The sequence below is a fragment of the Rosa chinensis genome, chromosome 2, assembly GCF_002994745.2.
Source record: "Rosa chinensis cultivar Old Blush chromosome 2, RchiOBHm-V2, whole genome shotgun sequence".
Lineage (NCBI taxonomy): Eukaryota > Viridiplantae > Streptophyta > Magnoliopsida > Rosales > Rosaceae > Rosa > Rosa chinensis.
The window spans coordinates 52583358-52655446 of NC_037089.1; the positions used below are offsets into that span (position 1 = coordinate 52583358).

General features: G+C 39.2%; 3 protein-coding genes and 3 long non-coding RNA genes across 7 annotated transcripts; 1 reads left to right on the plus strand and 5 right to left on the minus strand.

The window, feature by feature from the left end:
- Positions 1-4040: 4040 nt before the first annotated feature.
- LOC112184504 lies at positions 4041-4577 on the minus strand. The gene has a single exon (XM_024322767.1). The coding sequence runs from the start codon at positions 4575-4577 to the stop codon at positions 4041-4043; it is 537 nt and encodes a 178-aa protein (XP_024178535.1).
- A 7886-nt stretch (positions 4578-12463) lies between these two features.
- LOC121051416 lies at positions 12464-13002 on the minus strand. Its single transcript, XR_005805654.1, has 3 exons — positions 12871-13002; positions 12686-12784; positions 12464-12585 (listed from the first exon to the last, which is right to left on the minus strand). It is a non-coding gene; the product is annotated as an uncharacterized LOC121051416 (long non-coding RNA).
- Positions 13003-16938: 3936 nt separating this feature from the next.
- On the minus strand, positions 16939-20037 carry LOC112184511. Its single transcript, XM_024322780.1, has 4 exons — positions 19477-20037; positions 17894-19272; positions 17694-17799; positions 16939-17583 (listed from the first exon to the last, which is right to left on the minus strand). Exons 1-4 carry the CDS (start codon positions 20035-20037, stop codon positions 16939-16941), a joined length of 2691 nt encoding a protein of 896 aa, XP_024178548.1.
- Positions 20038-33898: 13861 nt separating this feature from the next.
- On the minus strand, positions 33899-37336 carry LOC121051222. 2 transcript variants are annotated; one of them, XR_005805349.1, is made up of 5 exons: positions 37264-37336; positions 37025-37085; positions 36860-36931; positions 34864-35266; positions 33899-33984 (listed from the first exon to the last, which is right to left on the minus strand). It is a non-coding gene; the product is annotated as an uncharacterized LOC121051222 (long non-coding RNA). The 2 variants fall into 2 exon arrangements; XR_005805348.1 differs by lacking the exon at positions 37264-37336 and having other exon boundaries at positions 37025-37111.
- Positions 37337-54002: 16666 nt separating this feature from the next.
- LOC112190254 lies at positions 54003-55235 on the plus strand. Its single transcript, XR_005807194.1, has 2 exons — positions 54003-54455; positions 54708-55235. It is a non-coding gene; the product is annotated as an uncharacterized LOC112190254 (long non-coding RNA).
- Positions 55236-56586: 1351 nt separating this feature from the next.
- Positions 56587-57279, minus strand: LOC112184512 (umecyanin-like). The gene is made up of 2 exons (XM_024322782.1): positions 57177-57279; positions 56587-56924 (listed from the first exon to the last, which is right to left on the minus strand). The coding sequence occupies exons 1-2, from the start codon at positions 57277-57279 to the stop codon at positions 56587-56589; spliced, it is 441 nt and encodes a 146-aa protein (XP_024178550.1).
- Between the last annotated feature and the right edge of the window lie 14810 nt (positions 57280-72089).

Consider the following 72089-nt stretch of genomic DNA (forward strand, 5'->3'; position numbering starts at 1 on the left):
TGTAAAGTCAAAAACTATTTGTTTCCACCAATAATAGTACACACATGCAGCTGTTTTTTCTTCCATCACCAACAGGGCCACCAACGTTATTTTTCTAATTAAACCAGATTAATCTGAACATTCTAAAGTACTATGTAGTACCCGACGTCTATATATATAATAATTTTGACATAATGCACAAGAGAGATAGTATGTCAATTTCAGTGAGTAGGGATAGGTCGATTTTCGGTTTGGTGCATTTGTTGGGATTTTGTGTAGATGACAATAAGATTTAGAATTGTAATACACGGTTTGTGTTTGAAATTTAAGTGGTATTATTAGGACCGACTCAATTTGGTCTAAAAGTCAAAGAGATAGATCGACATGCTTGAAAGATTGAAACTACATCCATGTGGTTGCAAACCAACATGGACTGAAACAGATCGATGCTAGTTTATGTGAGAAAGCTAGCTATTTCCAATCTTCTTATGTTTAATTGAATCAACGTTTTAAACATGATATTGGTCGATATATTACTAATTCAAATTTACAGGAATATTTTAGAAAATATTGATAGTATTATTACTTTTGTATATAAGCTAGCTAGTTTCGAAAATATTGGATATTGCTCAAGTATAGTAAGAGAATGATTCAGAGCACCAATGTGCACTTGCACCAACATGAAAAAAGGTTGGATAACATCAAATACACTTTAGTTATTAAAAAAATGTTGACTATAAGTATAAGGGTTGAGACTTGAGATTACCTAATAAGTGTTGAGTCACTTGTACCGCCGGTGCATGCATAGAAGAATTTCCAAAATATACATAAGATAAAAATTACAGAAATTTTGTTTTGAAGATATCTAAATCCTTGTCTCAATTTTGTTTGGTTTGTTCTTTAATTACTTCGGCTACAAGCGGTGCATTCATTTAGAATTTTTCCCTATTGAGTTTGCTCCTCTATTTTGACCATTTTTAAATTTTAAGGTACTGGATTTATAATTTTAGTTTAGGTGTTTTTTTTTTTTCAGAAAAAGTTAAGACAGTTTTCTTCTACTTCGATCATGTTTATATAAATTTATTTTATTTAGTATACTTGCAGATAACATATATAGTTAATAAGAAATTGGTTTTTGTCTTCTTGGCCTTTCGCCTTAGGTTTTGGATGAATATTTTTTGGCTCTTTTACATTTATTTCTGAAGTACTTTATAAATGAGCCACCCATCTATGAGCTTCATTAAAAGAAAAAAGAAAAAATACGATATACAAATCAAAATATATATGTTCATGCATGTTTAGATGTGATCTCTGAAAAATTATTCGATATCTGGAATACAATGTGCGGGTGGGGTTTTGTTTAATATACTCGAATGTGTGATCTTAGTTGACACATAACTTAAAGTCAGTTTTTTTAATATAGAATGCTTAATGAGTGTCATTCCTTTCCTTTTGCCATCCTGTTCCATTTCAAAGTACGTGACTCTCTTTACGCTGTTCTAGTACCCTGTACAAATTGAAACACAGCAGATTGGAAAGGCAATTTGAAGTGGGACGTTCTCTCTCTTTTAAAATTGCTTTTCAGAAGACCCACTCAATTAGACATGAACTTTATTAAAGGCTAATAAATTATTTGCATGGAAATCGAATCTAATACATGTGCTGTGTGAGAAAGATTTCAAGCCAACGTAAACGAAATCCAAAAGGAGAAACTCGCCAAAAAAAATAAAATCAAAAGGAGAAAAGAGGATAAAAAGATGAGAAGGAAGGCCCCAAATTGTTTCGTTTATGGCATGCATTGACATGACATGACATGAGGGACTAACTTAGCTAAAGGTTCATATATAAAGCTAGTGCTATTGTAGGCTCAATTACTTGTCGTTTTTAGATTCAAAAATCCAAATGGTGTGGCTATTGCTACCCTATCATTTTCTTTGTTCAACCTACAAATATTTGAATTATTGAAAGACTATATTACTCAAATGCAAAATGACTACTAAATACACTAATTTTCTAAAATTTAAATCCTTAAGGAAACTAAATACATAACTAATTAAATAAAAACTACTTAATTTCTCTTCTGATAACATTAATCTTCATCTTCTCCATCTAAATTTCAATTTATTACAATTTTCTTTTTATCTTTTTGTTGTGTCCCCATCATTAATTCGTTATTCAATTCACAAAATTATTAGTGTTAACTTCATCAAAATCTTTATAATACCTTTATGAACACCGAAAGTAAAAAATTTAAAACAGGAAAAAAAAACAATTTTTTTTTCATTGCTCATAGTAGCACTTACTAATTTTTTTTAATATGGATTGAAATAAACTAACATTTTTTTTTTGACAGAGTAATAGAGATTTCATTTAATCCAAAAGCCAGAACGACACATACAAATAAGCCCTATATGCTTGTACCCTACATCAGTGGTCAAGCAGGTAAGGGAATACAGGTACCATCCACTAGTACAATGAAGTTCACTGATTTGAAAGCCTACAAACTATGACAATTCCATCAACACAAACAAAACTATTGTGAATCTCCCTTCGTCAATGCACTCAATTGTGGTACTCCGGAAGATTCATTAACTAGGTGTAAAAAGAACCAATAGCTTGTAGACTAGAAACACACGAAGTGTTCTGATTGGGCCGAAACCCACTAGGTTCCCCAAAATGTAGGGAGTTATTTAGAAAAAACTAAATCTGTAAAAAGAGCCCTAAAAACCCAAAATCCAGCCCAAGGCCCAAACAGAGAAACAGGCCTAGCTCAGGCCCAGACCCAACACAGGTCCGTGACAGAACCTCGTCGCTGGAGCAGCAACACCAGACGCTCGTCGTCGCACCAACCCGCAGCCCAACAAGGCGGCGAAGATCCCATCGCCGTCAAGATCGCCTAGTATCCTCCCCGCCCAACTTAGGTCAGCCAAATACTAGTCAACACCATTAGCACAACCATCATCAACTCGAGACCAGAGGAAGAACGGGTCGCCCGACTGGCCAACCACACCTCCCCTTGGATCGCCTTGACCGGATCGCACCACAGTGCTGCCTGCCACCACCTGCATCGCCGATCGCCCTCGATTTAGCCTCCCCCTCTGTCCCTGCCTAACAGCCTCTTTCAGGAGCCACCAAGCTCCCCTAAAAAAATTTCCTGCCCGGCTGTACTCACCACACTCCAACGAGGCCAGAGGCCACGCTCGGCGCGGGAGCTGCCGGACGAGAATGGATAGGAAGGTAGCGAAATCCTATAAAGGAGCCGCCGGTAGGGTTTTATTCAGAAAACAAGCTGAAATAAACTAACATTGAAATTGAATGGAAAATATAAAATAAAAATGGAAGTAAATCAAATTATGATTTTATTAGGAAACTTTAATATAATTCAGGACGTCTTTTTAATTGAAATAAACTATATGAGAAATTTTTGTTAAACAATTTTAAAAAAAAATTTGATATGTCATATGATGGAGGATATTCCTGAAAAGAGAAATGAGTTTGATAAGTAAATCTAATAATTGAAATTAAAATGTAGGGTGTAATGAGCAAGTAAGGTGAACAAAGAAAATTATAGGGTGGCAATATCCTCACCCAAATCCAAATTGTGGAAATTATTTTTGGTTAGGTCACTAGCTGTTGATGTTAATACGTAGATGATGATCGAGGATATTGAATTTGCCTTTGCTAACTATATCAATGTAGCAAGGTTCTCAACACGTAGGGTACGTAGTGAGTCATTTGTTCAAATATTTGAGCATACTTTAGCATTATTAGCTAGCTAGGGTGCCTACTGCCTACATGACTCCAAACAATATGTCATATCACTTTGAATTCAAAATTTTGAGATTTGCTTTTTTGTGTTTGTTGCATTATTGGAATGAATATCAAATTACGGACATATGTAATGTATCAAATTTTTGTCTGTATGCAGTTTATTTTGTTGGAAAATTAAGTCGGCAGCGGAACCATAATTTTGACTCGGTTTTTCGTTGTATCCTCCTAAGATTTTGTTGATATGCAGTCACCTTTAACTTCTTTTTTTTGGAAGTAAAGATGAAATTGTATTAATGATTCATATGACTACAATCGTACTGTAGGGCATCCAGAACAGACTCTGGAGCTTGAAAGAACCATTCCATATGAATGTTAGAATCAAAACCAAGACATGCTAATCTATGAGCAACATGGTTAGCAGTTCTATAAGTATGATGAACACCTATAGACTGCAATTCACCTAGCAAACCTTTAATATCTTCAACAATAGTTCCCAAAGAAGATAAATCTTGGTCCTCTTCTGTCACAGCCTTAACAGCCTCTAAACAATCACTCATTAAAGCAATATTGGACAAACCAAGTGCCTGGATGATCTCCAACCCAGATTTAATAGCAAGCAACTCAGTATGATAAGCAGAAGACACATTAGGCACCTTATACGCAAAGCCAGCAATAAACTCACCCTTCTCATTATGCAGAACACCTCCTCTGCCTCCATGTTGTAATGAAGAAACATAAGCACCATCAACGTTCAAGCACAACATACCAACCATGGGAGGGGACCAGTATGTTGTAGCTTTTGTCCTCTTGTAGGTTACCTGTGTCATGCTTCTATTAGCTTGAAGAAACTCTTCATACCACTACAAAAAAAAATTGCAATGGCCACGGCGCAATGCCGTCGCAAAAGCCTCTTTTGCCGTCGCAAAAGAGTATTGGCGACGGCTCTGCGATGGCAATGCTTCCGACGCCGTTGGTGGCGTCCACTACTAGAATTTTGTTCATATACATCGGTTCTGGACCGATGTTAAACTAATTTTCGACCGATGTGTTAGTGGGTGTAGAGAAAAGTATAGACATCAGTATAAGCGCGTTTTCAACCGATGTCCCAGACAACAACCAACATCGATTCTGAAAAACAAATTGATGTATAATAGTTATAATCTTCATATTTTCACATTTTATGCTTAAAAAAATATATGTCGAACAATACCTACTTGAACATTTGCATCGATTTCTATTCCAGAAGTGATGTGCAGTACACTTGTAGACATCAGTTCCCATGAGTATTGTTTGTTCGTGGCCATTTTTACATGTAGGTTGCTTGATTATTTTCCTAGGAACGATGTCTGTATCTTTATTCTACATCGTGTTTTTATTCAGAAATGATGTTTGTCTTGAGGATGAACATCGTTTTCAATTAAGTAAACCGATGTTCAACGGTATGATGTACGTCGATTATGTTTATTCAAACTGATGTGTTTTTTCATTTAAGACATCGTTTTTTATTTCCAAAACCGATGTTCAAATTTAGACTACACATCGGTTTAATCCATGGTAGGTGATTTGTATGTTTATAATAGATTACAGTTTGGTGAAAAGAAATCGATGTGCAGTAGTTTTGATTACATCGATTTTGAGTTACAATTCGATATATTGATAATCATAGGACATCGATTTCATTTTTGATACTGATTTCTAATCTCTCAACAGACTTCGTTTTCCTTGGCATTACTGTTTTATTATGCTTTAATACACTTCACTTCATTTTGACAAGCATGATGTGAAAAGTTTGCATTTAGCTATTGCTTGGAAAAAAATTGCATTTCTCATCATCCAAAATTAGGGGCTTTCCATTAATTTTCTTTCCAAATTCATGATTCAACATAATGGGCCAAAATAAACCCCTAAACTTACAAAACAAAGCTTGGAAAAATATGACCAACAATGTACAAAAGTTCCACACCAAGCTTTGCTTCAAAGCCAAAACTAGCTAGCCTTACTGTTAACGTTAGAGATTGAGCGGGATCTCTAGTTAGCTTTAGAGAGAGATAGAGAAAGAGAGAGAGAGATTGACACGAGATGTATAGTGGTTCGTCTCCCGCCTTAGCGGGAAACTACGTCCACTTGAATGTGTACTAGTGTGTCGAGCCTTGCGGCCTAACAAGATTACAAGAGATGTAATGGGATTGGATCGTGTTTAAGTGGGAGGAGGCATTCCTTTTATAGGTGAAGGAAGCCATCTCCTTTACATTGTTTTCGATGTGGGACAAGCAACCACCATTTCTAGTCTAGAAAGCCTATTTGTGAGGGCATGTTGGCAAGGCCGGAAAGGTGGCTTCCCAGCGACGGATTTGCGACTTCCGGATACCGTAGCGTAGCTTGAACATAGGGCTACAAGATGCAAGTAGCGGTTGGGCCTCACTATGTCTCGTGGATGTCCCAAAGTGGGTGTTACTTATGCTTGGTGATGTAGAGAACTAGCTTGCTAGTGTAGGTATAAACAAGTCCCCGAAGTCCCCGAGTAAGAGTAGCTTCTTGGTTGGGGAGTTCAAATCATGAAGTCATCAAGCATAAGTAATTCGAGAGGCGCACGGCCCCTACAAGTCCCCAAGCTCCGCAAGCAAGAAGGGACTCGCTATCCTGTACCACAAAAGACAAAAAATTCGTAAGTGCATGAGAAAATGGGGCGTCGCCCTGCCGCATGGACTCGTGGAGCCTGGAGGCTAGCGTAAACCATAGACTCGTGGAGCCCGGAGGCTAGATCATATGTAAGAAAACGTGAAAAAGTGTGGTGCCCGAAGGCTAGACCACATGTAAGAAGCATTGTGAACCAAAAGCGTAACTAAAGCATGTTGGATAAGTGTAGCGAGTTAGGTGCTCGAGCTAGTTGGGTGTAGGCGCTGTATGAGCCTGCGGGGCATTGCCCAAGCGAGTCGCAGCCATGCTTGGATACCCAAGCGAGTCGTAACCATTTCGCAAGCATTTATCCGAGCATGTTTAATTGAGCTATAAGTGTCACAAGGTTCTAGATGAATGTCACATGAAAGTGAATTTGAAGCATGTATGTGTGTAGCATGTACTTGTAGGAAAGTTGCTTATAACATGTTGTAGGCATGCTTAAGGGTCATGGAGACATGTAAAGTCATGGCAAAGGCTCTAATTTGCAAGAGCGCAAAAGACAAGAGGAAGGCACTTATCTTGTGCCGGTTTGGAGGCTAGCGGAGTTGGCCGAGCGTGACGCTCCATTGCATTGTGGCGGATAAAGTACTCCGATAATGTCCGTCAACTCGTAGTTGCGGTTGAATGCTCAATAGAAAAAGTTGAATTTCGTGTGAGATGCAATGGGCCTGATTTAAACATTCGCCACGCTAACAACAAAAAGGCCACAAATATAATTGCGTGCCTAGTATTGACGGGTGCACTAATAAAGCAAATGATAAAACCATGTAGTAGAATGACATTGATCATTTATGAATGTTAAATACTGACAAGTATTTTAAACAAACCATTTAAGCATATGACCCAAGTATTCATGACAGTTTTGACTAATTCTTACTGGAAGAATGTGGTCACAAATGATGCCCTGTCAAATGCGTAGAAAGTAGGTGATCCAAGTCTTTCATATATTGACATATGTATGGTGACACATGCAGCGTGATTACTAATATATAATTAACATGAAAAGCATGTGGTCGATACATGCACGTGTGTTGCAGGTGTGCAGAGAAGCATACTTTATGGGTGACATTGAATTATTAATCATGCTTCTGTTTACCAACTGCACTACACGTGCATGACCAGAGAAAGAGACAAGAAGACTTATCTCGATGGGTGGCCTTGCTGCATATGAACCCAGTGAAGAGACCGGGTGCTCAAATCGGGAAGATTGAAAGTGGACGCTCGGAAACGTGAAACTCTGCCAGAGATCGCAGGTTTGGGAGGACTAAAGCTCCGCTGGTCGCTGGGTTTTGGAGCTCCGCCTGTCCAGATTTCGACGCCGACGATGGAGCTTGGCGGTGCCGAGGCGCTGCCAATCTTGGGCGGAGATGCTCAGCGGTGAAGATGCTCGGCGGAGGCTTTGCCGCTGATGGTGCTCTGGCGGAGCAGTTGAGCTGGCAGCGGTGCCTGGCTGCTGTGGAGCTGTGCTGGCTGAGGGAGAAGTTCGGCGGAGGAAGAAGTCCGGCAGTGGCCTCCTGTGGTGTTTGGAACTCAGCGGAGGTTTGGAGTTCAGCGGAGGAAGAAGTCCGGCGGTGGCCTCCTGTGGTGTTTGGAACTCAGCGGAGGTTTGGAGTTCAGCGGAGGTTTGGAGCTCAGCGGAGACCCGGTTCGATGGTTGGCCGCCATGATTGGAGCTCGGAAGCCGCTTGATGGAAGGTCGGCGGTGCAAGGTCGGCGGTGATCTACCGCCGGAGACGCTGAGGCGGGTCTGGAGCTCGGCGGATGATCTAAGTGCGGTGGAGACGCCGAGTAAAGCGGAGCACTTGGCCAGCGAGGGTGTTCGCCGGCGAAGGAGGTTGGGCGGTGGTCTCCCAGCGGAGCGGAGAGGAGATCTCGTTCAGCGGGTAGTTTGCAGCTATGATGCAGTGGCGGTAAGTGACCGCTGATTGGTGCACTGCACCTTCAGGATACTTAACTAAAACCGCTGGCGGTGCTTCTTGACGTTGATAGCCAGCGGTGGCTCTTGGTCAGCGGCGTGTGTGGTCAGCGAGTATGCGCGCAGCGGTGACCAACTTTGCACCCAGTGGAGCATGCTCAGCGGGTATGGCGGAGCGGGGGAGTTCGGCGGAGCGGGGGAGTTCGGCGGAGTGTTAGCCGCTTGAGTTGGGCGTTGACCGAGAACGCCCAGCGTTGACCAAGCCTTGCCCAGCCCCTATGATCAGTTGCTGCAAGTTTTGACCACTCCATGGGCGTTGACCACGTGTTGACCAGCGTTGACTGGTGTTGACCAGCCCTGTTCGGCGTTGACTTTTGTGAGTTGGGCGTTGACCGACCCCGCCGGGCCTTGACCGACTCCGCCGGGCGTTGACCAAGCTCTAATTTGATGTTTACCGAAGTTCATGGTACGTGACGAAGCCATTGTGTTGGCTTCCCACAGACGGCGCCAATGTTAACGTTAGAGATTGAGCGGGATCTCTAGTTAGCTTTAGAGAGAGATAGAGAAAGAGAGAGAGAGATTGACACGAGATGTATAGTGGTTCGTCTCCCGCCTTAGCGGGAAACTACGTCCACTTGAATGTGTACTAGTGTGTCGAGCCTTGCGGCCTAACAAGATTACAAGAGATGTAATGGGATTGGATCGTGTTTAAGTGGGAGGAGGCATTCCTTTTATAGGTGAAGGAAGCCATCTCCTTTACATTGTTTTCGATGTGGGACAAGCAACCACCATTTCTAGTCTAGAAAGCCTATTTGTGAGGGCATGTTGGCAAGGCCGGAAAGGTGGCTTCCCAGCGACGGATTTGCGACTTCCGGATACCGTAGCGTAGCTTGAACATAGGGCTACAAGATGCAAGTAGCGGTTGGGCCTCACTATGTCTCGTGGATGTCCCAAAGTGGGTGTTACTTATGCTTGGTGATGTAGAGAACTAGCTTGCTAGTGTAGGTATAAACAAGTCCCCGAAGTCCCCGAGTAAGAGTAGCTTCTTGGTTGGGGAGTTCAAATCATGAAGTCATCAAGCATAAGTAATTCGAGAGGCGCACGGCCCCTACAAGTCCCCAAGCTCCGCAAGCAAGAAGGGACTCGCTATCCTGTACCACAAAAGACAAAAAATTCGTAAGTGCATGAGAAAATGGGGCGTCGCCCTGCCGCATGGACTCGTGGAGCCTGGAGGCTAGCGTAAACCATAGACTCGTGGAGCCCGGAGGCTAGATCATATGTAAGAAAACGTGAAAAAGTGTGGTGCCCGAAGGCTAGACCACATGTAAGAAGCATTGTGAACCAAAAGCGTAACTAAAGCATGTTGGATAAGTGTAGCGAGTTAGGTGCTCGAGCTAGTTGGGTGTAGGCGCTGTATGAGCCTGCGGGGCATTGCCCAAGCGAGTCGCAGCCATGCTTGGATACCCAAGCGAGTCGTAACCATTTCGCAAGCATTTATCCGAGCATGTTTAATTGAGCTATAAGTGTCACAAGGTTCTAGATGAATGTCACATGAAAGTGAATTTGAAGCATGTATGTGTGTAGCATGTACTTGTAGGAAAGTTGCTTATAACATGTTGTAGGCATGCTTAAGGGTCATGGAGACATGTAAAGTCATGGCAAAGGCTCTAATTTGCAAGAGCGCAAAAGACAAGAGGAAGGCACTTATCTTGTGCCGGTTTGGAGGCTAGCGGAGTTGGCCGAGCGTGACGCTCCATTGCATTGTGGCGGATAAAGTACTCCGATAATGTCCGTCAACTCGTAGTTGCGGTTGAATGCTCAATAGAAAAAGTTGAATTTCGTGTGAGATGCAATGGGCCTGATTTAAACATTCGCCACGCTAACAACAAAAAGGCCACAAATATAATTGCGTGCCTAGTATTGACGGGTGCACTAATAAAGCAAATGATAAAACCATGTAGTAGAATGACATTGATCATTTATGAATGTTAAATACTGACAAGTATTTTAAACAAACCATTTAAGCATATGACCCAAGTATTCATGACAGTTTTGACTAATTCTTACTGGAAGAATGTGGTCACAAATGATGCCCTGTCAAATGCGTAGAAAGTAGGTGATCCAAGTCTTTCATATATTGACATATGTATGGTGACACATGCAGCGTGATTACTAATATATAATTAACATGAAAAGCATGTGGTCGATACATGCACGTGTGTTGCAGGTGTGCAGAGAAGCATACTTTATGGGTGACATTGAATTATTAATCATGCTTCTGTTTACCAACTGCACTACACGTGCATGACCAGAGAAAGAGACAAGAAGACTTATCTCGATGGGTGGCCTTGCTGCATATGAACCCAGTGAAGAGACCGGGTGCTCAAATCGGGAAGATTGAAAGTGGACGCTCGGAAACGTGAAACTCTGCCAGAGATCGCAGGTTTGGGAGGACTAAAGCTCCGCTGGTCGCTGGGTTTTGGAGCTCCGCCTGTCCAGATTTCGACGCCGACGATGGAGCTTGGCGGTGCCGAGGCGCTGCCAATCTTGGGCGGAGATGCTCAGCGGTGAAGATGCTCGGCGGAGGCTTTGCCGCTGATGGTGCTCTGGCGGAGCAGTTGAGCTGGCAGCGGTGCCTGGCTGCTGTGGAGCTGTGCTGGCTGAGGGAGAAGTTCGGCGGAGGAAGAAGTCCGGCAGTGGCCTCCTGTGGTGTTTGGAACTCAGCGGAGGTTTGGAGTTCAGCGGAGGAAGAAGTCCGGCGGTGGCCTCCTGTGGTGTTTGGAACTCAGCGGAGGTTTGGAGTTCAGCGGAGGTTTGGAGCTCAGCGGAGACCCGGTTCGATGGTTGGCCGCCATGATTGGAGCTCGGAAGCCGCTTGATGGAAGGTCGGCGGTGCAAGGTCGGCGGTGATCTACCGCCGGAGACGCTGAGGCGGGTCTGGAGCTCGGCGGATGATCTAAGTGCGGTGGAGACGCCGAGTAAAGCGGAGCACTTGGCCAGCGAGGGTGTTCGCCGGCGAAGGAGGTTGGGCGGTGGTCTCCCAGCGGAGCGGAGAGGAGATCTCGTTCAGCGGGTAGTTTGCAGCTATGATGCAGTGGCGGTAAGTGACCGCTGATTGGTGCACTGCACCTTCAGGATACTTAACTAAAACCGCTGGCGGTGCTTCTTGACGTTGATAGCCAGCGGTGGCTCTTGGTCAGCGGCGTGTGTGGTCAGCGAGTATGCGCGCAGCGGTGACCAACTTTGCACCCAGTGGAGCATGCTCAGCGGGTATGGCGGAGCGGGGGAGTTCGGCGGAGCGGGGGAGTTCGGCGGAGTGTTAGCCGCTTGAGTTGGGCGTTGACCGAGAACGCCCAGCGTTGACCAAGCCTTGCCCAGCCCCTATGATCAGTTGCTGCAAGTTTTGACCACTCCATGGGCGTTGACCACGTGTTGACCAGCGTTGACTGGTGTTGACCAGCCCTGTTCGGCGTTGACTTTTGTGAGTTGGGCGTTGACCGACCCCGCCGGGCCTTGACCGACTCCGCCGGGCGTTGACCAAGCTCTAATTTGATGTTTACCGAAGTTCATGGTACGTGACGAAGCCATTGTGTTGGCTTCCCACAGACGGCGCCAATGTTAACGTTAGAGATTGAGCGGGATCTCTAGTTAGCTTTAGAGAGAGATAGAGAAAGAGAGAGAGAGATTGACACGAGATGTATAGTGGTTCGTCTCCCGCCTTAGCGGGAAACTACGTCCACTTGAATGTGTACTAGTGTGTCGAGCCTTGCGGCCTAACAAGATTACAAGAGATGTAATGGGATTGGATCGTGTTTAAGTGGGAGGAGGCATTCCTTTTATAGGTGAAGGAAGCCATCTCCTTTACATTGTTTTCGATGTGGGACAAGCAACCACCATTTCTAGTCTAGAAAGCCTATTTGTGAGGGCATGTTGGCAAGGCCGGAAAGGTGGCTTCCCAGCGACGGATTTGCGACTTCCGGATACCGTAGCGTAGCTTGAACATAGGGCTACAAGATGCAAGTAGCGGTTGGGCCTCACCATGTCTCGTGGATGTCCCAAAGTGGGTGTTACTTATGCTTGGTGATGTAGAGAACTAGCTTGCTAGTGTAGGTATAAACACTTACTCAAAAAACATCTTGGCAGTCACAATCCTACATCAAACTCTGCATATAATCAGCCACTTCAATGCGCACCTCGTCAATTTGATTTTGGCTATATGACTTCCGCGTCTTTACCGCCCACTAGTAATATATAAACAACACATAAGGCACAGTGATTGGGTAAACAAGCTAATATTTAATTAATCCAAAATGTTGTTTGAGATATAATATATGCATGTACCTTGGTATGAAATGAAAGTGTCTCATCCTCTATGATCTCTTTCATGTATCGCATAACATGATAGCCACACTCAACTCCACCTGGTTGTTTAGGTACGCCCTATTTATTGAAGGTATTCAATTAGACAAGCATTGACATACTAGAAGCAATGTATTATTCCAGCCAAACACATGTATAAGTCTTACCGGAAGCGATTTCACTTTAGGCAGTTTGTTAACCCTACCAGTTTCAGCATTGAAGGTTTTCATCGCACTGCACAACCATTGTCATTACTCAATTTAAATGCTCAATGCCAAGGAAATAGGTTACAATGCAAAACTACAGAACTCCTACTGTTGAAGGCTTTAGGAAATGGGTACCGTTGCTCAACACAAAGCTAATAGAAAGAAATGTAAATATTGGTGTAGATATAGATGATTGGGTCAGTTTACATGGGATGATATTTTGCTTGGTTTGTCATTCAATCTCAGCGCTGAAGTAATTGTGAGGTTGTTTTGTCATTCAATCTGAGTGGTGAAGTATTTTGTGTGATCCAACTACCATACAAGATAATCTAATATTAGAAAATGCTAATATATAATGTAGTACTTACTTGATCACTGAAGTCTCCCATACTTGATAATGGACTGGTTTTGGCAATGGATCTAAGATGTAGATTTCACCCTCCCATAGGATAGTTAATATCCAATGCTGTCTGCAGTAAACATAAAGCCCACATTATGCAGAATATAATACCAGGCAAGACTATATTCAATTTACTAAGAATATTGCAGCATTACCCCGGATTGTAAGGCATGAAGAATATACGATCAGATTTTCCCTCTTTTAATCGATCAACTAAGTACCGTACGAAGTCCGGTCTTTCACAATTAAATGTGGCTGCCGGATCAACAAAAGCAAAGGTGTCCAATGCATCTCTTTCCGTAAGAAGTTCATGCAAGCACCTGTGTCAAAATCAAATACATCAAATTGCAGCCAAACTGATTTTCAAATGCATCAAAACACCATAATCCCATATCACATTTCCACACATAAGCATTTGCTAGACAAGAATAAATGTGTTCTAATCTTTCCACATATAACCATTACCAAGCAAAACACCATAAAAAAATTCATTTACTCAATGTTGTATAGTTGAAACATGGCTCCCTGTTTAACCTAAGTTGAATGGTTGAATGGAAACAAAACAAGAATTATAGCACTTCATGAAGTGATCGATACTTACGCCATATATGCTGCTATAACTCCTTGGCCAATCCACTGCATCTCTAACACCTGAATCACATTCTCACACAATATGTAGAGCTGCTTAGGTACGCCAAACACATTTTCAGACAATATTGTGCTTATTGAGCTCCCTGTTTCTTTCATGATAGTTGTTGCATGTTTATACAACAACTTGCACCGTTTTGGCACCCATGGATTGAGCTCAACTTGTTCAAAGAGTGACTTGACATATTGCGGAGTCTTCGTCTTTTTCTGCTAGGAAAAACATATATCCTTAGTACCATACCACCTTTTTAATATCTACAGCAATAACTTCTGCCACCTTACTAAATTATTTGGTGCTGCAGATTCAGCAAGTTGATCACATACAACAATACTTTCACTTTCATGTGATACCATTTAATTCAATCAACGCACACACACATAGGACACTCCAACTTAATACCAGATAATCCGATTTAAGTTAAATGCTTAATAGTTTCACAAGACAAATACAACTCTTACCTTAATCATTTTTTGGATAACAAGATCTTTAGGCCAAGCTACGTGACTCCCAATAGCATCCCTAACGAATTCCATCTCACCCTTGATAGGGAAAGGAAGCACTGCATCTGACTTAAGTATACCATCAACTGATACATGAACAGTTCCCTCCTTCAGTGGAACTCCATACAATGTCTTGCTTATATCCCCCTCTTCGAATACGGTACCGAAAGCCACAATATTATTAATGTTATCCACTGCTAGCTCACATGATCTGGTACCCTAAAAGGAAACACAATCATAAAGTACCAATGACCAAAAGCTTTGCAATTCATATACAAGTACCCAACACAATTAGTAGAATTTGAATGGGAAATGACAAATATTTTTACCTTTCCAGGAGCAGGTATAATGTTGCAGTCCTCCTCCACCACATTTTCTATGACTTTGCCATCAATAGGATCAAATTTGCCAATTCTTGGTCTATCATGCCAACTCCCTTTATCTGATATAGGGGAAATGACATTCTCCCCTGTGGCAAGAGGAGGCATAGCTGTCTTCCCTGTTATTAGTGCTTCTAGTTGTGCAATCCTCTGATTTAATATGTCTTCCGTCTTTCTTTGCTGAGCAAGAAGTATTCTCTTTGTCTCCTCTAACTCTCTATCACGCTCTTTATCACGGGCCAATATATCTGCCTTAGTAATTCGAATCCTCTTTTTCTTTGGAAGATTAAAGTAGGTGGATGGGTTGACGAAGCCTCCAACACCCCTCACCCTACCCGAGTGTTCTGGAGTTTCTAGCGCTTGAGACAGAACATCACTACTCCCTGACATTTCCAGCTCCCCCTTACTCTTCTTTTCCAATAGTTCATCCTAATCAAATATGTAAAGATAAGTTAGATAAGGTTCCACACCATAAATTACTCAACAATCTGGACTTACTATTTTTGTTGCCACCAATGACAGTTCTTCATCTATCTTTCCATTTTTTGGTACACGAGCTTTCTTCCACATAATTGCACGATCTATTATCTCTCCTTCAGGCAAAGTACGTTTCTGTGCAGTAAATAAAATAGTGAGGGAACACAATATATAATAAAAATATGTGTATAATTCAGCCATCACAGAGAAGAGCAGTTCCTAACCAATTCCTCCTCCAGTCCTATGTATCCCTTTCTTGATAATCTGTGAGGGTATTTTCTCTTCCTCACTCGTGCACTTTGTTCATTATGTAGTTTCTGCATAATAGAATTAAGCACCGTTATTGCATAAAAACTCATACAATGTACAAGAGTCAGCTGACCCAGAAATTATATGCAGTTCCTAGAAATTCGAGCAAGCCCATTACATAATAGGAGCATACCAGCCATTTCTCAGTGCACCGCTGTTTTACAAATTCCTTCCATGGTTCTAGGCCAACAAAGGAGTACTGCTTCGGTGGCTTTCTCAATTTTTTCTTTTTGCCCAAGAGTGGCAGCACATACTTATTTGTTAATGTGGTCTTGAATTGTCTCCATTTTGTGCCAGCTGATGTCAACACTAGTTTTCTACTTTCAGGGGCTACTTTGAATGTATCCTGTGCAACAAATATAATTGTGGGATTATATAGTTTGCCAAGTAAATAAGGATATGTAAACATCATAAACTAAAATCTGATGATGTAAACACCTAAACTTTGTTCCCACTTAGAACTTAAGACTAAAAAGTAAACAAGAGCAGCATCATAGTAATTTGGAACTAACAACTAGAAGAGATTAGACTTGGACTCAGTAGAGAGCAGATCCAAACAACTAGAATTATTTTTTTTATTCCCAGCTGAAACAACAATATGGAACTAATAATACATATCAGTCCACATCAAATTGCAGCAACGCAAGAAAAGTAGAGTAGTACCTGAACATCGATCCAAAGATTTTCTTTCAAGTCTCCATCCACCTCAGGCCAGCTAACAACGTTGATGGGAACCATTTTCCGCACCAACATGCCTATATAAGACTGTAGAGTGTGCCGTGTTTTGCCATTTGGATTTCCTGTTTCACTGTAGGTCACCTTGAATTTCCTCCCAAGTGCTTTCTTCACCACAACCTTGTACAAAGCAACCACAGTTCGCTTTCCTCTGCTTTTTCCTTTGGCTGATTCCGTGCTCGTCATAGTTTCAGCTGTAGCAGAATCCTCTCCACCATCAACCATGCCATCAATCTCAACAGGACTAGTATCATTATCCGCTTTGTTCTTTGATTTTTTGCCTCCTTTTGATTTTCCCTTCTTGGAACCCATTGTGTCAAGTTATCTGCTCACAAAGCACAAACTGAGTGTTAATTAGTAAGTCAAACAACAGATAGTAATAACAAATTTGATGTGTAAACATCAAAAAAAGCAAACTGGAAGAAAACAGATTCTGTGGAGTGGCATTTAAAGACTCATAAAATAAAATTTCACTTATTCATAACAGATTTGCTGCATAGAAGTAATAGTTTAATATTCAACTAAAAATACATATCAAATGCATATATGCCACTAAGAATACAAAACAAACAAAAGCCACTAATGTTCTCTTGGAGTTGTGAACTGGTCGACCCAAAATCCCTCAACATTTTCTCTAAGATAAGTGGCTTCAGCCTCATTCTCGTCTTCATCACAAGGTGGTAGTTCTACATAAAACGGTTGATGTTCCAAGGTGGTGTCCCCTAGATCATCATCATAGACACAATCACGATAGTCTCTATTTGGGGTCGTTAGTACAACCGACCAGTAGGAATCAATAGGATCTTCAACAAAGAATACTTGCTTCACTTGACTAGCAGAAGCAAATTTATCCTTTTGGTGGCCAATCCGATTGAGATTTACAAGTGTAAAACCGAACTCATCTTGCCTGATTCCTTTTTCATTTGCTGCCCATTGACACAGAAACAATGGGGCTTTGAAAGCTTGATAGTCAAGCTCCCATATCTCTTCGATAACCCCATAAAAAGTCATCTCACTCTCCACCGGATTTTTATCCTTAGCGCTAGACAATTGCATCGTCTTAGCCAATAAGGAAACCCCACTATTTTGGACCACTCTTGCATCATCTCGCTGCTTTGTGAAGTGCTTAACTCCATTATAAAGATAGCCTTCATAAGTAAACACCGTGAAACTCGGTTTTCTAGCCAGCCATCTAATTGTTTCTGAAACCTCAGTAGGATTTTCCTTCATTTGAGTTGAAACTTGGTGATATAACAGCCATATAATGTTACTCAAGAGTAGTCGAAGCATTTGATTTTTATATATAAAGCAGCTGAACATGCTTAGGAACTGACCTTGGATTGAAACCAATCGGCAAACGTACGATTGTGCTCACTTCTTAGCCATTTTTTACTCTTCTTTTTCCCAGCGTACAGCTCCTCGACAATCTTTTTATGGGCGCTGCCCACATAAAAAATAAAATCAAGGGATAAGAAAATGTTTGACAGAAACTTAATTTAGATAAAAGCTAAGAATAAAAGCTGAAAGTTCTTACTTCTTATATGGATCCACCTCAGCATTATTGGACAGCACATGAAGATGTGCCTGGTCTCTCTCTTTCTCATCTATTGACTTCAGTTTCGCACTAGAAAGTGGGCCAGACAGCTTACTTGAATCCTTAGGAACTCCAATTGGATTACAATGGTGAACAAACTCCGAGCAAAACTCCACAGATTCTTCTCCAATATAACTCTCGGCTATACAACCTTCAGGATGAAAACGGTTGCGAACATACCCTTTTAAAACTTTCATGAACCGTTCAAAAGGGTACATCCATCTATAAAAAACAGGCCCACATAATCGCACTTCTCTAACTAGATGCACAGTGAGATGAACCATTATGTCGAAAAAGGAGGGAGGGAATATCTTCTCTAGCATACACAAGGTCAAAACCAAATCAGATTGTAGTTTATCCAACTTCGACACATCAACCACTTTGGTACACAATGCATTAAAGAAGAAGCACAGCCTCATTATAGATATTCGAACATGTTTAGGAAGCACCGCACGAATAGCCACGGGAAGCAATTGTTGCATTAATGTATGACAATCATGGGATTTCAATCCATACAACTTCAAATCATCCATGGACACTAAATTTTTTATGTTTGATGAATGACCATAAGGAACTTTCATTCCCAAGAAAGAAGTACACATGCATATCTTTTCTGCTCTCGACAAAGTGTATGGGGCAGCAGGTAGATATGTTCTTTTCTCCCCAATATTCGGACCCAAATCAAGTCTAACACCCATGTCAATCATATCTAAGCGGGCAGCCACATTATCTTTTGTTTTAGAAGGCATGTTCAGTAGTGTACCAATCAGACTCTCACAAACATTTTTCTCAATATGCATTACATCGAGAGCATGGCGAACATGAAGAGATTTCCAATACTCCAAGTTAAAAAAAATGGATTTTTTCTTCCAACAAGTACCGGTAGAATCTGAGGTCTTCTTCTTCTTTCCCTTGCCATACTCACAGTTAATATCTTCTACCATGTTCAACACTTCCTCTCCGGATAGCGGTGGAGGAGCAACTTCAAATTCTTGCTCATTATTAAATGCTTTTTTCTGCCTCCGATAAGGATGATGACGTGGCAAGTACTTACGGTGACAGGTATAAGACATTTTCCTACTATGGGGCAAATGTGTGGCTGAAGTTTTATCACCACAAATTGGACATGCTTTGTAACCTTTAGTGGTGCACCCCGATAAGTTTCCATATGCGGGGAAGTCATTGATTGTCCACAACAAAACAGCTTTTAGTGTAAAATATTCCTTCCTATGTGCATCATAGACATCACTAACTCCATCCCATAACCTTTGCAAATCATCAATCAATGGCTCTAAGTAGATATCAATGTCATTTCCCGGCTGCTTCGGACCAGATATTAATAGAGATAACATCATAAACTTCCGTTTCATGCACAACCATGGAGGAAGATTGTAAGTCACCAATATTACGGGCCAACAGCTATACCTACTACTTAGAGAACTATGTGGATTAATACCATCAGCTGACAAAGCTAACCGCAGATTTCTTCATTCACTAGCAAATTCGGGCCATTTATAATCTACCAACTTCCATGCAGGAGAATCGGCTGGATGGCGCATGTGTCCATCCTTAGTTCGCTTGTCCTCATGCCAAGTAAGCATTTCGGCAGTTTCGGCAGATTTGAACAAACGCTTAAATCTAGGAATTATAGGAAAATACCACAACACCTTGGCAGGTTGACCCACTTTAACTGTTTTATCCCTCTTTAGCTTCCAACGAGACAAACCACACTTAGGACAATTTTCTTCATCAGAAAAATCTTTCCTATACAATATGCAGTCATTAGGACATGCATGAATTTTCTCATATTGCAGCCCTAAATTGTTGAGAGTCTTCTTTGCCTCATAAAGACTTTGAGGGAGTACATTATCTTTAGGAAGCAAAGACCCAACAGTGGAAAGTAACTCAGAAAAGCAAGTATCACTCATACCAAACCTAGCTTTCAAGTTATGAAGTTGCACCAATGAATCTAGCTTAGTGCGTTCACTGTTTTGAAATAAAGGCATCTCGGCATCTTCAACAAACTTGTTAAACTCATATGACTCCTCATCACAATCACCCTCATTGAAAGCTGCTTGACACATGTCTACAGTTTCAGACCCAACTTGATGGTTTTGGGGCATGCCAAAACCACCAGATGCACTACCACAGGAGGACAAACTTGGTTCTCCATGCCATATCCAAGTTGTGTAGCTCAAACTAAAGCCATAAGCATACAAATGGCCCCTAATGACTCTAATTGACTTTTTTTTGAAGTTCACACATCTTGAACAAGGGCAAGGAATTCTTTTACGGTTACTAGCATTTTCTTCAGCAAAAATCAAAAAATTCTCAACACCCAATTGATATTTTAAAGTATCCCTATCTTCATTAATTCAAGATTTATCCATTGCTGAAACATCATAAAAAAATAAAAATAAAAAATTAATTTAACCAATCAAAACTGGACAGAACCAAGACTGAAATTAATCACTTTTAACACTTCACAAACAAGTTCAACATCACTTAATCATTCTTGCCATACAGTTCATACACAAACTAAAGACTCAAAACCATCACTTCATACACAAATCATGAACTGAAAATTAGGTAAACACTTCAAAAGTTCATACACAAACCAAACAGCAGAATCAAAGACTTGGATTGCTAACCTGAATAGTTGGATTTCACTACTCAACACTAGTTTTGCCTTGAAGACCCGCTCGAACCTTAGGAACTCCTTCCAACCAACTTGGTATCTTACAATTTAATGAGATGAGCAATATCAGATTATTGCAATATTAAATTTGAATAGGACATTACTACAAGGACATCAGATTTTGAAAGAAAAGAAGGGTTTTAAGCATATATGTTCAGTTACTGCACATACCCAAGCTGGACTTCACGTTATCCACAAATTCACTGTTCTTGAAGCCACCCACAAACTTGCGCTTCTTTAACTCTAAACAAAAACAATCAATTCTTCAACAATAGCCCACAAATTCATACAATAATTTTCGCAGTCATACTTAGCTAGAGAAAACTTCCATTTTTTACCATAATCTGATTCAATAATAAAGTAGTTTTGCAGAAAATACAGCCAAAAGCCTGTCTGAAAACTGTTTTAAGTGCAATTTAATGGGTTTACCTGACATTCATATAAAACAAATTACCAAACTTTAACCAACAAGTACTAAAAGGATTTGGGGCAAAAAAGAAAAGAAAAAAGGAGGACATTGAAAGGACTATAACCATTTCTGACCTAAAAGGGCAAATCAGCTAGAAAGCTAGTGAGGAAACTATGGCTTCAACTTTCATTAGTTCTTTCTCTATGTATATGGTGTGTCTTTTGCATGAAGACATCAAATAAGGGACAAATATCATGAACACCGGAGATTACCATAAACTACCACATCTTGTTGAAAAGCATAAATCAGAAAGTCTGATATCCACAGGAAATCATTACACCTGACGAACATTAAGTTATCAATTTTGCAGAATGTGACTGCTTGGAGATGCTTAAAAAGATCGTAGTCATGAAGCACAAGATACAGATTATTCAGATTTCCTCAAGCCATTAGGATGAAAAGAATGAAACTACCTATACAAATGCAAAAGCTATATGCAAAACAGAAAAATGAATACCAAGAATGCACCACGTGCAAAAACAAAATCATTTTGTTCTGGATGTATAAGTTAAAAGATCAAAACCATTATACACTTAACCATGAGCAGCAAAACATTACAAGCACAGACATTTAGCAGCAAAACCTATTTCTCTAAACCTATTAGCATGCAAAAATCATAATGGCTATCAATGTAAAAAATGAAAAGATGTTAAAAGATTATACATTAAACCTCATGAAGGCTGCTTTTGTTGTAGCCCAATTGAACCGAGGAGCTCTCCAGAACAAGGAAGCATGTAGTCAATAAACCTTGTAAATTATACTACTCTGCACCCCAACGATGGGAAGTCTGTCAAACATTGTAAATTATCAAACAATCAGAATTGCAACAAAACAAAACAAAAAAGTAAAAACAAAACAAATCTCCCACAAGCCTGTTACCATCAACTGAAATTGACTCTATCATTTACATATATAGAACTAGAACAATACGTACAAAGATTACTTCGCCTCCGACCGGCGACTCCTAGAATCCTTCTGTCACGCCCCTGATTTTTACAACAATAAAAATCGATATATATAATCCCATAATTATACATGCGTGAATATTCAGTCATCAATACAAATACCTGGAACATCTTTCCCTTAAAACAAGTACTTACTGATACACTGAATCATCCAAGATAACATACACTCGCTCCACAGAGTTATATATTATACAAATTTACGAATTTAATTGTCATCACAATAAAACGTAAATGCTCCTCAGAGCTTACTGCATAGCGGAAGTCATATATTGGCAAAGCCAACAAAAATTGCTTCCTACCCGTTCTGCTGCCAACAAGCTCCTTCAGCTTCAGCCACGATTTTCCTGACCTGCAGGATTAGCCCCTACACCATTCACAAATGGTGCACCGGGGTTGCCAAACAACAAACCCGGTAAGCTTCTTCAAGCTCGTATGAGTAACTCATGAACATCAATCAACAACTCACATCAATCTACTTAAGGAAACATGCAGCCATGAATCCTTCTAACATTCAATATCCTTCCCACAGAAAGGACAACATGAGTCACCACTATGACCATGCCTTATTTGCTAACTTAACCATCAAGTAGCAATTCAAGTCTCATCTAGACAATTAAAGAAGAATGCCATCTGAACTCTCCTTTAAGCCGCGAACCTATGAGTCTCAAGCAACCTCGACTGTTACTCCCATAAGCTAACATGGCAGATAAACTAGAACCCTATTGAAATTGTAATCACTCGTCCTAACCAGAACGTGATTACCTATTTCCTGCCTTGATCACCATCTGTGATCTATCACCATCTGTGATCTGTCACCATCTGAGACATATGATTTCAGACTCCGTCTAGTCAGGAAATCAACATCAAGGTCGCCATCTGCAACCTGTCACCATCTGTGACCTATAATCATTAGACCCCATCTGGTCTCAGCTCAACCATTGATCACCATCTGTGACTCATGATCTTCAGACCCCATCTGGTCATGAAGTCAAACATCAAGGTTACCATCTGCAACCTGTTACTATCTATGATCTATCACCATCTGTGACGTAAGATCTTCTTAGACCCTATCTGGTCTTAAGGTCAACGTTAAGTAAGTCGCATCTGACCTAAAAACGTTACAAACACCTAGCTTCGGCTTTCCTAATCCTTGCTCACCATCTGTGACCCTTGGTACAAAGACCAATACATCTAAAATGAGTCACGCTTGACTCAAAATGTAACATTAATGCTCAATACTTTTCAAACAATAGAAACATCTTTTCTATAATATCGTTTCCTGAAAAGTCGCATTTAACAATAATATGAACACCATCATGCATATTATTATTCATCACAATCATTCACAAGGATATATATATATTTCATCTAAATATATATATGTAGTCATTCGCTCAGGAATGCCTACTAATACCAACTATAGTTTGCAGTTAAATGATTAACGCCAAAACAATAATGGTACTTATGTTCATAAAGGTCCTTGTGAGATTTACTCACCTTGAACTCCTGCTGCGTCTTCAATACAGAACCGAACCAAAACTATCACCAACCACTCGTCTGAATACTTCGTCAAGTACCTAATCACATATGGTTCCAACTTAGTAATGATTCATATTTGTTTTAAGTTCGAAACCCCTGTTTTTGAACTAAAAACTCCAAAGTGGTGCCAATCGAGGCAAAACCACATCCGAGACCTCCCAAAGTCTTCGGAATACGTCCACGATCGATGTGACCAAACCACAAGTCGATCGGACGCTCATATCTTCACGGATCGAATAAATTCACCGATATGAAACGGCAAAAATCATAACAAATCCATACGAACTCCAAAATCTGCATATTATATATCGAAACGCTCGTATCGACGAGTAGAAGACATATAATACCAGAAACAGTTCCTTAAGTGGCCGGAACACCGCCGGAACGCCACCACAGACGGTGGTGCACCGCCGCCGGCCAAAAACTCATTATTTCACAAAACTCCCAACATCAAAAAGCTTCATCTAAGCATGCTTGTGAACTTTCATAACTGGATCGAAGTCATAAAACAAGCTTAAGGGATCGAAAACTACCTCACAAGCCGTGAACAGTGATCCAATCCGAGTTGATCGAATTTTCACGTAAACCGGTCGAAACAAACACCAAGGATCGACCAGGGAGCTTGTTCTGAACTCAACCCAAGAAAATCGAAGCCGCGCCGACGTCGGAACTGTGTTTTCCGGTCGGGTCCGAATTCCTCGATCTGCACCGCCTTGAACTGCCACCGAGACGGAGAATCGCCGTAAGAGAACACCAGAGGGACGACCAGAAGGCGGAGGCGATCCTGTCTGTCCAAGTTTCACGGCCGGAGACCGCCGCAGTCGGCCGGAAAAGTCGGGTCGGAACGCCGGGTTCGGGTCGGGTCAGGCGGTTTTCTTCGATACTGAGGGAGCGGACGAGAGAGAAGAGAGAGAGGGTATTATTTCCGTTTCCGGAAATGAGGAAAAATGAAAGTATTTTTCCAATTTTTCCTTTAAATACCAAAATGGAAACTTCTTTCCATGGCCATAACTTCCTCATACGAACTCCGATTTACGCGTTCCGCATGTCCACGAACTCGTATCGACGCGCTCTACAACTTTCGTGAAGGAAGTTTTCCGAGAATCCCAACATATAAAAAGTCAAACTTCACACGACCCCTAAACTGTGAAATTCAATTATTTATACGTACGAAAATCATTCCACTCCACATAAAACCTACGAATAAAGCATAATAACAATTATTCGTACAACTGGTCCATTATTAATTACCAAAATTACATAATGAAAATCCAGGTCATCACAGTCTACCCTCCTTAAAGGAATTTCGTCCCGAAATTCACGCTTGCTCATCAACAAACAACTGTGGGTACTTCGCTCTCATATCCGACTCCAATTCCCAAGAAGCATCACCCTCGTCATGGTGACTCCACAATATCTTGACCAAGTCAACTTCCTTCCTTCGAAGTTGCTTTGTTGACCTATCCAAAATTCTAACAGGTTCAACAACAAAGGTCGTATCCGCGTGCACTTCAATCGTACCATAATCAATCACATGTGACTCATCCTGAACATACTTCCTCAACATAGACACATGGAAAACATTATGCACACCAGACATAGTAGGAGGTAAGGCAAGCCTATAAGCCAACTCTCCTACCCTTTCCAGAATTTCAAAAGGTCCGACAAACCTTGGTGATAACTTTCCTTTCTTGCCAAATCTCACCACACCCTTCATGGGCGAGACCTTCAAGAACACATGATCACCCTCTTTAAACTCAACATGTCTCCTTCTCAAATCTGCATAACTCTTCTGTCTACTCTGTGCTGTTCGAATCCTGTCCCTGATAATTGAGATCTTGTCAGTGGTCTCCTGAACAATCTCAGGACCCAATAACACCTTATCTCCTGCCTCTGCCCAGCAGATCGGAGATCTACATGGCCTACCATACAGGGCTTCATATGGTGCCATGCCAATACTGGAGTGATAACTGTTGTTGTAGGAGAATTCAATCAACGGCAGATGATCCTCCCAGCTTCCCTTGAAGTCCAACACACAGGCTCTCAACATATCCTCCAACACCTGATTTACTCGCTCAGTCTGCCCATCAGTCTGAGGGTGAAATGCCGTACTCATATCTAAATCAGTTCCCATGGCCTTTTGGAAACCGCTCCAAAATTTTGAAGTAAACCGAGCATCACGATCAGAAACAATTGACACGGGCACACCATGAAGTTTCACGATCACCTCGATGTAAAGCTTGCACAATGTGTCAACCGAATACGTCATTGACACCGGAAGAAAGTGCGCTGATTTCGTCAGACGATCCACGATCACCCACACTGCATCGTGACTTCGTTGGGACCTAGGCAGTCCAGTGACAAAATCCATTGAGATCTGCTCCCACTTCCATACGGGAATAGGTAATGGCTTCAACATACCTGCAGGTCTCTGATGCTCAGCCTTCACACGTTGGCAAGTAAGACACTTGGAAACGTACTCTGCCACGTCCTTTTTCATTCCATTCCACCAGAATTGCCTTCGCAAATCCCGATACATCTTAGTGCTTCCAGGGTGCACAGTATACCGCGATCGATGTCCCTGACGAAGAATCTCTCCCCTGAGGTCAACATGATCCGGAACATACAACCTATGGTTCAACCTCAAACCACCATCCGTCCCCACCGTCCACTCAGATGGAACATCAATGGGTGAATCTGCAGCTAACTCTGCCAACTTCGCACGTGAGAACTCATCCTCCTTCTGACCTTGAATGATCCTGGAAATCAGGGCAGGCTGTACCGTGATACTTCCAAGGAAACTCCCATTCTCAATTCCTACTTGCACAAGGTCAAACTCAGATGCAGTCTCCAACATAAGCCACTCCTGAACCATAACAGAAGCAACAATACCCCTGGGCTTTCTACTCAAAGCATCCGCCACCACATTGGCCTTTCCTGGATGATACTCCAAGGTGAAATCATAGTCCTTTATGAGTTCCATCCACCTTCTCTGTCTCATGTTCAACTCCTTCTGAGAGAACAGATACTTCAAACTCTTATGATCCGAAAAGAGTTCGAACTTCTCCCCATACAAGTAATGCCTCCAAATCTTCAAGGCAAACACAACCGCGGCCAACTCCAAATCATGAGTGGGGTAATTACGCTCATGCACCTTCAACTGTCTAGAACCATAAGCGACAACACCGCCATGCTGCATCAATACACATCCCAAACCTTGATGAGACGCATCACTATAGATGACTAAACCGCCACCGCTTGTGGGAATAGTCAATACTGGGGCTGTGGTCAATCTAGCCTTCAACTCATTGAATGCTCGTTCACATTCCTCAGTCCACACAAACTGGACATTCTTCCTTGTCAACTTGGTCAAAGCCGAAGCAATGCTAGAAAATCCCTCAATGAATCTCCGATAATAACCTGCCAAACCCAGAAAACTACGTACCTCAGTAACTGTAGTGGGTTGGCCCCAGTTCATCACTGCTTCCACCTTAGAAGGATCCACAGAGATTCCATCCTTCGAAATTACATGACCAAGGAACTTGACCTCCCTTTGCCAAAATTCGCACTTCTCGAATTTCGCAAACAATTCCTTTTCTCTCAAAAGTTGTAGCACAATCCGCAGATTCTTATCATGGTCCTCCAACGTCTTGGAATAAACCAAAATATCATCCACGAACACTACCACAAACTTATCCAAGTACGGACTGAACATACGGTTCATCAAGTCCATAAAGGCTGCTGGTGCATTGGTTAAACCAAAAGGCATGACAACAAACTCAAAGTGTCCATACCTAGTCCTAAAAGCAGTCTTAGGAACATCATCATCTTTCACCCTCAACTGGTGATATCCGGATCTCAAATCAATCTTCGAGAATACAGCAGCTTCCTTAAGCTGGTCGAACAAGTCATCAATCCTAGGTAAAGGGTACCTATTCTTAATCGTCACCTTGTTCAACTGCCGATAATCCACACACAACCTCAGTGAACCATCCTTCTTCTTCGCAAACACCACAGGTGCACCCCAAGGAGAAGTACTAGGTCTAATGAACCCTTGCTCAAGTAAACCATCAATTTGCTCCTTCAACTCTTTAAGTTCAGTTGGTGCCATCCGAAATGGTGCCATAGACACAGGTGCAGTACCTGGTATCACATCAATAGCAAAATCCACTTCCCTCCTCGGAGGTAATCCTGGTATCTCCTGAAATACATCACTGTACTCGGAAACCACAGAAATCTCTGCCATAACCGCCGTACAACTCACTGACTCCACATGAGCTAAGAATCCTGCCCTTAAAGCAGTATCTGACCTAAGACACCGATAACGAAACACCGGCTGCCCAGGCATATGAAATGACACTACCATTTCAAAGCAATCAATCATAGCATGATTTGGCCTCAGCCAATCAATACCCAAAATGACATCATACTTATGATCTGCTAATACTATCAAGGCCGCGGTAAACTCCTTACCACCAATCACAATTGGACAAGCATCACAAAACTTATCAAGCTCAAGGGAAACACCAAGTGGGGAAATAACACACAAGGATCTAGCAAGAGGCCTAGGAGTTAAACCTAACATATCAACCACAGAACTAGATATGAAAGAGTAGGACGCTCCCGTATCAAATAACACCCTAGCAAAGAAATCAAATAAGGATAAGGTACCTTCCACTCCGGCATTCTGCTGACCAATAGCAAACACCCTAGCATTTCCCAGAGGTAGATGCCTCTGCTGATTCCCTTGTCCCCTACGCTGCTGGGTACAATCCCTTGAGAAGTGCCCCGTCTGGCCACATGTGAAGCATGCCAAGTTCTTAGGTTTCGTGCAATCTCGAGCAACATGGCCCATCTCATTGCAATTGAAACACTTCGGGTTTGCCACTGGCCTATTAGGTGCAACCCTAGCAGGTGCAGCTGCAGCCCTAGCTGGTGCCTGCTGATTAGTCCTCTGTCTTTTCCAGAATCCACCTCGATTCCCAGATGCTTTACTGCTCCCCGCAGTTGCCTTTCCCTTTCTTTGGAAATCCCTCTCAGCCGATTCGTGTTCTTGGAGAGTCAAGTTCTCCTGCTCAATGGCCATAGCCTTAACGAAAATGAGCTCTACTGTTTTCAGTTCCAGAACAGCGACATCGCGCCGGATTGAAGCATTCAGTCCCCACTGAAACTTCATAGCTAAGCTCTCAGCATCCATCTGCCTCACAAAGCGATACAACCTTGAGAACTCAGCTTCATACTCCCTCACACTCTTAGTCCCTTGGACTAACGAGATGAATTCCCTTTCCATCTGCTCCTTCACTGAAGGCGGAAAGTACTTCTTCCTGAATAGTTCCACAAACTCATTCCAGGTCATGGTGGACACGTCCATCACCCTCTGTGTACCATTCCACCAAACCCGTGCATCGCCTTGGAGCATAAATGTGGAAATCTTCCTCTTCTCAATGTCGTCACAGACGACCATCTCGAAGTAGGTCTTCATATTCTCAATCCATTGGTCTGCCAACATGTGATCCGTACCTCCCTGAAATGGAACTCCTCCCAATCTCGAAATCTCCTTTGCCAACTTCGACAAACGAGTAGGATCTACAACATTAGCAACCTCCACCACCGGTGGAACAGGCAACTCAACATTTGATGCCTCCACATCATTCTCAAACATCTCCTCAACAGGAGGAGGAATCCTGCCCCTACCTCGGGCTCTACCTCTGCCTCTGGGTCTACCTCGACCCCTAGCTCTGCCTCCTCGAGGGTCCATCACCTAAGGAGTATAACAACATGTGGTTAATACATGTATAACTCTCAAACACAAGTATAAGTCAACGCTATGACTCGATCAACCACAATGCTACGTCAAAGGATACAATTCCATCCCCTACGTATATCTTGAGTTAGACTAAAGGTCATCATTCCTTAAAAGTCTATAACTCATAGAAGCTACATCTAGCTCCTACACTTCATCTCCTGAGTCAATACTACCCTGACGACTCACATCCTACCGTTCACTACATACCCAATGACTATATCAATACCGAAGAGCATATGATGGGGATCCGCTGCAGACGGGCCATCACTCGAGGAGTATTGATTGTGTCACCAAATATGTACCTTACGCTCTGATACCAATCTGTCACGCCCCTGATTTTTACAACAATAAAAATCGATATATATAATCCCATAATTATACATGCGTGAATATTCAGTCATCAATACAAATACCTGGAACATCTTTCCCTTAAAACAAGTACTTACTGATACACTGAATCATCCAAGATAACATACACTCGCTCCACAGAGTTATATATTATACAAATTTACGAATTTAATTGTCATCACAATAAAACGTAAATGCTCCTCAGAGCTTACTGCATAGCGGAAGTCATATATTGGCAAAGCCAACAAAAATTGCTTCCTACCCGTTCTGCTGCCAACAAGCTCCTTCAGCTTCAGCCACGATTTTCCTGACCTGCAGGATTAGCCCCTACACCATTCACAAATGGTGCACCGGGGTTGCCAAACAACAAACCCGGTAAGCTTCTTCAAGCTCGTATGAGTAACTCATGAACATCAATCAACAACTCACATCAATCTACTTAAGGAAACATGCAGCCATGAATCCTTCTAACATTCAATATCCTTCCCACAGAAAGGACAACATGAGTCACCACTATGACCATGCCTTATTTGCTAACTTAACCATCAAGTAGCAATTCAAGTCTCATCTAGACAATTAAAGAAGAATGCCATCTGAACTCTCCTTTAAGCCGCGAACCTATGAGTCTCAAGCAACCTCGACTGTTACTCCCATAAGCTAACATGGCAGATAAACTAGAACCCTATTGAAATTGTAATCACTCGTCCTAACCAGAACGTGATTACCTATTTCCTGCCTTGATCACCATCTGTGATCTATCACCATCTGTGATCTGTCACCATCTGAGACATATGATTTCAGACTCCGTCTAGTCAGGAAATCAACATCAAGGTCGCCATCTGCAACCTGTCACCATCTGTGACCTATAATCATTAGACCCCATCTGGTCTCAGCTCAACCATTGATCACCATCTGTGACTCATGATCTTCAGACCCCATCTGGTCATGAAGTCAAACATCAAGGTTACCATCTGCAACCTGTTACTATCTATGATCTATCACCATCTGTGACGTAAGATCTTCTTAGACCCTATCTGGTCTTAAGGTCAACGTTAAGTAAGTCGCATCTGACCTAAAAACGTTACAAACACCTAGCTTCGGCTTTCCTAATCCTTGCTCACCATCTGTGACCCTTGGTACAAAGACCAATACATCTAAAATGAGTCACGCTTGACTCAAAATGTAACATTAATGCTCAATACTTTTCAAACAATAGAAACATCTTTTCTATAATATCGTTTCCTGAAAAGTCGCATTTAACAATAATATGAACACCATCATGCATATTATTATTCATCACAATCATTCACAAGGATATATATATATTTCATCTAAATATATATATGTAGTCATTCGCTCAGGAATGCCTACTAATACCAACTATAGTTTGCAGTTAAATGATTAACGCCAAAACAATAATGGTACTTATGTTCATAAAGGTCCTTGTGAGATTTACTCACCTTGAACTCCTGCTGCGTCTTCAATACAGAACCGAACCAAAACTATCACCAACCACTCGTCTGAATACTTCGTCAAGTACCTAATCACATATGGTTCCAACTTAGTAATGATTCATATTTGTTTTAAGTTCGAAACCCCTGTTTTTGAACTAAAAACTCCAAAGTGGTGCCAATCGAGGCAAAACCACATCCGAGACCTCCCAAAGTCTTCGGAATACGTCCACGATCGATGTGACCAAACCACAAGTCGATCGGACGCTCATATCTTCACGGATCGAATAAATTCACCGATATGAAACGGCAAAAATCATAACAAATCCATACGAACTCCAAAATCTGCATATTATATATCGAAACGCTCGTATCGACGAGTAGAAGACATATAATACCAGAAACAGTTCCTTAAGTGGCCGGAACACCGCCGGAACGCCACCACAGACGGTGGTGCACCGCCGCCGGCCAAAAACTCATTATTTCACAAAACTCCCAACATCAAAAAGCTTCATCTAAGCATGCTTGTGAACTTTCATAACTGGATCGAAGTCATAAAACAAGCTTAAGGGATCGAAAACTACCTCACAAGCCGTGAACAGTGATCCAATCCGAGTTGATCGAATTTTCACGTAAACCGGTCGAAACAAACACCAAGGATCGACCAGGGAGCTTGTTCTGAACTCAACCCAAGAAAATCGAAGCCGCGCCGACGTCGGAACTGTGTTTTCCGGTCGGGTCCGAATTCCTCGATCTGCACCGCCTTGAACTGCCACCGAGACGGAGAATCGCCGTAAGAGAACACCAGAGGGACGACCAGAAGGCGGAGGCGATCCTGTCTGTCCAAGTTTCACGGCCGGAGACCGCCGCAGTCGGCCGGAAAAGTCGGGTCGGAACGCCGGGTTCGGGTCGGGTCAGGCGGTTTTCTTCGATACTGAGGGAGCGGACGAGAGAGAAGAGAGAGAGGGTATTATTTCCGTTTCCGGAAATGAGGAAAAATGAAAGTATTTTTCCAATTTTTCCTTTAAATACCAAAATGGAAACTTCTTTCCATGGCCATAACTTCCTCATACGAACTCCGATTTACGCGTTCCGCATGTCCACGAACTCGTATCGACGCGCTCTACAACTTTCGTGAAGGAAGTTTTCCGAGAATCCCAACATATAAAAAGTCAAACTTCACACGACCCCTAAACTGTGAAATTCAATTATTTATACGTACGAAAATCATTCCACTCCACATAAAACCTACGAATAAAGCATAATAACAATTATTCGTACAACTGGTCCATTATTAATTACCAAAATTACATAATGAAAATCCAGGTCATCACACCTTCGACGGGCAAATCCTTCGAATCCCACAACGGAGTCGTTCTCTGAAGTGACTCGCGCCGACTGGCCGCGGCTCTCTTGCTTCGATTCCACAGGCTAAGACGGAAAGGCGTTGGAAGGAGTCGATGCCGGACTGGACGGACTGGAGTCGATGCCGGACTGGACGGAGTTGATGCCGAAGAAGCTGAGGACGTAGATGAAGGAAGGAAGGGAGGAGATGGAGGTCGGGTTTGGGAGGAGATCCAGATTGGGGTGAGTTTAGAATGAAGGGGAGTTCGAGTGAGAAGGAGGTCGCGTGAGAGCTTAGGGTTTTCTGTCTAACATTTGGGATAGGGCTTTAATTTTTTTTTTCTAAGTGTGAAAGTTTTTAGATTTAGTACCCGCTTCTTCAATTCACTTAAAACACTTAGCGCGTTTTGCAAAAATGGGTTCCCGCAAATTTTCAAACAAAACTTTTAACACCGGTCATTTTAAGACCCGATGTTAATGATATACATTTAAATCGGTATTTTCTTAAAACAATGTTAGATTACGTTTTTACATCGTGTGCAAGTCTGACCGATTTAAAACATGCGATGTCTATGAACAGATTTCTAGTAGTGGTCGCCAATGTTATTTGCCACGGCAATTCCCCGTCGCAAGACTATTAGCGACGGCAAACGTTTGCCGTTGCAAGAATTTTGCGACGGAAAAATGCCGTCGCAAATACCAATGGCGACGCCACCAACCGCTACTGAAGTTTTTTGCCGTCGCCAAAAGTCATTTGCAACGGCAAAAATGCCGTCGCAAAAATATTTTTTATGAATAAAAAAAAATTTGACATGCAAATATGCATGCCAATTTTTTTTTATTATTTTTTTTATGAATAAAAACTATACAAAAGGAATGAAGCTTATATAAAAAAAAATGTTACATTTTAATTTTCCTCATGAATGTTACAAAAGGAATGGAGCTTCTACCAAAATTTACAAGATTAAGCTTTACAAGTCAGTTATTTTCCTCTACTTCAAGATAAACTTTGCAGGATCTTCCTTGATCTACTTCACATACCAATTACTCTAGTGTTGTTGCAAGCCTCCTATAACAGAAAGTCAGAAATCTTCAAGCAGTCATTAAAGAAACAAAAAGCTAGAAACTTAATGGGAGATGTACATGACACAGATATTGTTCATACCAGTAAATACAATTAATACTTCACTTGAACTCTTAATTACTTTTTGACATTTTGAGTCAGCAAGTGTGTGAAGTAGTTCACTTAGTCTTTCTTCGACATTAAAGCTAGAGTAGTTGATTTGAAGAATGCTAAATCCATAGTTCCATACTTACCTGGAAATATATGTCTGAAATTCCATTCATTATCATGAAGATCCAGGGTACCTTAAAATGAACTCGGAGATCGCTACCACTGGCTTTTTGCAGGCTGATTTATCATTGCAAAACAATAAAACCATTAGATTTTCATGAACACTCAATAACTAAACCTTATACTAATTTCTTTAAGGCTAAGAAACAAACACGTTAATTAAAACTCATCATAAACCCACATCATATGTAAGTGATCACTATAGAAACTAACCAAAAACCAAAACTCATTATAAACCCACATCAACCGAGCTCACAACTATCTTACCCTTCTTCAAATTAAAACACAAAACCCATTCATGGCAATTGTGGGATTCTGTATCTTGGCATATATATCATATAGTCATTGGATTCATGTTTAGTGTTTATCTAGGATGTGGTTAGTTTAAGAAGTAGGCCGGCCATGGCCAAGTTTACCATTCCGGGAATGCTACTGGAACTATGCTTGCTAGGCCAAAGCCAATGCTTAGAATAAACTGCAATACTTCTGAATTTAATTGAAAACTAGAAGAAAAGAAGAGAAAAGAAATAAGGAATGTTTTATTTCTTTTGACTTCTGCAATACGTTCTACATATAAACAAATATGTAATGAACCTTGACATCCGGACGAATATGATTCAATTCATACGCATACGTCTAAGTTACATGCACTGTAAACAGAATTCCAAGTTACATGCACTGTAAATAGAATTCCAAGTTACATGCATAGGTCTCAAATGACAAACAGGACGTGCTCATAATAGTACCTGTGTCTATAGGTTGATGAAAGAAGAGCTAATAGTATAGTTATCACAACTCCCAATCGTATAAATGCATCAATAGAACATAAGTATTTCATGATAGATATGAATGAACAAACATGTATATTCAAAAAGTAAAAGTGTAAACATCAATTGATCTGTAGAAACGATCATGATAAAGGAGGTATATATTCACCTCTCTTTGATGAGCAACTCCAAATTGGACAGACAAGAGATTCCAAATTCTACACAAAAAAAAAATTAAAAAAATCCAACAATAAGTATTGTATTTATATCATAACAAATGTTATATCATACAACCTAGCTCTGTTATATCATAATCAAGTGTTGCAAGGATACATTCAATCCGAGACTTAAAATTACAACATACCTCATACTTGTAAGGAAATGCTTACTCTATATTTGAGTACATTGGGTCGACGTTCTGATTTCTAAATTGACTTATCATTCTCTTTTATGATTCCATCTCCATCGAAGGAGGCAAAGTAGAAAGCCTGAAAGAAAAAAATGTAGATTGTTTACCTTGGCAACTATAAGATAAATTGAAGGGCCCGACTCTTTTTCCTTCACATCCTCACCTGCATAAAAAACAACATAAATTATTGAAGTTAAATATCTGACTCTCTTAAATAACCAGTTCGATCAAATCAGCTCAATCAGGAAGCGTTATTACTGAAACAAAAAGGTTCCTGAACAGTGTCACAATCCATTAAGGTGGTGTTTGTTTCGTGGGACTATATATTATCCCCCACCTTATTTCCTATAATAGTCTAGGACTCTTCTAACTTGGGATATGCTATGTTAATACCTGACCCATGTTTGGTAATACTTAGGACTAAAGAGCAGAATAGTCAAAATAGTCCTATCCCATGTTTGTTTGTGTATTAGACTAAAAGTTGGTAATTTGTAGAGACATAAACGATTTTATGAGTTTGTGAGAAGAAAAGAAAATTGGAATGAGAAAGCTGAAGACAAATCCTAATCTGAAGACAAATTGGAATGAGAAAGCTGAAGACAAATCCAGAAATTGTATCCCTTATATGACCAGTTACAGTTACTTGGTCAGTGACATGGTCAGTTACTTGACCAGTGACATGGCCAGTTACTTGACCAGTGACATGGTCAGTTACTTGACCAGTTACAGTTACTTAGTCAGTGACATGGTCAGTTACATGACCAGTTACAGTGACATGGTCAGTGACATAGTCAGTCACATGGTCAGTTACGTGACAAGTTACATGACCAGTTACAGTTACTTGACCCAGAATTGATCAACATCCAAAATCAATGAAAACAAACAACCAAAGAAGAAGATAAAAACACAGACGTTGTTAAAAGAAAGAAAAAACCCAGAATTGATCAACATCCAAAATCAATGAAAACAACCAACCAAAGAAGAAGATAAAAACACAGACATTGTTAAAAGAAAAAAAAACCCAATCTTGAAATTGATCAATTCTTAGAAAATCAAGCTACCCAGACACCAATTGTTACAACCCATGGTTGTTGTTTCTCTACAAACCTGCTTAAGTGTTAACAAGAAATCCATATAAGAAAGTTAATATTCAGTCTATTTTAACATACTAAAATTCAAGGACTGACAAAGGTGTGAAAGCCTTTCAAACAGATTGTTTCATAACAAGGTTGCTGCAAATTTGGGAAAATTTCAGAAGACTGGTAGCAAGAAAGAAAAATTCACCAACAACTACTCTTTTCAATGATTTCATGCAAAACTCTCCAGATTTGAAGTAGACATGTAAAGCTACTATTTTGCAAAATTTCAGGTCATTCGCAGTTCAAATGAGTGGTCAAACAAGAATCCAAAGTAACAGAAAATACTGATTTCTGCAGAAATTCTGAAACAGTGCAGTAATTTCAAAATGGCATAAGTATTTCATTTTAACTCCGTTTTTCATGAAACCAAGCTCAAAATGATCATTGAAGAGTCTATTTTAAGCTATCAAAAACCTAGAGTAAAACAAGAAGTATAGGGTTTTCGAAAATCATGGAATAGCCCACTGGTTCAGCTTGGGTGCTGTCTTTGAGGCATAACTTCAAACACATGGTGTGCAGTAATTGAACATTCTAAATAAGCAACAAACAAAATTGAAAAGAAAAATGCTAGAGGGTAAGACATAATCGGAATACTAGTGGGTTCATGAAAGCCATACCTGAAGCAACAAATCGATATCCCCAGGCAAAGTGGGTTCTTGGCCAGGAAAGTAAGGATATTTACCAGCAGCCTAAAAACCCAAAATCCAATCCCAATTTAACTTACCCAAAAAGAAAAGAAAAAATCTACACTAGAAAAAGATTAGAAAACTGAGTTGGGTTACCTTCTGAGGAAAAGCCCAAACATGGAGATGTGAATTTATTACTTTGGTGCTCTGGGCTCCCCTACAGCCATTGTTGCAGCATATAGTCTGAACTGGGTTTTTCATGTGAATCTATGCGAGAATACACTCGACCTAATTCTAATTCATGTGCCACCAAACTGAATTCAGAGGAAGATGAACATAAAAGGTGTTAACCTAAAAGAAGCTACACTTGACGAACGAGAGAGGAGAAAGGTTACCGATTCGCTGCCAAGCCGGGGAGGGCAGGATACGACATGCACTGTGGCCATGGCTTCCTTTGGTCTGTGAGAGAGCCGCCAAGGAGGTAAAGATGGAGGTCGATCTGAGCCATTTGCAAGTATAGATCTAAGATGAGATGACATGAACCCTAAGGCCAGCGAATCATCAACTACATGAATTTCACAACCTGATTTGGGGTTTTTGATTCCGTTCAAATTTGATTCCGCAATGTAAAGGAAAATTGGTGAGATCAGGGTTTGAAGAACTTACCGGAATTGAATCAACGACAGAGATTTTTGGGCGGCGGGAGAGAGAGGGCTCCGCTCTACGTCCCTCTCGAAGTCATCGATCGTATCCGGAGAAAGGAGAAGAGGAGAGAGAGAAGGGGTTTAGAGAGTGAGCGTCACACCGATGGGAACCATTTCCTTAATAAAAATGAAAAATAAAAATAACAAAAGGCAACTAATGCACCTGAAGAAAACTAAAAAAAGCTACGGCAACTATAGCGTAGCAAGAATCGGGACAAATTTAACTACGGCATTAAAGATGCCGTCGCAATTGTATCAGTTTTTATGCCACGGCGTTAATTTGCCGTCGCAAACCAATTTTAATTTTGCGACGCCTTGTTTCCCGTAGCAAATTTATGACCAATGGCGACGGCATTTTTGCGCCGACGCTAACTGCGGTGGCCATTGCAATTTTTTTTTGTAGTGTACGTAGCAAATTTATGACCAATGGCGACGGCATTTTTGCGCCGACGCTAACTGCGGTGGCCATTGCAATTTTTTTTTGTAGTGTACCAAGCCATAGTACAAGCAACAATTACTGGTGCTTGTTTAACATTATCATTCCATAGTTTATCATTTCTGTTCTTCCAAAGCCCCTATAGAATCATCAGCAACTTAAAAAAAAATATCTGATGAGAGACTAGAAGCCTGTTCTAGTAACCATTCCTTGAAAATAAAAGGAGTAATAGGAACCTGAATGGAAAAAGGAGGAGCTGCAAGGATTTTCTATGAAGTAGGACAACCACAAAGCACATGTCCAACACTCTCTAACTGGTGTGAACAAAGCAAACAGCCCATATCACCAGTATAGCCCTTCTTGCTTAAACTCTCTCTTGTTGGTAGAACATTGTGACATGCTCTCCATATACAAATAGAAACCTTCCCGGGGATATTAGCTTTCCATAATGTCTTCCAAAGAGTACTGAAAGGGTCACCAAGAGAGGAAGAAGCAAAGAAATCCCCCATCACCATATTCCTAGCTACAAAATAGGCAGATTTAGTAGAAAACCTGGCTTTCTTTTCAAACTGCCAACTCAGGCGATCTCTCCTATCTCTGCTACTGAGAGGAATACACAAAATGGCATCAACAACTTCCTGAGAAAATAGAGGTTGCAGAACATCCAACCTCCAACTCCTAGTAGCTGCATCAAACAAAGAAGAGACAGACTCAATGTCACAAGCAAACGGTCTGCGCAAGTGATGATGAGAAATGTTTGGAATCCATTGATCATTCCAAACATTGATTGAGGTGCCCGTGCCAACCTGCCAAAGTAAACCAGCCTGAATCACAGTTTTAGCTTCCATAATGCTTTTCCATGCAAAGGAAGGGGAATCCCCCATATCCGCATCCTGAAAAGAACCAGTTGGAAAGTATCTAGCCTTAAGAAATTGAGACAGTAATGAGTTAGGATTAGTGATTAGCCTCCACCCCTGTTTTGTAAGCATAGATAAATTATGGGCATGCAGATTCTTGAAGCCTAGACCTCCTTCACTTTTAGACAGACACATCCTTTCCCAAGACCTCCAGTGAATTTTGAGATTAGAATCTGAACCTCCCCAAAAGAATTGAGCACGAAGTTGATGCAAATCATCACAGAGACTTTTAGGAAGCATATAACAACTCATAACATAAGTTGGAATAACTTGAGCCACAGCCTTAATTAGAATCTCCTTACCAGCGGAACTCAAGATTTTGGTGCGTCAGCTGATCAGCTTCTTTGTCAGTCTTTCCTTTAAGTAAGAGAAAATTGCTATTTTTGATTTCCTAACATGAAGGGGTAGCCCTAGATATCTTCCATGATCCTCAACACATTGCACCCCTAAAATAGAAGCTAAATTACCTTTGACATCAGGATGCACATTCTTACTGAAAACAACACTGCTTTTATCCAAGTTAATTTTTGACCAGAAGCACGCTCGTAAACATTCAGGATGGACTTGAGGGTAGCACATTCTGAAACAGATGCTTCCCCAAATAGAAAATTATCATCTGCAAATAACAAATGATGAACAACTGGGGCCCCAGGACTCATACGCAACCCTTTTAGTGATCCCTGAGAGACTGCATGAGAAAAAAGAGAAGAAAGGCATTCAACACACAAAATGAATAAGTATGGAGAGAGAGGGTCCCCTTGTCTAATTCCTCTGGATGGAGTAATGTAACCTGTAGGTGTACCATGTAAAAGAATAGAATAGCGCACTGTTCTAGTAGAAAATAGAACAGTATCAATCCACTTCTGCGCAAAACCCATCTTAGATAAAATAGTAGTCAGAAAAGTCCACTCCAATCTATCATAAGCTTTACTGATATCTAACTTGAGAGAGAAGAAACCCTCATTCTGATACCTAAGCTTATGCATAAAATGAGAAACCTCAGAGGCAACCAAAGTGTTATCAGATATCAAACGACCTGGAACAAAGGCACTTTGAAGAGGGGAGATGATTCCAGGTAGTAAGACTTTCAATATGTTAGCAAGAACCTTAGAAGCAATTTTATACACCACATTACAAAGAGCAATAGGCCTGAAGTCAGCTGCAATCTTAGGCTCTTTAATTTTTGGAATAAAAGTCAAATGAGTAAAATTGCTCTCAGAATCCAGAATACGTGTGTTTAAAAAAGTTTTCACCGCTAAACACACATCATGCTGAACAATAGCCCAGTGTTTCTGGAAAAAAAGCAGGAGACATACCATCAGGTCCGGGTGATTTTGATGGATGCATCTGAAACAAAGCCTTCTTAATTTCCGCATCTGAATATGCAGCTAATAGAGAAGAATTCATATCATTATCAACACATGGTTGAATCTGTTCAAGAACTACCTACAAAGCTGCAGAATCAGAACCCTCTGAGTGAAAGATATTTTCATAATAATCAACAAAAATTGAAGCTACCTGAGCAGGATCAGTTTGCCATTGCCCTGACAAATCAGTGATACCGACCACCTTATTACGGCTACGTCTGTTAGAAGCGTTCCTGTGGAAAAAAGCTGAATTACGGTCCCCCTCTTTCAACCATAATACTCTAGACCGCTGGCGCCAATAAGCTTCTTCCAAGGATAGAAGTTCATTATACCTAAATTGAAGAGCTTTTTGTTGTTCAAAGTGAGAAGGATCAAACGGAAGTTTCATCAACATATCCATCTTAGATTGCAAAAGAAACATCTCCGTTTTCCTCTGCCGAAAAGTTCCCGCGTCCCATTCCATCAGAAGTTTACCTGTTGAACCAATTTTCAATCCAACCTGCTTCAGAGGTTCACCAACAGAGGGAATTGACCATTCTTTCTTAATAACAGCAGCACATTCTTCATATTGCATCCACATATTCTCGAACCTAAAACGCCTAGACCTTGGCACTCTGACAACTAGTGCAGCAGCTACCTCTACAACAATGGGATTATGATCTGACCTGTTAGGAGGCAGTGAGTCATCTTTAACTTTAATAAATCTCAATATATATTTATGCTAAAACAGAGAACAAATATTTGGCTATATAGCATAGTACAAGAGAAAGAGGCACACAAAATCAAAATTAATTTCAAAGGATTCTTTATTATTCTTCTTCTATATATGCTCACAATTTTACTTTTGCTAATGAAATATGCTGTTTTGAGATTCTAAAAGTTATAAAAAAAGCAAAAACAGTGTTCAACTCCCCAATCTTTTCATAACTGGAGGAATGCTAGCAACTTTCTCCATTTACCTTTCCTTTCTATCTTTCCCACATATTAACTAACACTTGTCCTCTTATTTCACTAAAAACCATGACATTTAATGTTTTACAAATTGAGTATTATATTTTCCGAATATAGCCCTCATTATTGCACAAGCAACTCTTTCTCATTTTCTTATATTTTAATTTAAATCATTCTTCTTCTTCTCGATCAAATAAATAAACAATGCTTATTCTTCTCTGTTTTCTCTCTATGCGAATAGTAGAATCGTCTTCTTCGTCTTCCACCTTTTCCTTTATCTTTGGATCATTTTTTTTTTTTGGTTTAATACCAATTCTTCTTTGATTCAATACCAACCTTCTAGAAACAATTGCATAGCCCAGAGAAGAAATTTTTTTTATAACATCTAGACTAAAAGAAGTTTCCAATGCCCAGATCAAACAAAGCCACCTAAATTCGAATATAATGAAATACCAATTATAAACCTTCTGGTTTCAATTATATAGCCCAAATCAAAGAAGTTTCCCACCCTCTTGACATAGTAAAATACAACAGCACACATTCAGATCTTAGAAACCTTTTTAAAGAAAATATAAAACGCAAAAAATAGAAATAATGATTGAAACCTAGAAGCCTTCATTGTTGTCTCTGCATTCCTTGTTCTCATATCGTGTAGTTTAATTCTAGGTTTTAAACAAAATTGAATCAGTGTTTGAATAATAGGTCATCAATCTCCTTCAATCATAGTGATTTGTTAATTAATAAAATGGTCATCTGAATTGGGGTTTTGTGTTCAACCATGAGAATGAGAGACGAATTCTCTCCCGTTAGAGAGATAGAGAGAGAAGAGACGGAGTGGAGAAAAGAATTTAAGTAGACAGAAGAAAAATTGTAAAGTTATTCATAAGCAATAATGAGGGGTATATTCGGAAAATATAATACTCAATTTGTAAAACATTAAATGTCATGGTTTTGAGTGTAATAAGAGGACAAGTGTCAATTAATATATGGAAAAAGTAAAAAGGGAAGGTAGATAGGGAAGGTTGCTAGCATTGCAATTTCACTGAACTTAAATTTGGCCTGAAGCAACCAAATTTTTACATGACTTCCAACAGCAACGGACCAAGATTGTCCAATAATTCAGCATTTCAGCTGCAATCGACTAATAATCAGGGGCTGGCTTATCTATGTAGTGGGCTACCTGGACTGTGTCCAACTTAAAATTCCACTAATATGATATATAATATATAAATGCTATCATGAGAAACTCTTAGTTTTAGTTCAGTTGACAAAGTAGCTGTGTTTGTTTTCACTTATATAAGATTCGAGTTGCATTCATATCTTCTTTTATTTTTTGGTACAAAAATGGGGTCTTTACCACGGGTCGAACACTGTACCACAGGTGTGATAACTCGGCTGCATAACCAACTGACCAACCTTGCATTTCATGTTCTATTTTTTCTTGGTTAAATTACTTCTTGTGTCAATTTTTTTTTCTTCGTCATTTTCTTGTCATTTCCTTCTTTGGTTACAATATTTTCTTTAGGTGGTTCTAGTTGGATCTCTAAATTTGCTATTTGGACATTCCATACTTAGTACACCTCTAATTTACTTTTTGGAATACTTAAAAGGCTAAGTAGACCTCCTTATTTATACCAAAACACTCTTGAACATAAGAAACAACAATATGTTACTATACTTTTTATCTCTATCTTCAATAAGAGAAGAAGAATGAATCAAAATCATATGATATTGCTCTCTTATGAGTAGGTCTCTCCTCTATCAAAATTAATCAGAGGTTCTCGATCTTGATATGTTGCTAGAATCCTTTTGAATTTGCTAAAAGAAGAAATTTCAAGGGTTTTGGGTTGGAAGATCGAGTAATAACTATATCATAATACACAATGAATTTAATTTAAGGAAATTCCAAATTAGATTGTTTTGAATTTATTTTTGTATTAAATGATGAGTCATGTATAGAAATTATTGTTTTTACTTAATTGTTTTAGGTAAATTTTAAAACTATATGTCAATATAAGGAAATTTCGGAAAAATAAAAAATAAAAAATCAATTTAATTGAATGTTATATTTAGGGAGGTAATTTAAGAAGAGTATTTTTTTTTTTCAGTTTTATCTCTTTCTCCTAATTTGTCTTTTCATATAACTTGACAAAGTATATTAATAATTGAAAAAAGGTAGAGGTCCAAATATCAAATTTGGAGGTCAAACTAGAATAACTTTTCTTTTCTATTTGTGTTTCTTTGAAAAAAAATTCTAAAATGTTTCCTTATTTAGTTCTACACTTCCATTAGTGTTTATTAAAAAAAAAAGTTCTTATTTAATTTTTAGTTTAAAATTTAGAAGTATTATCGATAAAAATAAAATTATACCGACTTAAATTAGCCCACCCTAATTTTCTATCATGGGTCTGCCATGGTTAATAATCATGCAGAAACTATTTATCTTGCAGTCAAATATCACTTTACCGGTCTGAAGTGGATGGGTAGCATTGCTAGAGGTGGAGGCCGGGTGACATTGGCGGAGGTGTGAGTGTAAAGGTAGGAAGAAGTGTGGTCTAGAGAAACAAACACAAAATTAGAAAATTTGGATAAACAAAACAAATATAGTAGAAGTCTAAACAACAAATTGGTAAGTTCAATCATCTCTCTTTGATATAGAGCCTAAGTCGACCTTGAATTGAAAGCGGTACAACTGAGACAGAATTGACAATACACTCCAACTAAAAACTTGCTGACCAGTTTTGCACCCCGCCATCATATATACCAACTTGGAAAAACATTTATGAGTCGATAGGCCTAGACATGATAGATGCAATTAACTCAGACGTGACAAGAATTTGGACTAAATGCTGCTTATTCTCTATATTTTTCCAGCAAAATAGTTCAGTCATTCACTTTCTAATTTCAAAATATTACTTCTTATTCTGTAAAATTTTTCACAATTGGTCAGTTCCGTTAACTCTCCATCCAAATGTATCGTTAACTCATAACATGGCAATCTCTTCCACGCCAACTCAGCTTGGTAGGATCTATTTTAAGGATAAAATTTCTATTATAGCCCTACTTCCTTCCTTTTCAATTCTTGAATTATTTTTTATTTTTTTTTCTTTCTACTTATCTCCCCTTTAAGATAATTGCAAATTCATGAACGAACCCAAAAAAAATTAGAGAGTTTCTATTGAGACCTCCAAATCTTCTCACTTGACCTCACTCTATTATATTTTTTATAAAAAAAAGTTTGACTCACTAACTGAAGCATCGGCTTTTGCGGCTGTTGGGAAGCTAGGTGCTCTACAGCTGGGGGATGACGAGGCTGTTAAGGAGTTTCCTGCACCAGAGGGTGAGATAGAAGGTGACGTGTCACCTTATAGGGCTAGTTTAATTTAATTTCTGTTTGGGTCGCAAATATCAGTGCCTTAGTTGAATCATTTTATGTCTGCTTCGAGGTTCTTGGTTTTTGTTAGAATAAAGGTGCGTGGATTTCTTAAAAGGTGGGTGTGCTCGGGATTTTTTGGGGGTGTTATTCTTCTACAATAGGATTTCAGGAGGTTCTAAGGAACGATTCTTTCTGTCGACCCCATAGGGGTGTTTCGTTTTTGTACTGCTTGCTGAATATTAATGAATGGGCTGACCTATTTTTCATAAAATATATATATATATATATATATTTAGTTAACATTTATAGAGTGATTAAATCATTGAAATGACTAAATTTTTTTTATTTTAAAGATAATAATTTGTTTGCAAATTATATGAATGAGGTTATTTGAGGAAGTTTAGTGAGGTTTAGTGAGTAAATTTAGTATTTGAAAATTTGATAAGAGGTGTAAAAAGCATAGAGGTCAAGTGAATAAATTTAGAGGTTCCAACTATAAAACTCAAAAAATTAAGGTTTATAAAGAAGTGGTCTCTGAATTCGTTTTCTTCTTCGACCGCCTCCGCTGCAACTAAGATCTACCTCCTATCATCCCCTTCATCATGGGCTTGGCCGCCACCGGATCAACAACTGATTTCGATCAATAACAAATTGTTGATCCAAATCTCAATGGCTATTCAAGCTCGGCACCTCAAATTGGGTAAGGCATGCCATTGATGACTTGCGGCGTGGTGGCTATAGAGGCTCTGCTTCCGGTGTAAAATAATTCTATGATGAATGATTTGATGCTTCCCAAAACGATCCCATGCGCTACAGCGATGCAATCGGGACAATGGGCTCACCTACAACGTTATGATATGTACGTCTCTGCCAAGAAACAATTCATGATTCAACTTGATCAACCTGAACTCAAACTTATTCTCCTACCTTACTGCTCTGATGAGCCATTATTACAAGAACAACAACTCTTTCTCGTTTCTCGGTGAGGACATTTCTTTGCAAATCCAACAGCAGCAGTTCGAAATCAATTGACCGCCTCATTTCCCAACATGGAAGCCTCAAACTCAAAACCAATTCGGTTAATTCTCATATTGGGTACTTTCGTCTTTGATTTTATTAATTTCGGGTGTTAGTGAGCCGTGATTTGGTTAGCTAGTTTAACAAATACTGTGGACGTTATGGGTTCAAATCTCATTGACATCAGGGGTGGGTGGGGTAACGGAGTTACCTGTTGTCTAGAATAAATAAATAAATAAAAAATTTCAGGGTTTTTATTTTATTTTTTTCTTTTACAGATGGAGAATGTGAGATTGGAGATTGAAGAAAAATGAACGAGGCAATCGAGGAGGATAATCGAGTCCATAGAAATGGGAATGATGAAGCAGCTGAGAGCAAACGAGGTTGAGATCGAAAAAATCGGGAAGATGAATTGGGCTGCCGATCTTCTCAACCCAAGTTATTGAAAGGGGAAGAGATCAAGGTGCCAAGCTTGAACGTGACCATGTCCTAATATTTTCACTTGAGATTTGGATATGGAGGTTCGTTGAAAATTGTAGAAAGATGGAGGGAGCTTAATTGATAGATACATCGATCTAATTGGCAGCCATGGTTTTTGCTTTTCTCTTTCTGATTTGGGTAGAATGAAATTGGAAAGTAGGGTGTCTTTAGATGATCAGACAAGGTTAAGAAGAAGGAGAAGAGGTATGTAGAAAGAAAAAAAAGAAGAATAAAAAGAAATAATAAATGTTAAAGTAAAATGACAATTGGAATTGGTCTACTCATTTCATTCATAACCCCTTCATAGGAATATGATTACAACGGAAATATCAATTACATTGATGATACTAAATGCTGATTGAGCTGTGATTTGTAATTGCTTGATTCCCTCTTCGTCTGTTTCTTTGACGAAGGCACATAATGTGTTTTTCCTTTAACACTCCCCCTTGTGTCAAGTTAAAGACGAAATGGTGGATAAGTTGTTGCCTCACTAAAAACCTTGCCAAGTAACAATAAAAACCTTGTGGGACAAAAATACACCTTGGTCGAAGGAAAAGAGCATAACGCACCTTCTACATTTGAGAATGACATGTGTGTGTTAGACTCCTCCTGACGTCTACACCTCCCCCTGATCTTTATATTAATCAAGTGAGCTTGGAAAGTCTTCGCATTCCTATGCTTTTCACATGTTTCTCAACTGTGGCTTTAGGCAGTGATTTGGTGAACAAATCTGCTACATTCTCCTCAGACCTTACTTGATTCACTTGAATCTTGAGGAGGGTCTGTTGTTGCTGATTGTAGGAAAACTTTGGCGATATGTGTTTTGTATTATCTCCTTGATATATCTTAGCTTCATCTGTTAGTGCAAGCTGCATTACCTTCATAAATGCAAGTAGGCTCTTCAGTGGTAGAACTCAAACCACTAATCCCTCGAATATGTGTAATGATAACCATATACACTCATGAACCATCTCAAGTAGAGTAATGATCTCTGAGTGGTTCGAGGAGGTAGCCACAAGGGTTTGCTTGGTTGTTCTCCAAGACATCGTCGTGTTCCCAATGGTTAGTACATAACCATTTTGGGAACGACCTTTATGTGGGTCATAGAGGTACCCAGTATCAACAAAACCAACCAAAACGTCATTTGGTGTTTCAGTGTAGTGAGTGGCGCTTTCGCCATCAACATTTCCTTTAGGGATTGCAGTTCCATTTGCCGTCCCTCTTGTCTCTTTGTAGGGAAAGAACAGTCCCAAGTCAATGGTCCCTTTTAGGTATCGAAGATGTTCTTGATACCATTCCAGTGACGCTGCATTGGCGCTGAGCTAAATCTAGCTAACAAGTTCACTGAGAATGCAATGTCTGGTCGAGTAAATTGGGCTAAGTACAATAATGCGCCTATTGCACTTATATAAGGAATTTCAGCTCCCAACACCTTTTCGTCATCTTCCTTTGGACGAAATGGATCTTTCCTTGCATCCAAACTTCGACCGATCATGGGAGTGCTGGCAGGATGCGCTTTGTCCATGTTATATCGCCTGACTTTTGGACATACGCAGACTGGTGGATTAGTGTTCCATAAGCTCGGTGGTCTAGTTTAAGGCCTAGAGAGAATCCAGTTTTCCCAAGATCCTTCATCTCAAATTCGGATTTCAAGTAGCTCGCGGTTTCTCTTATTTCATCAAGAGTACCTATTATGTTCATATCATTGATATATACAGCTACAATTGCAAATCCGGAACTTGTTTTCTTTATGAATACGCAGGGGCATACTTCATCGTCCTTATATCCTTTTCCAATCAAGTAGTCACTTAGACGGGTATACCACATCCGCCTGGATTGTTTCAATCCGTAAAGTGAGCGTTTCAATTTAATTGCAAACGCACTCTGTGGTTTAGAGTCACTTGACTTGGGTAATGCAAGGCCATCAGGCACTTTTCATATATATCTCTGAATCTAGATCCCCATAGAGATATGCAGTAACCACATCCATGAGCTGCATTTCCAGTCCTTCGGAAGTTACTAAGCTAACTAAGTAGCGAAACGTTATAACGTCCATTACGGGAGAGTATGTCTCCTCGTAGTCAATTCCAAGGCGTTGTGAGAAACCTTGCGCCACAAGGCGAGCCTTGTACCTCAGGACTTCATTCTTCTCATTACGCTTTCTGGCAAAGACTCATTTATGTCCTACAGGCTTTACACTTGGTGGGGTTAGCACTACCTGACCAAACACCTGTCTCTTTGTCAGAGAATCTAATTCTACCTGGATTGATTCTTTCCATTTAGGCCAATCTGCTCTTTGTTGACATTTTTCAACAGAGCGTGGTTCGATATCATCGTGCTCTATGATTCCTTGAGCAACAGTATATATCATCAATGTGTATGGAAGATCTTTCTATCAACTCATACGCACTCTCGTAATCCTTTGAGATTTCTTTGTCCTCTGGAATCATTTCAAACATCAGAGCGTCCTCCAGTATTGATTCATGGACATAACTATAATCAGAGACATTCTCATGAGAGGGATTTTATACATTGATGATTAGTTTGTGCCTTACTCACCCTCTTCTTCCTTGGGTGAGTGTCAATCGAACCAAGTGACCTCCCCCTCTTCCTTGGGGATGCACGACCTCTTCATCTATAGCCTTTTGATAGTGGCTTCTGCGAGACCAGTTTGTGTATGCACATGGGGTACAAGATGCTCTACTTCGATCCCGATAGACATGCAATAAGCATCAAATGCTTTTGACGAAAACTCTAGCGTTATCAAGCCTTATAGACTTGATAAAGTGATCAGGGTGGTGAGCCCTTAAATATATAATCTGTGCTAGGAGTTTTGCAGCATTTCTTGTGGACAATAAAACGACATGTGACCAGTGTGTTGAATCATCCACCAAAACCAAAAAGTACTTGAATGGTCCGCATTCTAGATGGATAGGTCCACAGATATCTCCTTGTATCCTTTGTAAGAATGGAATGTTTTATTTTATATCTTTAGCATAGGAAGGTCTCGATCATGTTTTTGCTAAAGAGCAGGCTTTGCAAAACAAGTGATGTGCCTTTGAAAATAGTCAATGAGGCATAATGGGAGGGAGGTAGTGCTTCTGATAATTCAGAAGGCAATGACTGCATTTGAGCAGTACTAGATCTGACACCTTGCAGTGTGAAGGATTTTTGTCCCATTTTATTTTTCACCCGAAAAAAGGGATGTCCATATGAGTTCGTTAAAATACGGATCATCATGTCAAGACCGGGTGCCCTAGGCGGTCATGCCAAAGCCTGTATGAGTCAGTGTCCCACATTTCATTGTTGGTGACAGTATATGATTCAATGATCCGAATCGTAGTGAGGTACAGTCCACTAGATTGACTCATAAGTTTCTCTAAAATGCTTTTCCTTCCACATTCATTAGAGTTGATATCAAGATATTGAGTTCTATTCTCACAATGTGTTTCTATTGGATAACCGTTGGCACAAATAGCTTTGAAACTTAACAATGTTCGATTAGCTCTTGGTGCATATAGAGCGTCTGTGACTTGAAATGTTGTGCCATTAGACAACAAAAATTTGGCAGTTCCTTGCCCTTTTATTACTTGTGATGACCCAATCATCGTAGTCACAGAGGAATTATAGGCTATTAATTCAATGAATAATTTCCTATTTCTTAATATTGTGTGGGTAGTCCCACTATCAACTAAGCACTCAAGTTCTCCTCCATTCATTCCTACAAATAAATGGGAGGTATTTAGAAAATATAACTCATATTCTTTAGAGTATTTCTATTTACGTAGAATGGTATTCTTTTCATTCTAATAATTTTTCCTTTTTCTAGATGTATTGTTTTACATCTTTATAGTGCTATTTTTGAACCATGTAAATATGTGTATAGAAAATAAATTTGAATAAATTCAGTGCTTCAGAATAAAATTCAAAATTTATTAATAAGCCAACGATAATCAAATCAAGGTCTTTGTTCAGAAATCTAATTCATCAAACCATTCTTTAAGACCAAATAATAGTCTAATTAAAAATGAGGCATTATGCCTTCACAACTATCGTTGGAAAATAAAGCAGATCAGTCAAGATTGAGAGCATCCATTGACTTAGCAAGTTCCTCTTTGCCATTGAAGTCTGCAATTATAAGGTTGACGTCTAGGTCATGACCTCCTTCTTCCATATAGTGAGCCTCTTCTTCTTTAGACTCCTTATATCTCTTGTAATTGGCTACTACTCTGTTGTTTGCTTGGCAGTTCTTGTACCAATGCCCAATGAATCAACACCTATAGCATGGTTCATTGTCAACTCTTTCCTTTTGCATCTTGTTTCCACGATCACCATGTCCCTTTCCACGTGGTGCATTGTTGCCACGTGGGTAGGGAACAGCACGTCTAAACCCCCTTGCATTGGAGTTATTTCCACCTTTCATTTTTCCATAATTAGCCTCAGGAATTTTCTTTGTCCCAGTGGGCCTGGCATTATTATTCAAGAGAACCTCATTATGTCTCTCAGCCACTTGCAGTAGGCTTATTAACTTATTGAAAGTTGTGATTATTTTGTTATCATACTCCAACTTATACTGGTTCGCTAGTATAAATGCTTAAGTAGGAAAAGTGGTAAGAGTCTTGTAAATCATATCATCTTCTGTGATTTCCCTTCCACATAAATTAAGATGTGCCTTTAAGCGCAACATGTCCTTGTTGAAGTCATTGACCCTTTTATAGTCAAGCAAGCGGATTCCATTCCACTGAACAGCCAGTCCTGGGAGCAAAGTATCGTGAATGTTCCCAAAACGTCCCTTAAGGGCATCCCACAGTTCTTTGGGTGTCTTCAACTGAAGGTACTCCCAGCATAGGCTGGGATCAATATGTCGCCTCAGAAACAGTAAGGCATCTGCTTTCACTTTATTAGATAGTTCATCATCTTTGGGGTCGGTAATGGTGGTAGTGTAGTCTTTTGCTACAAAGGTAGTTTCTACATCGGAAAACCAACAATGGTACTCAAGTCCTTCTGAGTCCAAGATGTCAAACTCAGGTCGAGTTGGATCAGCCATCTACATAAAACAAGAGAGAAGATATAAATTACGCAGTCATAAAGACATCCACGTAAATTATTTTCCAAACGTATGAATTAGATTTCAAGACCAAGATTCGTAATGGTCACATTTTTTTCGATGCTATGTGAAAATACTTTATCACAGTAAGTGTGTGTATAATGCACATGAATTTTCATTATCATGGCAAAATGGAATTATATATGTTGCATTCTAAAATAAGCATAACACATTTAAACATAGCATATATAAGAAATAAACTACATAGCATGCTCAAATTTCATAAATATATAACAAAATATAAACAGTAAAATATAAAGTATGCATAAACATAATTATATAAATAGCAAGCCATGCTGAAAATGATTAGAATTATCTTAACTAAACATGCTTAATAACAAAATATAATAAAAGCATGAACAATGAAGTATAAAGCATGCTTAAAAATAGAAAACATAAATAAAACATTGATTCCATGCTGGATTAAAATCATAAAGTTAAAAGAAAACATACTTGATTTCGAGAAAACAAAACAATCCTAGAGCACGCGCGTGTTGATGTAGGCTTGCGTAGCGATGTTTTAGGGCTTGAGAAAAACTAGGCCGCTTCCTCTTTCATTTCAGCAATGGGCCACGGGCCTTGTTCTTTTTTTTTTCTTTTCTTTGGGCCTTTTTTCTCACTTTTTTTCCGTGGGCCTCAGGGCCCCTTTTTTTTTTTCTTTGCTTTCTGGCCCACAAGGCCTGCTTTTTTTTTCTGTTGTAGTTGGACCGCAGGGCCTGCCTCTTTAGTTTTTTTTTTTTTTTAGTTGGGCCGGGATTTTTTCTCTGGGCCGGACCTTTTCTTTGGCCGGCTCACTTTTTTTTCTTTTTTTTTTCTGGGCAGGGTCCTTTTTTTTTTTCACGTTACTTTCCTCTCTTCTTCTTCCTCCTGGTTTGCCAGTGATGGGTGGTTGTTGTGATAGAGGCCGGCTGACAGGGGAAGCTCCGACCAAGAGGTCTGGGGCACCGGTACTTGGCCGAATTTGCTACGCCGAGGTTGGGTTCGACTGGATGCTTGCTTGATGGATCGTGCGTACTCCGGTGATGCAGGGCTGGAGATGGCTCGGCCGTGCAGAGCGCGAGGCGGCTGGGCATAGGCGAGCGTCTGTGTGGGCGAGAAGTCTAAGGTTGGACGAGGCCAGTCTGCAGGAGCTGTGTCGGTGAGGCCGATCTGTTGCAGACGTTGGGTGAGGATGTGCGTAGGGCTGGAGGCTGGCAGGGAGGAGGCCCGTGTGGAGAGGTTGATTGGGACCTGGAGATCTTTTTTTTTTTTTTTTTTTTTTGTAATATGGTGGCGGCAGGAAAAGAAGAAAATATATTTTCTTCTAGGGTTTTTTTCTTCTTTTCGACTGAAATAAACTAGAAAACTGGGTTTTTTTTTCTTGGCTATTGACTCTGAGCGTGCTGATAACGTGTTAAAGTAAAATGACAATTGGAATTGGTCTACTCATTTCATTTCATAGCCCCTTTATATAGGGAGAGAATTACAATAAAAAAAACAATTACAATGATGACATTAAACACTAATTGATCCGTAATTGGGCTTATTGATGGTAATCACTGATTCATTGATTCACTCTCCGTCAGTCGCTTTGATGAAGGCACATAATGTGCTTTTCCTTTAACATATATATATATATATATATATATATATATATATCAGAAAAAATATAAGGAGTAAGCAATTATTATCTTAAGAACTGTATGAACTCTGCATATATGGCCGGTTCTCAGGGTTGCAAGATGAGGCTTCCGATTTATATATAGTTTCTTAATTGTGTGTATATATATACTTGTACTTTGCATGGTTTTGAAAGAGATTACATAGTAGCTAGTCTAGTGGCGCGAGTAGTTGTAATCCTTATTCCTTTTACGGCTGGCTGTATTTGAATCTTGCTATTGTTGTTTTATAGGTTCCTCGCATTCTTAACTTTAGCCTTGTCAGAATTAACTGATTACTTCACGGCCTTCACTTTCTCAACAAGCTTGCTAAGCTCAGGCTCAATTTGCGCTTCAGAGTTGGTAGGAGCCTCATAATAAAGGTTACTTTCATCGAATCCACATTTTAATATTCGGTTCAGGCATCTAAAATAGTAAAATCTGGCCATAAAAATATTAACCTATTAATGGACCAGCGTCTCTACGTAAAATGAGTGTTTCGATCTTTTTGTTAATATATATTGCATTGTCCTTATGTGCACAAATTTCAAGTTACTTTGTTGTTTTTTTGGCTAATTAACTTCAATCTTCTTTTGAATGGAACCGATAGGTATACCGACTAGAAATATTCACTTACGTAAGAAGGTTAAATGTGTAACATTGATTTTCAAATAAAGAAAAATTAAATCCTTTATAGATAATCCACACGCTTAAATAATACATAATCATGCTGAAAAATGAATAACAATCAAGAATTACCTTACTTTTTATCTCTCCAAATATCATAATGAATTAACTCAATGTTATATGTATGTATTTAAAAGAAAAGTCCCATTAACAGGGACAACAGGCACAAAACGAAACCAGGCCCAACGGAAGGGGAAGAAGAGCTCGGCGGCAACGCAGTGGATCCCTGCGGGGTGCTAGCTGTGGGCCCCCTGGTTGTGGCGGATGGAGATGGGGCTTGGACCGGAGGGTAACAATAGTCAAAAAGAGGCCTAAGGGAACACATATAATGGGGACACATGAATGATTTGTGCCTTTAGATGAGAAATATGGACTAAAGAGGATATGTGTCTCCATAATCAGAAAAAGGACAGATTATGAGTCCCCATTCAATAAATATACCTACTGTGCACGGGCAATTGGAAGTATATGTATTTGTTATGTGTCAATCACAATGAATCCGTATCTCGTACTCTCTTTCTCTCTCTCTGAGTGCCGCGTTTTTGGCCATCAGTCTCTCTCCTGAGGGTCCTTTCTTCTGTTTTCAATGTATATTATTGTGTATTAAGTATACAAACTCCTGAACACTGAAAGGTTTGTACGGGTTACACGCGCAGCAGGAAAAAGAAGCGAGAGTTTTCTCTCTCGGCCGGATGATACCGGAGTCCAGATCTGAAGTCAGATCAGCCTAGCCTCCTCTGACAGCATGGGCAACAGTTGGTGTTTGCTGACCGGCGGGATCTGCTGTGCTGCTCTCTGACGACGGGGCAGATCTACTATCTCCGGCTCTCTACCTCTGGTTCTCTCTCACCAAAACCCCCCAACGGTTGCAATATGTTGGGCTATTTATCGCTTTTACTTCTGAAAAGGTTACCCTTTTTCTCTTGAAATTAATTGCAAATATTATGGCTTTCATGACTTGAATCAAAGAAAACTCTAGTTTGGATCCATGGTTTCTGTTGTGTGGAATGGAGGTAGAAACTCTATTTTGATGATGGGTTTTCTTTTTATTACTTCCAGGCTTCATTTTGTATGTACTGTAGATTTCAAATTTATTTGGGCTGCATTTGATCTAAATGTGATTTCAAGCTAATTAACTTGAAGCAAAACCATGATTGCAGTAGATTGGATTAGGCTAGGAGATCTTGGTCGATTTCATCTGGTGATGAGGGGAAGTCTAGTGCTCTTTGGATCGGCAGTAAGGTTGAAGTTGGAGTGGTAGCGGATTCGATGGAAAGAGACCAGTTTCCCTCAACACAATGGTAATCTTGATCTTTTCATTAATAAAGGGGTGCTATATTCAGATAGTTTATTTGTTTTCTTGTTTAGATTTTGGTTAATATGTTGCACTGACTATATCAATTGATCAACAATGCTCTTATAATTTGTAATCCAAAAAATTTACAGGTCACAGATTCTCACAGCTGATAATGGGTGCAACTGATTATGTGAATTGAACTTTTTATTGTGTTTGTATTTTGTGTTCAAATAATAAATGGATATTGAGTAATAAGTTTACCAATTTTATACACATAACGATGTTTTGATTAGATTGCTTTATTAGAGTTGAGGTTGGCATCTTATGACATTAGTTTTATTTCAAATTTGTGGTCAAGGAGAATCATTGATGAATTAATTCGGACTATGAAGAGCATCTTCTGTATTTTTATCACACAAATTCATGCCTTCATTAGAGGTCTTTTGATGAAGAGTGAAGGTCGTTTGATCAACAACAAGAGACAAGAGATCTCATAAAATCTGCAAGTTTTAGTTCAATTGGTCTATCCACTACTGTCCTAAGATATAGAGGATTTAGGAATAATTAAGTCTATAGTAAGCACTGGGTTTCATTGGTTTAATACATATGCCTTCTTTCATTGTCATATACTCTTGTTTTTAACTAGTCATTTGCTTCAGGTTTCACTTCCAATTTAGTGACCCCATCAGAGGACAACAGCATAGCATGGAGCACGGTAGAGAACTAGAGATACTAGAGACCAGCTCGAGGGAAGAGGGTCGAGATTGAGCAGCTCTCAAATCTTGATTTTGAAGTTATAAAAAAGGCTATTGCATCTGGTAATTTACTGTTACTATCCCTGTATCCAAGTAATGACTTTGAAATTTTAGTTTGATTATTGATTTTGCTGTATAGTTGGATAGCTTGATTTTATCTTCTTTTAGCTATGTTTGATTATGATTCAGCTATGTAACTAAACTTTAGTGGGAGGGAAATTGGAAGTAGAGGTTTATAGAAGAATCTACTAATGGATCCATGTCTAGAGTTCAAGTTTAGATTATTATGATTCATAGTGGTGCATTATACATAAGCTAGTTACTTGTCCTTGCTGTACTTATGTAATTAACTAGGTGGTTCTTCATTTGGTTTCCAGGCTTCATTCATGTGTGGCAAGCTCTAACCAGGTAGAAATATGTGGTTCTATAAAGGAAGTTGAAGCAATATTGGAACAAGTACTACAATTACTCAGGATTTCCATGTTTTAAAATTTTATGGAATTAATTCTACCTGATATAGAGGGGTTCTACTCCATATTGGGTTGCTTGGAGTTGAGTAGTTTTTGGGAGAGAATGTAATCCTCAGTTTTGGAGTTTGTTTATGTATTGTTGGACAAAGTTGTTTAATGAAATGTATAATCACTATAATGATGTTGTGATTAGTATTCTCTTGTCTTTTAATTTGATTTATGTTCTTATTCTTTTTGTCTATGCATTGAATTATGAAAAATAAATAAATAATGATGATGATGCTGAGCTATGGGCACAGATGTAGAAAGTGTCCCCAGTTTGGTACAATGTATTTGTATAATTGTATAGTATTTGTAGTCTATTGTGTCATTTGGGGACACATTTATATGAGATATGTGTGCCATTTACAATAGGAACACTAGCAATAGGCACACATATGATATGTGTCTTTATAGCTCAATGGGGACACATATTTGTCCCTATAGGTATCAAAAGGCACACATGTTATGTGTCCCCTTAGGCCCTTTTTCTAGTAGTGTAAGGAGCGTCAGATGTGGGTGAACACGTGGTAGGAGTAGTAGTGGCAGTGGGTGGCTCTGGCGACACGAGAGTGGATGCAGAAGGGGAGGCTCCGGGTGACGTGGCGGATGTTGAGACCGTGATGGCCAGCTTCTGGCCGGACTGGAAGTGGTGTCCGAAAGTACAGATGTAGTAGTGGTCGCCGGCGGCGGTGAGAGTGATGTTGGTCGGGCCGGTGGTGATGGTGCTGTCGATTGGGTTGGCGGGGCTGCATGAGTCGAAAGATGCTTTGGGTACTTCCACTACGTCGTGTGTGTTTGTCGCGAAGTTGAAAACTGCGATTGATAGTGGAGATAAAACAAATGTTAGAAAAGGATACGTAATGAGTACACTATACACTCGTTATTCAAAGGATTTAGTCCAGGAAGACAAGAGATTTAGTAATTTGGTTTCATGCAAAGAGTAACATCTTGGGGATGATTGGATTGAAGATATCGGAAACTTACCCAAAACATCAGCGACTAGGAACTTCTGACCAGAAGCCCAAGTGGCATACTCTTGTGCACCATTATGTGGTATGGTCTAACCTATGCTACCTCCCACCACATGCACCGTCTGCGCTGCCACACTGTGCAGAAACACAGCCGCAACTAACCCAAAAACAACCATCATTTTCTTCTGGCCCTCCATCTTGATCTCTTTAGCTTCTCCTTTGTTGATCTGTTTACCCCTCTTTTCTTCAAATGCTATTGTATGCGAGTACTACTGATGTCTGATGATAAGAATATATGTTCCAAAGATAGAATTGAAGCCTATAAATAGGGCTTAAGTGAGTGAAAAAAGACCAAAAGGGTGGATGACTTTTTGGAGTCCTAGACGCGGCGAAGCCTTGCCGTGTCAAGTACCGACTGATTCTTCGTATGTGAACGCCGGTCATCTTTATATGTTCTGTTAACGTGTGGAATCAAGACCGAAATGAGGTGGCAATTTCCGACCATGCCATTATTTCTACGTGGTATAGACTATAGAAAGGCTATACTATTCTATGTTCCATGCTTGACTATTCCTACTCTCTCTCTCTCTCTCTCTCTCTCTCTGAGATCACCTACTCTCTAGAGGGAGACATTAATGCATGTACTGTGATACCGGCTAACATTCCGAGTTTGTAAAAGTTTTAGTCTTGGAACAAACTTATTGGTTTTCCAATCTGACTTGGTGTTCTACTACTTGACCAAAAGGAAAAAAAATAAGAAAAAAGAAAAAGACTCGGTATTCCGCTAGAGTCGCAACATGACTACCATTATTTGGTGACCCAATTTTAGTAGGGATATCTTCACAAATGGTGTATGAACTTTAGGCCATTCTACATTTTGGTGTACCAACTTTCAAAAATATCAGAATGGTGTATCAAGTTTGCTCAAATCTTTCATTTTGGTGTACGCCGTTAAATTTTCCGTTATCTTTGCAAAAAAAAAAAATTTCCGTTATCTTTCCTTTAGCTTTGTCAGTTTTTTTTTTTTTGTAAAGATAACGGAAAATTTAACGGCGTACACCAAAATGAAAGATTGGAGCAAACTTGATACACCATTCTGATAGTTTTGAAAGTTGGTACACCAAAATGTAGAATGACTTAAAGTTCATACACCATTTGTGATATTTTCCCATTTTAGTAAGGTAAATTTATTTTATGGTATCTGAGGTATGTATGGTTAATTGGTACTTAGTGTTCAAAGGAGTACAATTTGATACCTGAACTTATTAGGCTCCATTTGACCTTTTGATACCTCTGTTAATTTTTCAGTTAATGTACGGATAAAATTGATATTTACAATATATTTATAAAAATAAAACAAAAAACATGAGCTTTGTGGGTTGATAGCCATCAGCCCTGCCGCCCTGAGTCTTCATCATTTTCTGGGTCCTTTATGAGCAAATGAACATGAATTAATGCTTTTGGGTTATGTTGAAGATGACAGATTTGAATTCATGTTTAAAAATTTAGTCGTCGTAATTTGAATACCCATGAGACTACTTTCAGTGGATTAGATATAACCCTGGCTTGGGTATTTAGCCATGCTATGAGGCGTCAAAGTCATCACTGGTCGAGATCAACTTTGCCGGATTTCAACGTCGAGAACTCTTGACGATCTTCTTTTGGGTTTTTAGCTTGCGATTTCATTTAGTGTTCGGAGATGCTAATTCTGAAACTGTGGATCGTACTCGAGACCGATTGCGACTTGGTTGGTGGATCCGATTGGAAGAGGACTACTTGAGGTCATCTGCGATTGGGTCTTCTTCTTTCGATGATGACGGAGGAGTGCAGCGATGCCAGTTTAATTGGGTCCAGTTTGAATCCACTTGGACTGTTATGCTTCTGATAGAGGCGATACTGGGTGATGCAAGCTTCACTGTGATGTTGGTGTTTCACGTTGCCCTGCACGTAGCCTACTAGTTATGGTTGAACAGGAGGGCGGTGATTCAAAGCGGCGACGCCAGGGATAAAATGATTTGGCTCTGGGTGTCCAGATCAATATGGTTGGCTGTGTATTTGGGTTGTGTTTGGACCCAAGTTCAAACCCGGTTCTGGGTGACTTCTCTTATTGTGGTGGCTATTTGATCGACCAAAGTTGATGGCGATGCCGTCGTCATGGTGGTGTCCAACATGACAGCTAGATTTGAGCCTTTATTTGGATTTGGAGCCTTGTTAGGCTTTGGACTTGGTTTGTTGGGGTCAGAATATCTAGTGGGTCTCTTGTCCTTGATGGGCTTCTTTGGCCGCTGGTTGGGCTTGGAGCATTGGAGATAGATTTTGGGCCTGGCTTTCTTGGGTCCAGATTGACTGGTGGATTTTTATACCCACCCTTTAGTTAGTTTTCTATTTAAACTAGTCTATTACTATGCGTAGTTGTTCATAGTTAAATAGGCTTGCTTTGAATAAGTGAGTATGACATGTCAAATGAATTGTCCAATCCTATGTATCACCGTAGTGTGTTCATCACAACTTCTTGTCGATCTGTAAATAGTAGCAGAATGATAAGTAATAGTCGTTTTAGACTTACCCCTACATTAATGAAAATCTCTATGATGTTTTATACAAAAATAAAAAATTAAAAAACTCAAAAGCAATAATTATATTCATACCCATAAAATGACGAAGAACGGCCATCAACCCACAAAACTCATTTTTTTATTTTATTTTTATACATGTATTCTAAATGTCAATTTTATTCTTATATATAACTGAAAAATTAACAGAAGTACCAAAAGGTGAAATGGAGCCTAAGTCCAAGTATCAAATTGTTCCCTTTTGAAGACTAGGTGCCAAAGTGTCCAATTGGTCATACATTAGGTATCGTAGAAAGGAATTTACATAGGGCTGCCATTTGGTTTGGTAATTATCAAACTGACCACAGATATTATAAGTATAGTAAAATGACTTTTTGATAATTGAAACCGATAAAACTGAAATCGAATGTTACTGAAAAAATTGATTTGATTTTGGTAAATACTGACTCTATCAATTATCTAAATATAAGCTATGTGTACTAGTTTTCAATACACATACATGTAAATTAAGAAATACAAATATTACTATTTTCATAATAGTATTAGCATTATTACTAATAGTAGATTAATAGTACTTTTTTTTTTGAAGAATATCATGCTGATATATTAATACTCAGGCCAGAAAGGGCCATTACATATCCTCCCTCTACCATCTATGGGTAGATAAAGAGTTTTTGGTAAACCACAACGATACATAGATTAAGTCCGATCATTTGACGGTACTCATGCTCACTTATTCAAGAAAACCTATAAACTATGTTACAAAAGACAAGTAAATAGGCAAAGCAAATAAAACCCTAAATGAGAACCTAATAAAAGATCGTTAAATAACCTAATAAAAGATTAATAGTACATGCATATTAGATAACCTAATAAAAGATCGTTAAATAACTAGTTTTATTGAAAATGACTAAAACTTGATGTCAGATATACATAATGAAGCTAGATAATCTAATAAGCAAATGAATGCAAAGTTTTTGAGAACTCATCAAATTAAAAAAATGTAGTATTATTAATTTTAATTTATATTACAAAGAATTACTTTTTATAAAGTTTCTAATACCGAAATTGAATATCGAATTTGGTAGATATGATTAAATACCAAATTTTTTTGTTGGTAATTGGTAGCTCTATTTTGAAATTGAAAACTGTTTTTGCAGTTGGTAAAACTTATAACCGATTCAAACCGTCTGAGTGATAGCCCTAAATTTACCCATTCTAGTAATATGGAGCGGGGAAAGGAGGTATGAAGATGTATGAAGAGACCAGATCAGTCTCAGGTACCGGCTGAAAATTTGGGGAAAAGGCGTACGTGTAGTTGTATAGGAAGTAGCAAGGCAGTATGTGTATGTTCCTGACTAAGGAAAATAAATGGTCCTAGGTGCCTAGAGAAAAATGACAAAATAAATTGCCCAAACCAAAATGAAAACAGAAGCCCATCGCATATCGATCTATCATCCTCCCTGCTTCTTTTACATGGATAATATATACTAGCAAGATAGCCAGCGCGATGCCGCGGGTTTATTATCTTGCTCCAGCACTTCTATCGCGCTAGTTTATTATCTTGCTCCGGCACTTATAATCCAACATTAAATTTTCATGACCGATATTAGTTGTCAAAAAAGAATGTTTCACTGTTGAAAAATTCATTCAATCTGTGAACTAATGAACTTTCAATCTCAGATCTTAAAATATGGCCATAAGTCAGCTATATGTACAATGAAATAGGAAACCCCGAAAGAAAAAGAAAAAAGAAAAAAGAAAAAAGAAAAAAGAAAAAAAAAAAAGAAAAAAAAAAAAAGGGAAAAAGGATAGTGTAGAAGCCAAGACTACTAAACTAATGTAACTCATTCTACTGGAAATGTATATAAAGTACTATACTTATTAAGAGCAAAGCTCCAGCTTAAGTTTTCTTCAATTTCTTCCTCATCCCAGCAGCTCTTCACGATGGCGCTCTCTCTTCACTTCATTTCCATTTACTCCCTTCCCATTTCCATTCACATTAGCATTGCCATTGGAATAAGAACTGTCAGCAATCACGACAAAAACAAAGATCAGTATGTTTTTGTTTGCTCAAACATTCAGGTGACCAAAATTAGCAGTATGGTTGCACAACCAATTCTCTTATTGCATCTAGCCTATATTGATGAGAATACCAAAATTTGTATTGAAGAAATAAATTAATAGCATACTGACGTGAACTTCAGTTGCATTGAAGCAGTCCCCATATAACTCCATATGGAGGTAGAATTTTGAAGCTGACAACCGAGATATTTTTATGCCTCACAATCAATCACAAACCAAATAAACAGAGAAACCCACCTCACAAAGAATGAAAAGGAGAAAGACCCATGCAATAATTTTGGTACCTAAAGGTTAGTTTTTTCTTTCAAATACGTACTCTGATCAAGTAGAGAATGGACTGATTGATCACTCAAATCACTTAAATTTAATAGTTTAAACACCCCAAAATTCCAGCCACCATTAGAGCTATTTTTCTAGAAAGAGAGGTTCCCGAATATTGATCCTACTTTCTTTCTCTCTTTTTTTCTTTTTCCCCCAACCAAATAATCCTGAAAAGATTGAAGCCCGAACAATCCTACTCTTTCTTTTCAGCAGATTAAGAACATCAGAGGGAATTTTACTTCCTACTGCAATCAAACCAATGAATCAACACAAACATTATTGACGATGAAAAATTACCAGCTAAAGAATCCTACCGTTCCAACTTCCAACCGAACAGTAGCGAGCAGCCAACTACAAGACAACCATAACAAACAGAAATTAGATAAATTGAAACTCTTTAGAGCCAATGAAGACAAAAGAAAATCTGAATCCACGCCCAAAACTAATTATCTCGCAACGTTGGGGGAATGTAGTGTCCTTATATTGGCTGCTTGCAGTATTGATCATACTTTATCTAATTTTGCATATAAAAAGCCGCTGCTAGTACATTCTTGTATCTTGACATTGTGCTCCAGAGCTGGTACCTGTGAATAATCAATCAAAAAAATTAAACAGCTTGACCCTATTTGCAAAAGTGCAGAAAAATTTAATTTGGGGCAAAATTCAAGAAACTACTTTCAAGAAACTCGAAGTAGTTTCTTTACGCAATTGTATTTCGATGGGTTTACATCATATTGAGCATGATGTTGCCCCTGCAAAAGAAGAAAGTAACATGAAAGTTGTATATCTTAAATTTTATGATTAGTGTAAATATTATAGGAGAAAGTAACTGTGCTCACGTTTTCAAAAACATAGTATTGATGGAGGTCCTCCAAACCAAATGAAGGATAAGAAATAACATGAATTATAGCTTGACAATGCCATCCTAAAATCTATTAATTTGGAAGAAGACTGGAACTGACTTATTGCATGAACAGAAGCAAAGGCTTTATCTAAACCCCCAAGACTCACTCAACAAATGAAGACACACTTCAAGACCTCAGCAAAACAGTAAGGGACATGCACGTGACATCATCATCTAGATTTTAGACTATGTCTTGCTATATATTGGTATATTTGTATGTCTTGACTGTTTTACTGTTTGACACGGTCTTTCTACTCCGGTGAATGTACCTGTGAGAAGTTGTGCCTTCTCAATTAGGCCAAATGAATAAAACAAAGAAACAACATACAAAATTTCATCACCCAGCAGCTACCAACTTTAATAATAGCAACTGCTCATCTTGATCCTTTTGGACATATATAAATACCATCCTAGCAAGTTAAACCATACAAAACCATATACAACAGCGCGCAGCAGCTAGCAGTACTATATTTCTAACCCTTATAAACCACCCACCATGGCTATGACTATGAGACTGATTCAATTACTGGTGATCATATCAGTAATTGCTTTGGCCATCTCCAAAATAGCGCTGGCAAGTAATACTGACATCACTTTCCATTACATACTCCCAGAAAACCACACCAGCACAACTGTGTTAAAAGCAGCTAATAACATTTAATTCTTGACATCACTTAAATGCCTAAATGCCTACGGTAATCATGTCATAATTGTGTTTTATAATATATATATATATATATATATATTTTTTTTTTTTTAAAAGGAAAAAAAAGAAAGAAAAAGAAATCAAATAACAATAAGAAACCCTTTTACCTCTATTGATATATGAAAAACAATGACTTGAAAAGAAGAGCAGATATTTGAAATCCTCCCTTTCCAAGTCTCCTACCCTTCCCTGTTTTCTACAAAAGCAAAAGAAACTGATCAAAAATTGTTTCATTCACAGATTAGAAGAAAATAAGAAAACACATACACTATTAGCAAAACCCAAAATCAAAATGAGATTTTGATAGAAAAAATAAAAAAACGAATGGATAACCAAATACGCAAATACGTATTCTACCTCCTACTCTTCAAGTTCTCATCTGAAATTACCCATCAATAGCCCAACTTTACAAACCAAATCGAAATTACCAACTGAAGACCATGGATGGGTTTGACGTTACCTTGAGGGAATTGATTTCAACTATAGATCAAACAATCTCTTTTAGGAAACCAAAGCAAAATCTCAAGATTAGAGTAACAAACAAAAACAGAAAAACACCACACCAATCACAAAAACCACTCACCCAAACCAAAATTCTAACCGGAAACAGCGGCAAATACAGGGGAAGACAAATCGGACCACATGCAAGAGAAAACTTGAACAATGGGCTGTAGTTGGGTTGCACCAATACGCAGCCTCTAGCTCTCTCTTTTTCTCTCAGCTGCTAGTTGCTTTAGAATATCGTTTCAATCTTTTAGCGAGCATTCAATCTTCTTGGCATCGCGCGGGCTATCTCGCTATTTTGTCATACCTGCAAAATTTGAAGATGATGTTCAGAAATTGTTCCTCTGGTTGTTCTAACTTCTAAATATCAAGGCAAACACAACAAAGTAATATGCGTATAAACCCCTAAATCAATACTTTCAAATCCAATACATATCCCGCATCAGAATGAGAGAACAATTCAAAATTGAATCAACAAAATCAAGGTTCAACAATTGGAAATTTGGGACTTCTTTCTTTGTGCACCTCTCTGATCACTCTCGTGATGAAGAAGAACTAACCTCGTGCTGAGATGAATATCACCTCTCTCTATCTCTCTGTCTCTCTGTCTCTCTGTCTCTCTCTCTCTGTCTCTCTCTGTCTCTCTCTGTCTCTCTCTCTCTCTCTCTGTCTCTCTCTCTCTCTCTCTCTCTCTCTCTCTCTCTCTCTCTCTCTCTCTCTCTCTCTCTCTCTCTCTCTCTCTCTCCGGGCAAAGCAAAGAAACACACCTGGACTCCCTCGAGGTCTCGATCGTTCTTGATTTCTCTTTGGATTGTTCTCTCTTCATGGAACAAGGAAACAGAGCCACGCGGAAAGCCTCGGACGCCAATGAAGACGTACACCTGCCGGGGCAATCAAGTAAAAAGCCAAAGAGAATGTAGGGGCAAAACAGGCAGGTCACTGTGTCACTATTCATTCAACAGTACCATTCTCATTTTACTTTTATATATGTATAATTACTATACTATTATACATATCCTAATGTATTCTATTGAAATTAGTACATGGGCCTTACAGTAGCCAGTATAGCCTACTCCTTCGTGAATTTGTTGCAAAAACAGGTTAGAGGTGCAACTGATTTCCTTCTAGGTTTACAAATAAAATTTTAATTGTAGTATTTAGAACGTTATTATTGTAATTGACAAAATTTCATGAATACATATTTTGTTTGTACCTGATAGTTCGTATGATAATGTGGATTAATTTTAATTGTTTTGATCTAAGCGACTAAGCCCCCTTAACAGAAATCCTGGCTCCACCACTGATATTGAGGATGCACACAAGTCTATTAATCTGAGAGGTCGAAGGTCGGTTTTGTGTTACAATTTAATAGGGATGCAGATTATAACCGAATTCTACATGAGCGACTTGGATTCTGTAGGAACATGGTGGTGGTCATCTCGCTGAGTACGACGACTTTGCTCTGGTGGATTCAATCCTTCTCCACTCTTGGGAGACCTAAGTTACCGTGAAGGGTTTACCACCAGAGGTGGAGCTAGGATCTTAATATTGATAAACTATATCATTCAAATTCAAATTGAAGCTGTTTCTTATCATCTGTTTAGATTCAAGTATCTCACCCTTCTTATCTTGTATTTTGAATTCTAGAATATTTTATGTTTCGATGGAGTAGAATTCTGTTTTGATATTGTAATCATCTAGGACTTTAATAATGTAAACGTCTATAAATACAGTCATACTGAGCTTGACTTCTCAAGCCATTCAACACAAACTTTATTCACTTCATGGTATCCAGAGCCCTTTAGTCTCATGACCATTTTTTTTCTCCCGCAAATGCAAATGGCCTCCACTTCCACCACCACCTCTTCCACCGTATCCTCCACCACCTCCTCCACCACTACCCCTTCCGTATCAAGCTTGATCCCTCCAACTACGTCCTCTAGCTTGCCCAATTGGTTCCTGTCCTCCGTAGCAGAGGACTCATGGGCATTGTTGACGGCTCAACTCCTTGCCCTCCATGCTTCATTAAAGATCAAGATGGTAAACTCACTGATGAAATCAACCCCGAGTTCAAACCTTGGTTGCAACAAGATCAAATGATCTTGGGATGGATCAACTCATCTCTCACTCCTGCTGTTTTATCCACCGTTGTAAGATCCACCTCCTCTAGAACAACCTAGCAATCTCTTGAGAAGCGTTATCCTTCACCATCTCACAATAGCATCTTGCAGCTTCATGGTGAGCCCATGAGCACAACTCGTGGTTCTTTGTCCATTTTTGATTACTTGGACAAAATAAACTCAATTGCTGATCAGTTGGCTTTGGCTGGAAGCCCCATGTCTAAAGGGGACTTACTCACTATTGTAATGCACAATGTTGGAGCTCAGTATGAAACGACAATTAGTTCCGCTCAAGCCAGAGACAATCCCATTACTTATGATGATCTAGAAGCTCTTCTCTTGTCTGCTAAAAGAAGGTTTAATGAACAAGCTCAACAAGTTCTTGATGGTGTACCAACTGCCCTTCATGCTGCTAGACCACACGGATCAATCCGTGGCTTTCCTTTCGGTCGTCGTGGTGGTGCAAGTGGTCATCCTATCATCTCACCTCCAAACACTCATACTGGTCGTAGCATGCCTCCCTCTCGAGCTCCTCCTCATGCTCTTGGCTCCATCCTTGGTCCTGCTCCGGGTAATCCTTTCCTACAACCTTTCGTAACTGGTCGTATAATATGTCGAATTTGCACTAGACCTGGACACTTTGCTTTGGACTGTTTCAATCGCCTAAATCTGTCTTACAAAGGTCGAACTCCAAGCAAGAAACTTACTGCTTTGGGTACCAATCATGGTGCTTCCTCTTCTACATGGATCACTGACACATGAGCTAATACTCACATAACTGGTGATATAAGTAACATTGCCAATCTGACAGAGTATCATGGTCTTGATCATGTTGATGCTGCTGGTAAAAATTCTCCCTTACCTATTTCTCATATAGGCACTTCTCATCTCCACACTCCTGCTTCTTCCTTTCAACTTAAAAATATCTTACACTGTCCTACTACTTCTTATAACCTTCTCTCTGTTTATAAATTTTCTAATGACAATTCATGTTATTTCATATTTTATCCCTCTTATTTTGTTGTGAAGGATCTTCATACCCAGAGGACGCTTTTTCGGGGTGAATGTGAGAATGACCTCTATCCATTTCGTCTAAATTCCAAGACCTCAGCTAATAATCTAGGGTTGTTTGCTCTCTATGGCACTCAAGCTTCGTTGTCAGTTTGGCATTTTCGCTTAGGACATCCAGCTAGTTCTATTTTATCAAATTTGTTTTCAAATAAATGTCTGCCTATCTCGGGCACGTCTATGATCAAATTTTGTAATTCTTGTCCTCTTGGAAAGAGTCACAAATTACCTTTTACTTCATCAAATTCAGTTTCCCGTTTTCCATTGGAATTGTTACATTCTGATATATGGACTTCTCCATATTTCTCTAATAGTGGTTACAAGTATTATTTGATCTTTGTCGATGACTTCTCTCGATATACATGATTATTTCCAATGCTTTTAAAATCTGAAGTACTTGGGATATTTGTCAAATTCAAAGCCTACGTTGAAAATCTTTTGTCATGCAAAATCAAAACATTACAAACTGATCAAGGTGGGGAATTTAAAAACAATGCTCTCAAATCTTTTCTTGACACTCATGGAATCGGTCTTCAGTTCTCTTGTCCAAAACATCCTGAACAAAATGGAATGGTTGAACGTAAACACCGACATATTGTCGAAATGGGTCTAACCTTACTCGCTCACTCACATATGCCTTCCTCATATTGGGTCGATGCCTTTAACACTGTTATCTATAACATAAACAGACTTCCTTCTCGTGTTCTTAATCTTGTGTCACCTTATCAAAAACTTTTTGATCGTGTTCCAAATTATAATTTTTTGTGTGTTTCTGGATGCAGCTGTTTTCCTAATCTTTGTTTCTACAATACCAATAAACTCCAACTTAGATCCAAACTATGTGTTTTCATTGGTTATTCACTTATTCTCTCCAACACCATGGCTATCGTTGCCTTGATCTCTCTACAGGCAGAGTCTATCTCTCTAGACACATCGTATTTGATGAGGATTCTTTTCCTTTCAAAAAAGTCAATCTCACATCTCTGAAGGCGTCCTCTACCTCACCAGACGTAGGTTCAAACTCCTTTCCTTATCTTATCTCTACTTTATCTTCTCTTATTAAATCTACCTCATCCCCTTCGTTACCTTCACCACCGCCTAACCAAATTTTGTCCTTATCCTCACCGCCTCCCAATAATCTAGTTAATTCCCCTACATCTTTTGCAAGTCCAATTAATAACACTTCTCCACTATCTGATAGTAGCCCTCCTAGCTCACTTCTTAATTCAAATACACCAAATACCAACTCTCCCACTCTAGCCATAATTCCTTATAATCCACCAAAATTATCTATTCCAATCTTTACGTCCAATATTTCAAATACTCACCAAGTCCAAGTATCTAATCCTATTTCTACGTCCAATATTTCAAACACTCACCATACAACATCAAATACCACTTCAATCATCACCAACTCTCCTCATAATTATTCACTCATCCAACCGCCTTACCAAGCACCATCGTTGATTAACTCCTCTTCCCAATATAATATGGTCACGCGAAGCAAAACCGTGACTCTCAAGCCAAACCCAAAATATGCTCTGAATGCTTCTATTAATATTAGTGAAGTTGAACCAACCTGTTTTAGCAAAGCAGTGTAGCATGCTCAATGGAGAAGTGCAATGAGTTTTGAATTCAATGCACTACAGAAAAGTGGTACATGGAAGCTTTTTCCAGCTCATCCAACTATGAATATTCTCCCTTGCAAGTGGGTGTTCGGCATTAAAAAGAAGGTAGATGGCAGTATTGAGCGTTATAAGGCTCGCTTAGTCACAAACGGGTTCACCAGCAAGAAGGTGTTGATTTTTCTGAAACCTTCAGCCCGGTCATCAAGCACACTACCATTCGACTTATCATTTCTTTTTTCGTTCATCACAAGTGGCCTATAAGCCAACTCGATGTTTAGAATGCATTTCTGAATGGATATCTCACTGAAGAAGTGTACATGCGACAACCTCAAGGATTTGTTTATCCTAAATTTCCCTCTCATGTGTGCAAGCTGGTTAGATCTCTCTATGGCCTAAAACAAGCTCCAAGAGCCTGGTTTCAGAGGTTTTCTTATTATTTGTCAAAACTTGGCTTTGAAGAGTCCAAGGTAGACTACTCTCTATTTATATACAAGGAAGGAAACATTACTATATTCTTACTTATCTATGTCAATGACATATTGATTACTGGAAACAACTCAACTCATATTGATACTCTTATTCATCAACTAAACCTACAGTTTTCAATGAAGGATCTTGGTCCATTACATTACTTCCTTGGAATTGAAGTTCAAAGGCATTCACATGGCCTCTCTCTTACCCTCATGAATACTTAGGCGCTTTCCACTTGCTGCCGGAGAAAAGAAAGCGCCTAAGTATACTTTGAGAGCGCCTAACTGGAAAGCGCCTAAGTATTCATGAGGGTTCCTTACTTTCATATCCAACTCAGTACCGAAGCACTGTTGGAGCTCTTCTGTATCTTACTTTGACAAGACTTGACATTGCATTTGCTGTCAATCAAGTATGCAAGTATATGCATCGACCAACTACACTTCATTGAGTTGCAATTAAAAGAATTCTTCGTTACTTGAAACACACTCCCACTTACGGCCTATTCTATCAACCTAGCTCTCTCTCCATTACTGCTTTTTCTGATGCAGATTATGTCGGAGATCCAGATGATCGCCATTCTACCGGAGGTTATTGTGTGTATCTTGGCAAAAACATCATCTCTTGGAGTTCTAGAACTAAACGTATTGTGTCTCGCTTAAGCACTGAGGTTGAGTATCGCCAATTGGCTTATACGGCAGTTGAGATTTCTTGGCTTCACTCTCTTTTCAAAGACTTACAGCTATCTCTTACATGTCCCAAAATCTGGTGTGATAACATTAGCTCCATTTCTCTAGCTTCTAATCCACTTTTTCATGCACGTACAAGACATCTCGAGGTAGACTACCACTATGTCAGTGAAAAAGTCATCAGAAAAGAACTCGATGTTGATTACATATGCACTCAAGATCAGCTTGCTGACATATTTATGAAAGGACTATCTCCAATTCGTTTCAAGCTATTGGCTTCCAAGCTTCATGTAACCCCCGCTCAGTCATCTTGCAGGGGGATGATAAACCATATCGTTCCAATTCAAATTGAAGCTGTTTCTTATCATCTGTTTAGATTCAAGCATCTATCACCCTTCTTATCTTATATTTTGAATTCTAGAATATTTTCTGTTATGATAGAGTAGAATTCTGTTTTGATATTGTAATCATCTAGGACTTTAATAATGTATACGTCTATAAATACAATCATACTGAGCTTGACTTCTCAAGCCATTCAACACAAATTTTATTCAATTCAAATATAACTTGAGCTAAAGTCTCTTACAAATATATAAAGTTGTTTGTTTGGCACAAGAAAGAGAAGTTTTAAATACACACCCCTAATTACTTAATACACACTTCATACTTAATACACCACCCATTTAATTTCTCATTCTAATAATTTACTAAATACACAACCCAAAGTACCTAAAATACCCTTAATCTCAAAAATCATGAAATATTCTACTTTTTGACTATAGTAAGGTTACTATTTAATATGATTAGTATATTCTAGTATATTGACATTTTATAAATGACCATATTGATTACTTGTGTTAGTTATTGAGAAATCCATAAAGATTTATTATTTTTCTCTTTAAATAGATGCATATAAATAGGCTTTGTATTATTTGAGCTCTCATCCATCAAACACCATGTTAATCAAGTATAAAATTATGAGTTGAACATTCAACCAAAACTATACCAGTAGTTTCTCCATAGTGGCGGAACTTAATAGTTGTCATTAGAGGGGCCAAACAAATTAACAATTACAAAGTTTTTTCACCTGTGATGTTTTATATTAGAAAATAAATTGATTAATCATAACTCTTAGAACAAAAAGGTAATTAACTAAAAATGAGAGTAAAGCGATATGTTTTAAAAATATTTAATGCTATTGATTTTGAAATTCTAAATATTATGGTCTCTAACCTCATCTAATTACAATTTATTTAAGGAAAAATTAAATTAGATAACTTCTAACTTTATTCTTGTATTAAATTGGGAGGCCATGTATAGAAATTTGTTGTGTTTATCTAACTATTATACATAAATAGAATAATATAAGGAAAATATGACTATTTTTTTTCTTCTTCTAATGCATAGATGTCTGTTTTGGTAATTTAACCCACCTACAAAATCTAATTTGAAATATAAAATAATATGGATGTGTATTAAGTGATTAGGCGTGTGTATTTAAAATTTCTCCACAAGAAATACGTGTAGATGAGAAAAAAAGATAACTAAATAAGAGTGGACCAATCAATATGAAATTGCATGGCAGGGCTGTTATTGGTATATTATCCCAGTTCGTAGCATAATTGAACTAAGCTAGTAGGTAAATTCAAAAAGTTTGCCTGGGCGCTGTAGCCCTCCGTCCTTGGTTACCGGCCACTAGCGTTACGCGCGCAACTTTGTGTGTCTGTCTCTCTCTAATAGGCTCTTTTAAGAGGAGAGCGCTCTATTTTGATCAGTTTAATTAGGAGTCGATATCATCGAGAGTTTTGTAACTTGTAGTTCTGTTGTTTATGTTTTCTCAATCGAAAAAAAAAACTAGTAAAGCAGAATCGAAAAAAAGACTAGTAAAGCAGAAGTTTAAATACCAAATTGGTAAGTTAGTAGATCATCTCTCTATTGATA

Excerpts from the sequence above, each read along its gene's own strand:
- LOC112184504 (XM_024322767.1), bottom strand. The coding sequence starts at position 4,577 with ATGACACAGGTAACCTACAAGAGGACAAAAGCTACAACATACTGGTCC.
- LOC112184511 (XM_024322780.1), bottom strand. The coding sequence starts at position 20,037 with ATGTGTCAAGCAGCTTTCAATGAGGGTGATTGTGATGAGGAGTCATAT. Across the intron at positions 19,273-19,476 it reads ATTCTCCTGCATGGAAGTTG|CCGGGAAATGACATTGATAT; the intron begins GTAGATTATAAA and ends GGTCCGAAGCAG. Across the intron at positions 17,800-17,893 it reads GAGGTGGATCCATATAAGAA|CGCCCATAAAAAGATTGTCG; the intron begins GTAAGAACTTTC and ends TTATGTGGGCAG.
- LOC112184512 (XM_024322782.1), bottom strand. The coding sequence starts at position 57,279 with ATGGAGGGCCAGAAGAAAATGATGGTTGTTTTTGGGTTAGTTGCGGCT. Across the intron at positions 56,925-57,176 it reads TGTGGTGGGAGGTAGCATAG|TTTTCAACTTCGCGACAAAC; the intron begins GTTAGACCATAC and ends TATCAATCGCAG.